The following is a 72,089-nucleotide window of genomic DNA, read 5'->3' on the forward strand; positions in this document are numbered from 1 at the left end:
GATTAATATTAGGCTTAATGGAACGAGATCTGGCCATACTGCCAAGTGTGTGACATATAATTCAGTAATGCAAACTGTTGGCCCAAGGGAAAGCGGTGACCTAGAAATATTTACTCAAACGTAAATTAGCATCTAATGACTCAACTACAGGTATTCTGTTCAAAGGGGAAACAACGTTGGACCTGACAGGAATCAGAGTGGACCTTTGCTGTGCTCAAGATCAAATTTCTATTTTTTTGTCTACATCTACATCCAGATGTTGTTCTTTCCAAAGCCCATTGGCAGCTCCAGAATGGATGTCAGTCTGAGTTTATGAGAACTAACTAGAACTAGAACTTCTTGACTGAACCTAAACAACTGACACGTAAACAATTACGGGCAAATTGAAGGACCATTGGCAGCCTTGTCCATGGCGCTTGGGTTTCAAAAAGGCACATGGAATTCATGAAGACCATTACATGGTTTGTTTTTATATGCAGGGGTCCAAATATCACGTGTCAGGTTACGTTTCTACTCGAGTCCGTGTTATGGTGAAGCCAGTTTTTATTTCCCTGGATAGTTCATGAGAGCCTGTCGGTATGGCAGTCATATTGAACAGCCTTGGTAAATATTCTTGTGCCCAACCCCCCAGTAAGCTGGTTTTCATTCATACGGTTATCTGAGCCCACTCCTGAAAGAAGCAATGCCAGACGCTGCTAAAGCGTTTGATCTACAGCTTTAATTGATCGATATCTATGATGCGAGACAAGAAAAGGCAAAGTTAAAATAGGTTCAAGGATGAGAGGAGATACGGATTTGTATTATTTTAGTCCTAAAGCAGATGTCATTCATTTAGTGATTTTTTTTGGAAGCACCGTGGCCTCACACTGAATAAAAGGCAAATGGGATGAGTTTTTACCTGGCTCAGGAGGAGAACATGATGGATAGCCCAGAGTCACAACATTATAGTAGCAGATCTGATGTAAGTTATTGAGTTGCTCCTGTTCAGTATTGGGATTTAGTTTAATAAAATGACTTTGAGAAAAAAAACGGGCTTTTACCAGTTACTAGTGCTTGGGATTTAGTTATAATGAGATCTCCCATAAAAAATAGCGTTTGTGTTATTGAAATAGAAAAGGCAGATGTGAACATCAAGTCTGTAACAAAGACATGCATTCATAGAAAAAGCACTGCAGGAGTGCAGTGTTTTTAGTTTTGTTTTTAGTTTTCAGGAGAGAATGTCATCTCAATACTTCTACTGTCTATAGCAAAAACATTAAATAAAAAAATCAGTCTTATGGATATTTATAGCTCAGAAAGATATTGCTTGGTTAATTTATAGTGTTGTTATTGTCCAATATACAGACAGAATGGGTTAGTAGACGGGAACAACAAAACCAAACATATCAAAAATTAAGCAATTGGCATTGCACCATGTGAAATCCAATAGTCTCAATAGGCATGAAACTACTTTTAAATGTCAACAGAGATTCAGCTGCTTCCATTTAAGTAACTGCTTCAAAGCACTTTTGCTCTGATTTATTCTGCAATGTCTGTAAACTTCAGATGTGTCGCCACATATTGGACATATCTTGATTCACCAAAAGCATTTTTTATTATTTAAATGCAAACAGTACTATAGGAAACTAAGCAAATCGCACAACATCAAGTCGAACCATAATCCTAGATGAATGTGGCAAAACTTTATTCAAGTTCCCGCACAGATTAGATTAGTGAAAATACATTGTACAAAAAAATAAAAATAAAATCCAAATGTAATTTCCAGTCCACCAAGGCCTACTTAATCAACCCTATGGACAAGTGCAGACAGGGGGAACACTTTCCAAATGGAAAAATGAATTCTTAGTCAGCCCACTGGAGATTAAAAATGGGCAGCAAATGAATAATGGAGGAAGACCGTGTAGGAAAAACAGCACGAAAAATCTGGGGAATCATCAATATTCCTTATTGAGATTGTCTCCCTATGAGAATGTGCAGCTGCAAAGAAACTCCTAATGGAAATGTTTTTGGTTCATTTTGGTTTTCTAGTTAAGGGATGATTTTCTGAGGTAGATAATTGTATAATGAAGGAAAGAGGGAAATTTCATATAATCTACCCTGAACTCATTGAAGTGTCTCAAAGTAAAAGTGCGGATATAGGGTATCCGCTAAATCTCATTTCACTGCAGGGAACCACTACTAATCCGAGATCAACACCCTCGCCCTGAAACATAACAAATGTGTACGAGCCTGCAGTCTATATTCTTGAGCTTTATCTAAAGATGACAGAGTGCTATGATATTTCAAAACAGCAGAGAGGTGTCTTGTTTGAATGAGCCATTTAATTAATGTAACAGCTAGCCTATTAACATTTTAACATTATAAATGCTAACATTTCTAAAACTATGATAAAAATATTAGTGATAACACACTTTAAGCAATCATAGCATGCAATTGTTTGAAAATGTCAGGTCTGCCAATGCTATTATTCCATTCCATTCCATTTTCTACCGCTTATCCGAACTACCTCGGGTCACGGGGAGAGCCTGCGCCTATCTCAGGAGTCATCGGGCATCAAGGCAGGATACACCCTGTATGGAGTGCCAACCCATCGCAGGGCACACACACTCACTCATTCACTCACGCACTCACACCCTACAGACAATTTTTTTTTGCTATTATTATGTAGAATTTTATTTTGTAGTCCTATTTGATTTTTATTCCTGTTTTTCGCATTCCTGAATGTTCTTATCTGCACCTAGTTCATAGACATAATGGTTTGTTAGCTTCTTTAAAGCTTTTTTAAGGCCTTCTGTTTAGCCATACATAGTGGTAAGCTGTTTATGTTGTTCGTGTCCTGTTTACATTACTTAGATCTGAACTCTTACTATCGCAGTTAAGACAAAGTTAATTTTTGCTTCGTAGGACTTCTTTCTACTTCACTCTTAAAAATTTGCTTCTATAGGTACTTCAATGTCATAGAAGAACCTTACGGTTCCATAAAGAACCTTTAACATCTAAAGAACCTTTTTGTTCACAAAAGGTTCTTTGTAGCGAGAGAAGGTTCTTCAGACTATAGAAAAGTAAGAAAGAGATGGTTCTTTAAAGAACCTTTGACTGAATGGTTCTACGTGGAAACAAAATTGGTTCTTCTGTGGCATTGCTGTGAAGAACCTTTAAAGCACCTTTATTTTTAAGAGTGTTGAAGATAGTATTTAAAAATCACATTGGCTGTATCTGATGTGGTCAGGTTGATTTTTTGTCATATTAAAGAATCATTTTTTAACAAATAAAACCAGTTCATTTAGATGTTGTCAGAGATGTAGTGCAGTGGTCGGTGAACATGTTCCAGATATGAGCTGTTGGCTCATGAAGACCTGGGTTCAAGTCTGGCCTGGGTCATGTCCAGATTCAACACCCCTCTCTCAGCTCCTATTTTTGTGTTTGCATCCACTGTCCTATACCATTCAAGGCAAAAAGCCTAAAAAAGTATTTACCACATGATGCATAATTTAGGTTACCAGAAACAATTACAATGCACAACTAATACTTTCTTTTAATTCTTTACTTGTGTTCTGTAGCTTATAAAGTTGCTTTGCAAAAGTTTTTTGTCATCAAAATAAATCCAAACACCAAGCCACGGGCAGCAAAAAGTCTATGGAGTTCAGTCAGAGTGATAATATGAATTAAATCGTTAATTATCTTATCCATGATAGCATTTCTTATACCCAGCAAGCAAGATGGAGCTGTTTCTAATTGGTGATGTTAAAAACTTCTTAAGGATTTAGTTCAGAGGAATCTGAATTACATAGATACGATAATAAAAAAACTAAAGTAATTAACCTCTATGAAACTTTCTCTCCAGCTGTTCTGATTTGCGCGTCAACATTTGCTTCTTGTCATTGGCCACATTTCAAATCGTAATTGAAGTCAGAGGGGCCTTGGTGTTCTCCACAAAGAAAGAAAAACAAAGTCTGTGATGAGGTGTTTTGAATAGAGAGAGGAAGTGGGTCTATATGCTAATGACCAAATGCTCTATCTCAAATTACTGAATAAACTCCCATTGTCTGGTCACAGTTTGCCTAGTCAAGGACCGACCCATGGCAAAGACAAGAGAGTAGTGTCCCTCATGTCTGTGTTTACCATGTGCCCTCCTGGTTTCGGGGGGAAGCTCAATATTCCTGTGATTCGCTGGCTCACCAGTGACAAAGTGAAAGCTGTTTTCATCGCCACGCCAGTTTATTGCACCCATGCGGTCCGACTGGCTGAATATTTCAGCAGTGTCTTGAAAGCGAGCCACACAGGGAGAATGCATTATCCACCTCTGTCAGCTTACTGTATTGACTCAGCGCCTGGCCCTTCGGCACCCTCCCTCTGTTCTCTCTTATCCTTTACTGGTATTCTTTCCTTTCTGTCTTCTTTTCCCCAGCCAAACTCTGCTAGTGTCTAACAGTCCAAAAAACAACCACCTAGTACCATCTGCTGCTTAAAACAGATGTTGGGTGGTTGAGGCTTCGGATGTTAAAATATTGGTGGCATGCCGTGTGACAATGTATTTGTGACATCAAGAAGACTATAAGAGTATATCAGACTTCATCTCTGAGATGTAAATATTTCTAGGTTGAGGTAATATTTGCATAATCAAAGACTGTCTCACCCAAAGAGAAGCTGTTTCCCTCAAGTGCCAAAATTCTGCTTGCTGGAAATCTTGGATGAGCTCCCACGATTTCCCAAGTATAATGATGCAACGTTGAGGTGTTGTAGTAGACCATTACTGAGGTTTATTTCAGTGCACATCTTCCTATACATTACTCTTTTCTTGTGATGACTAAAGCATAAAAACACCATTTCGAAGGTCGTTTACATGTATCCTTTTGTCAAGATCCATTCTTTAATCGGCAGAAAGCAGGAAGCTTGTATTATTGGTGTTAGGTGATTGTTACACGACTATCCGACAGGCAACTTGCCAAGTCAAGTCCCGTTAAATACAGCAACTTAGGCATTAAACAGACAGTAAGCGGCGCTGCGCCTCAAAAAATACCCATACATAAGAAATGCCTCGCGATTCGGATGGAGAGGGTTCTGGTGCGGTGGTCCTCAGACGCGATACAAGAGTTATTGTGCTGTTTTAATACTTCTCTGAAAGCACAATTAAACGTGTAAATCAAAGAACACGAGGGAGTAGTTAATCTGTAAATGATGACCGATCTCCCGCAGGGGTGTGCCGTAGGACTGGTAGGACCCCCTCCCTCCCTCCAATTCTGTGCAATTGACACTCCTCCGTGTAGTCGCAGAGAATCAACAGCTTCTTTCACACCGAGGACGAGGATGATGCCACACATATAGAAGAGAGAGCAGCATGAGAGACTCTTCTCGTGAAAGACATGTTCTGAATGAAAGACAAGCACACCAACAGGAACTGTGCGTTTTTTTCCCTATCAGGCTGAGATTGATACTCGCGCAAAGCGTGAATTCGCCACTCTCTTCAATGTGCGCTGAGATTTAAGGAGACTTTGCGTCCCGACGGCATCTAGGCAAAGCGCTATTCATGTTGCAAGCCCAAGCTTTATGACAATGGATTATTCGCTGTTACTATACAGCCTTTGGGTTCCCGTGATTCTCGCCGTTGAAGGTAAGTGAAAACGCTCTTTGTTACGGGGCTACTCTTGTTTCCGAGCTACCTTGGTCATCGGTTGGCTGTTCTTTTATGAAAGCTGTTGGAAATGTCATCGTGAAAACACCGTTTAGTCGTGGCGGTTGTGACGATCGTGTGGCTTCATGCCTTGAAACTTCACGTTTGGCGAAAACTTAAATGTCTTCATGTTTCGGTATTTTGACGTTAATTCTTCCGCCAGCGATGCGCTTGTTCAGCGTGCGATCGTAACACGGCGGAGAGCTACAAATGTTGCGTAATTATAAACATTGTAACATTTGAATGCGCTTATGTTCAATATAAGATGCATTTGAGAAGAAAAAAACAATAGAAGCAGTTACGTCCGTTTAGATGTAGTCTACACGGATGACTGTGCATTTGCATTGTTCATAGAAATACCAGAGCTTCATGTGTCGTGTTTTTTTTGGGGGGGGGGCAGTTTTGTATCGTTACAGTCATTTTTGACCATTTAAACGGGGAAATGTATCATTTCTGTGGCTCGCGCAGTCTATTGATAAGATGTTTGGGTTTTGGCATTTATATGTATTGATACGAGATTCGCCGCAAGCCCTATGTGCCTTTTGTTATAAAAAAACAAACCGTGACAATAGTGTCACATTTATGAGCAGTTATTTTGTTGTATAAACATGTCCTTCACACAACCAAACCTCTCTTTATTTTTCTTGCATATAAAAGTGAAGCCTTTACTGATGTTATGGCAATGCTTTACTTTGATCATTGCCAATTCACAAGCAATTTGCTTTATTTAAAATCCCATGTAGCTGTTAGATTTTCAGGGCTCTGTGCTGCTAAACACATGGTTTAAGACTGCTGAATGCCCCCTGTTGCTTTGGTGTGACACATTTCCCCCTAAGCCCTTTACATCACCAGAAGTGATGAGAGCAGCATCACTTCATTGTAATTGCCACACATGTTAATTGGCTTGTGTGATTACAGCTGTTCAAAGGACTAGACTAGGTGAGCGAACTGTGGAACATCTAGTAACAACGAGTCTTGAAATGTATTACAAATGTATATTTTGAAAGCAGCGGCGAGGGGAATGTGGCAGAAATCAAGGATAGGTGTGGTTTTGAAAAAAGCTGTCAATACCCTTGAGCTTCAATGACTTTAAGATTCAAGGGATGTTGTGAACAGGTTAGTGTCCCGTCATTTTTAATTACATTTCCGTTTCTGAAGGGGTTTAGAAGTCTGCCGTTTGCATATTTGGCAAAAAAATGCAATTAGTCTCCCCTTTTCCTTTGTAATTTAACGCTTGACGAATATTCATTTCATATCAAAACAAATTGCCACTTGGAAAAAACAAAGCTTTCCTCGTTACGAACTAACAGTCTCAAGACAGGCTTTAGTTAGGCATTTTGAGCGAGGATACATGCAGGACCGGCATTAATATGCACCAATGTCGTATCCCAATAATCCTTACAACTACAGTAGAGACAGATACTCTGCCCGTGACTGCCTCGGTTCTTCATCAGTTTCTGTGTCAGAGCCAAATCAATATAGTGTGTGTGTGTGTTTTTGTGTGAGAGAGTAGATGTGTGACTCATAGACCAAGTTTCCAAGCAGATTTCTTAAGACTATTAGTTACACTTCCATTGGAGGTCAAGTGGACTGAGCACCTCATGACAAGAGGAAGTGTAAAGCTGCATTGAGGGTCCCCTGTGTCAATTCAATCCATCTGTCAAGCAGCCCAGGCACCGTGGTGTCTAAATATAAACTAATACAATGTTTTCCAGGCCTGGTTATCATTAGTAATGATAGACAGATATATCGCCGAGGCCAATATAATGGATAGATATTTGGAGTTTTTTAAATAATCAGAATCGGCCGATTACCTTATCTTTTCTGCCGCCATACATCACAACGTTTTGTTCTTAAAAGGGCCCCTCAGACGTAAACTCAGAATTTTGAGGTGTTTTGAGGTGGATTTGATACAAATATTGTATTTAATTTTGTAAGTATTAATAAAATGTTTCAAATCCTACATTTTATTCATATCAAGCCATGTTTAACTGCCCACGACTCATGTGTGGACCTTTTCAAGTGTTCAAGTCTGTTTTAATGCTAACATACACGCTACGAACTAGGCATATAATACACAATAATTGTTTATTTAGTTTCACCTATTTTCTCTGTCACTTTTACTCATTTAATTGCATTTTCGGCTTATCACCCCCAGTTCTTTCTTAAGTTCTTTCCCCAGTTCATTAAAAAACCCATCAGTCGAACACGAATCATTACAGAGGTTTTAAGCTTGCAAGTTTTTATTTACTAAAATAATAATAATGTACAGTAAACATGTAAGCATGGTCCTTAATTTCTCTCACACAAGTTCCCTGAAACTGTTTTTAAACTGTCTCCATAAACACAGAGTTATTTTTTAACCCAAGAAATTGAGCTTGTCATGGCCCGTTTTTTGATTTCGATCATTTTAATATTGGGCATCCTTTGTGCAAGTTTAACCCAGCTTGTGTTCTGTCTAATTTCCCCTGCGCTGATTTTCCAATATCCTTATTTTTAGGCCAGCTATTTTTGAAGTGCGGATAGTTCTTTACAATTTACATTTTTGAAGCTTGGCGAAGTTACAAAAGATTTCAAAGAATAATGAGTTTTGTACATCTGCTGACTGTACAACGCAAAGAACATCCTGTATACTCATTTCTGTTAGACAGACTGCAATGAGCTGCTTTGTGTAAAATTAAAAAATGGTGATGCTGTGTTCCACAACGAAGCCAAGCACACAGATGTAAAAAGCCTTAAGGAAAGACGGAATGCGGTCATAAGGAATTGATCAAAGAATATCGCTCCGGTTTTATGAATATTTCACACAGCGAGATGCCCTTACAGCTATTTCATCAGACAATTAACTCTTTGTGTGATTTACAGGGCTATAAAAGCGAGGTGTACTATGTCCACAAACACTAACTCAGTGTTTGCCAGTCTGAGCAGCATACGCATATTTGTCGGGGCCTTAATCAGCTAAGTTGATGTTCTGCTCTAAATATTCCATGGATTTCTTGCAGATGTGTGTGTGTCACATTCATTTGAAGCGAGCGCTCGGCTTCATCGAGCACCGACGTAAAAAGTGAATAAAACATTGGAGAGCGCGCTTAATTTGCAAAAGCTGGCCAGTGCAGTTTTGCTTCACTGATTGGAGTGTGTTTAGAGAACAACGAGTGCCTTGGATGCAGAATGTCACCGCATCTAGAGCGTCCCGGCGGTACCCAGCAGGATCTGTTTTGGGATCAGCCACAGGCCAGAGCTGGAGTGGCTAGATAAATGCGGATTGCATTATTAGTGTGCGGAGCGAAAACAGTGATTAGGCCTTCCACAGACTATGTGGGGAATTCAGATGAGTGAAGTGCTTTGATATGCAGCAGTTGAAATTACAGCTATTAGTTTGCCAATGCCGGCCTATGTTTGGATTGCAGGCTGCTGTTGTCTAGATGCTCATTGGTTGTCTATTTTGCAGAGACTCTTATGGACAGCAGGTGGGCTACAACAGAGCTGGCGTGGACCACCTATCCGGAAAGCGGGGTGAGTGTATTAGCTTTTTCCTTTTTGTAATTCTTCATAAGGTGGGTAATCTGCTCAGACTCCCCTACAAATGAGACAATGGGCAAGAAAAATCACCCTCTACCTCTCTATGTGCAAGCACGTACTGTATGTAAATATCCCAGGAGCTCACAGTGGCGGTTTACTTTACACACGTGACTGGTAAGGAAATTAACCATGGCAAATCTGACCTTAAGCTCGACACCCCCCACCCCCCAAATCCACTCGCTCCCGTAGTACGATTTGTCTTTGGAATGTGCATGCGAAGTCAGTCAATGGAAATGATGGGTTGCCATGGCAACAATCTTAAGCTGCTCAGCCCTTTTCCTGCAGGCTGGTGCTCGATGTCTGGCATCTCAAAAGCCATGCATCATCATAAGTAATGTGTTCCTTCACACCTGGAGATAAACACATGCTACCCCTCGCTGTGATGCCTCTTAATTGTGTTGTGAGAAGTTCACAAAACCCAAATGTCACCTTTGAGTAAGCTTTTTATTTATAACTAAACCTCCGACATGCATTTAATTGAGCATTATCCTCCTCTACCTGTTAGTGAGCTTCGGGGCACAATTTAGAGGCGTCGTCTTCATTACAATCAATATATATGGATTTTTGTAGACATTTCTATGGTTTTGAATTTCTATTAGACTTAATAGAAACTATATGCACAGGGAAGATTTTCATAACGGGTAAGCAATAGGGAGAGTTTCAAGGTATGGCATATATGAAGCCGCTATTGCTAATGCACTCCTTACGTACAATAAAGCGTAGTTTATTAAAAGCAAGTATGAGATCTTTGTATGAGATTGTCCCTGCTATTGTTTATGTCTGCAAACACTGGGGGCGGTTATAATTTAGAAAATTTCAACCTAATAAAGCAAATGAGATGCACACAAAATGTCTCTGTGTTTAATAAAATAAAGCTTCATTTTGTTTAATAATTGCTAGGAAACACAATGCACTATATTAGTCTATCAAATATTATGTTGTTTTCTCGTTAAAGGGATAGTTCACACAAACTGAAATTCTTTCATCATTAAATCACACACATGTCATTGAAAACTTGTTTTTCCTCCGGGAACATATTTTGCAAAATGTTATTTCTGTACAAACAATCTAAGTCAATGGGGGCCGATGTTGTTTGGCTACCAGCATTCTTTAAAATATCACACAGGTTAAATTATTAAATAATTTCGTGTGAATTTTTGGGTGAACTATGCTTTCAAATAAATATCGTTTTTTTCCTAATGCTATCTCTGATGGTTACTGTTAAACTGTAGCTATACAGTTAAATTGGCCTTGTAAAGAAAGTCCAATGTGTAGTAAGTGGCAGTATTTTATCCTCTTCTCAGTGGGAGGAAGTAAGTGGATACGATGACCACTTGAGCCCCATCAGGACATACCAGGTGTGTAACGTTCTGGAGCCCAATCAGAACAACTGGCTGCGGACAGACTTCATCCCCCGGCGAGGTGTCCTCCGCGTCTATGTGGAGCTCAAGTTCTCTGTGCGAGACTGTGGCAGTATCCCGAATATTCCGGGCTCCTGTAAGGAGACCTTTAATCTTTTCTACTATGAATCCGATGGAGACATGGCCACGGGAAGCAGCCCGCCTTGGAGGGAGAACCCTTATGTGAAGGTCAGTTCGAATGAGTTTTGCTCTTAAATGATGAGTTTGCATAGAGATGCATTTCCTATTTTGGTGAACGGTGCCATTTTCACGGTTTACTTGCCTTGGGAATGCAATATAGATGCAGATATATATGGAATGTTTAGATATATACATGGAGAAAGGAATTTACCGCTTGAGCCATACGATCAAATATTTGTTAAAAATGTGCAAAGCTTTGTAGATTTCTTCTGAATACCAGTGTGATAAACGGTTTGTCTCTTGAGAAACGAACGTTAATAATCTCATATCTGTCTCAAACTGAGTTCAGATGTGATAAAATGCCAAAGTGTGCAATCATATTGGAAAGATTTTTATTAACTCGGATGATAAAAATAATCATCAAATTTCTAAACTCAATTATCTGAGCTATGTACATGAATTTGAATAGCTTTAATGAAATTATATACGTCAAGACTTTTATAAGGAATTCTTTTTCTTGTCCTTTGTCACAGGTGGACACCATAGCCCCGGATGAAAGCTTTTCATTGCTGGAATCAGGTATCGTCAACACCAAAGTACGGAGTTTCGGTCCTCTTTCCAAAGCTGGTTTCTACCTGGCCTTCCAGGACCTGGGCGCCTGCATGTCCCTAATCTCTGCCAGGGTCTTCTTTAAAAAGTGCTCCACCACCATCGCCAACTTTGCCATCTTCCCTGAGACGGCTACGGGTGCCGAAGCCACTTCATTAGTCATCGCCGCGGGGGCCTGCGTGCCAAACGCCGTTGAGGAATCGGTCCCTCTAAAGTTGTATTGTAATGGAGACGGAGAATGGATGGTTCCTGTGGGAGCCTGCACCTGCATGCCGGGCTTTGAGCCGGCCAAAAAAGATACTCAGTGCCAGGGTGAGTCTTCTTTTTTTTACTAAAAGGGGATTCTTTCTAAAGAGTGTTTGCTGGCAGATGCCACAATGTGGATTATGAAATCTGTATGAAAGAGATGAAGAGGTTACTTTCAGGTCAAAGTGTTTTTGTGCTTTTTTAAGCAGTCTTTGGTAATGCTAATTTTAAACTAGTGTTTTATAAGACATTGTGAATTATTTAAACATAGCATCCAATTTGCTTGGTTTTTGTGAACCAGTCGAGAGAACCCAGCGAGTCAATTTTTGGTGATTCACTGTTTTCTACATAAAATAATCCTGTGAAAATAATTCTTGATATCTTTAATATTGACTGAGTAAGGACATGTCAAATAACATTACAAAATAATAAAAGGTAGTGTCAATAAATCATTTATTTCATATGATAAATATCTACACAAATGACCTGTTTTTTTATTTAATGGCTATGACAGATTTGATGCTCCCAATCTCATATATAGATCATGTGAATTTTGCTTGGATTTCACTTTTTTTTTTTATAATACAATAAAAAAAGTGATTTTGATTATTTCTATATGTAACTAAACATGGAGGAAAATATTATATACCATGTCTAAATTTAAGTAAGAATATAAATGGATGCTGTCATTCTGTATTTTTTAAAGAGGTCATCTGGCACGAATATGTGTTTTCCTTTGTCTTTGGTGTGCTATAAGTTGCCCATGCATGTATGAGATACGTAAAACTGCAAACATTAAAGTGTCATTACAAAAGATGCATTCTATCTGAAAGCGAATGCTTACCCAGACCTGCCCGAAACGCCTTGTGTAACCACAACCCCAGAAATCTACGTCAGTTCTTGGTATGATTTGAAAAAGACCGCCCAAATGCAGTCAGTAGAATTTTTTGGAACCTGATGTTCCAAATATTGTAAGAGGCGTTATATTTCTGTCACAGGGAGGCAGTATTCGACCAATCACTATACACTGGTTAACTGGCCAATCATAGCACACCTCGCTCTTCAGAGCAATGCGCGTTTCAAGAAAGGGTTAAAAAGGAGTTACAAACATGCATGGTATGTAGTAAATACAGCGTTTTTGAACCTTAAATCATGTATACACACTTTGCATTACCTTTAAAACAAACATTAATATTCGTTTGAGCCGTGTCATATAACCTCCTTAAGTGATTTACAGTATCATTATTACAGGGGACGTGACCTGGGGGCAACCTGAGGTTAGGTGCACACAAACTTTTTTAATTTGTCATCATTGTGGGTACATTCTGTTGGGACTTCTGTTGTTTACCGACCTAATGATGTTTTCGTTACCTTACCACTAAATCTCACACAAACTTTTTCAGTGAAGGCATTATTTAGTATGTTTATCACACCAACACTTGGTCCCCGCAATATATGCAAAACATGACACACTCCTACGCTTATATCTGTGTCCTGTTTGCATTCTGCAGTCAAAATATCAGCGATGTGTTCTGGAGTTAAAAGGCTAAAAACAATAAGAGAATAAAAGCTTTTTTATGTGAATATGTAAACCCCTCATTTTAAATCTCACGTGGCTTTTAATGTCTTGCCTGGCCAAAACACCTTCAGTCCTGAACATTATACAGTCTGAACAACTCGCCCGTTCTGATCCACAGTCTTCCCGCAGACCTGGTCCGGGCTAAGCGTTAAGAGCTTCAGTAATGGGTGGAGGACTGCAGTGGTGTCAGAGAACAGAGGCGGCTCACAGCTTCTCCTGACACATATGATAGGGCCCTAACAGAGTGATATACCAGAGACCAAATGGTCCTGCCGAGGCCCAGATGAATTCTGAAACGGCAGTCTGTGAGAGTAATGGAGAAAATTAAAAGATAGACTACAGAGGCGGCGAGGGGGGGGGGGATGGTGGGGTGTAGGGGAGTTAGCTGGATGTAGAGTAATAAAATGTGAATTGGACGGGACTCTTGGACCGTGCGCTGGGAAGGGGCTGGTGGACAGAGGGAACTTCCTTTGTGATTGCCAGCATGTAGCGGCTCATTTGTTTCCATCTGCTTGTTCAAGGTTAAGAGTGGTGCCTTAAAGGATTGATAAACGATTCTCGGGGGCCACGCTAGAGACGCCAGATTCGCCATGGCCAATGGAGAGAGTGCGTTTAATTTCCTTTATCACCTTCCAGCTGTAATCTGCAGGCTTGTGTGCCCACTAACACACACACACACCGGGAAGCAGCCAAGCCAGTTTAACATTTATCTGTCAGACTGGCCATGTTTCTGTCTCTCTCTCTCTTAAATCTCTTCCTGTCTCATTTTTCGCACTGTCTGAATGCGGAACGCCATGCATGTTAAGGTTGGGAGCAGGGGCCATTCGCACAGATTTTCCACCTCCTTATTACACTCGCTCGAGGTTTTAGCTGTGAAGTAATATGCGTCACGGATGGAATATTGAAGATGTGCGGCGTCGTGTGCAGCATTGATATAGTCGGGGGTCTCTCTGTATGGGCCCCATTAGCCGCTCTGCCATCCACGGTATTTTATTGTGGAGATACGGGTGGGGTGGATTGTTTACAGGGAATAAAATGGAGCTTTGTGAAAGCAGCAGATTTCTCAGCCAGACTGTTACATCAGCCATTTTCTTCTCGAAGCAAACTGACTCACTTGATTGCAGCATTATAGCAGAGTTTAGCCCCGGTGGTGCAACTAACTTTAGAAAACCAACTTTGGTGATTCATTCTTGTTCCAAATGTTTGGGATCATTTTCTTTAGAAGAGAAAGTGTGTCGTTTTGACAAAATACTTTCTTCTACCTCTGTTTGATATTCAGAGCAATGGCTAAGCCATTCACGGGTTGATTTGCCCATAGAACAACAAACGCAGTCGAATCATTACTTTGAGCATGATGACCAGCCCAGCACACCTGTCATTGGCCAAAAAAATTGTGAGATTCTCTGTGGGATATATGGATGAACGACCAATTGGGAAGGGGATGCAACGTTTGTCGATGCAACTGCTTTTTTTATCTGTGCACCTCCATTTTGTGCCGCTAGTGAAGCAGAAATTACACACGTCACCTTTAATGCACTTTCTTTCTCTTATTAGCATGCACCCCAGGGACGTTTAAATCCAAACAAGGCGAGGGTTCTTGTATGCCATGCCCTCCCAATAGCCGGGCCAGCTCTAGGGCATCTAGCGTGTGCCCTTGTCAAAATGGCTTCTACCGTGCTGACAGCGACTCTCCTGACAACCCATGCACAAGTAAGTTATGTATCATCAGTGGCATGTGTTAAATGAAGATGAAATCTTTTGTGTATATGTTGAAAATGTATGTCGTGTGCTGATGTGGTGAAGTTTACTAATGGCATAGAAAACCGCAGAGATATAAGGTCATCATTTCTGTTGTTAGCTTGTCGGTTCTAAGTATCTTATGTGCAATTATGACTGGTAAGCTTTAGGGGTGTTGCGTGTTGTTGACACATGGGTTTAATTGGAAATAACACATGAATTCACACATGGACGCAATGTGTTGGGCAAGCCCTTGATTGGAGAGAAGTTTTGCAGAAGTGAAGTGAAACATTTTTATGAGGCCTGAATGTTTTTTGTAATTGTTTGAAAAATAACGGAATTGTACTGGAGGTAGAAACAATAATTGCAACCAAAGTTTCCAATTCCTCAGGCAGTCGTGCTTTGAAAGTTTTAGCCTCTGGTTTTAATTAGTTTACAACATGATTCATTGGTTAGAAATTTAACCCTGAAAGTTTACACTGTAGTCTGCATTGTAAACCCAATTAGACATTTTTGCAGTAAATATGCAAGAATAGTTAGATCATTTATTTAGTTCAGTCATGACAAGTCTCAGAGTGAGAAGTTCAACCAGCATTTTTTGGCATTGACATGAGATGTACATAAGCTTGATTTTGGCGGACGAGATCTGCTACGCTGCTGCTGCAATAATACAAAAATATTTCAGCTTAATCAAAAATATTTCAGCTTAATCAAAAATAACGACGGAAGGCTGCTGCAAGAAAGTAGAGTGGAGCTGGAGAGAAGGAGGGATAAAATCGTTTTTCATGATCCCACGGCATGCTGAGCGAAGTTAGAATGCTATATACAGTATATATGGTTACGTAAATAGGGAAGCATTTCTGATTGGCACAGGACTCATTTGAATGAGCCAATTAGCGATTTTTTGAACTACATAAATACATATAAATATTTATCATATCATTTTTTTAGTAGTCTCTAGTGACATTTTTTTAAACTGTTGAGTCAAAAATTATATCATCCCTGTATGTGACTCTCTTCTGTGGATCTCAAAAGAAGATATTTTGAGAAATGTCTCAGTGGTATTGTCTAATCTAATGGAATTCTGATGATGTTTGGTTACCAGCATCCTTCATATTATCTTATTTTGTCCTCTTCTAAAATAATAAAGTAATGCAGGTTTGGACTGACATTAGGATGACTAAATAATGAAATTAATTTCATTTTGGGGTGAACATTCCCTTTAAAAAAAGAAAGAAAATCTGGTGGATTTATTATTCCTGACCAAACATATTGTGACGGATATGTTCTCTTATATGAATAATGTATGATTTTATTCCTAGACGTCCATCTTATGCCTTATTAAATGATTGTGTACAATGTTCTACCGTTCCAAAAGTAATATCACTTTACCTTTGTCTTCTTAGCTATTCCCTCAGCACCTTTAAACGTGATCTCCATTGTAAATGAGACCTCAGTGTCTCTTGAGTGGTCCGAACCACGAGATTTGGGCGGGCGAGGTGATGTCGTTTACAACGTTGTGTGTAAAAAGTGCCTGCATGATGGCGGAACGTGTGCCCGGTGTGACGATAACGTGGAGGTGTCGCCACGGCGACTGGGTCTGGCAGAGAAACAGGCTGCAGTGAGGAATCTTCAGGCTCACACCCATTATAGCTTTGAGATTCAGGCTGTCAACGGCGTGTCATCGAAGAGTTCATCCATCCCTCAATACGCCACGGTCAATATCACCACAAATCAAGCAGGTGAGAGATAATTTTTCTGTCTGATTTTGTCAAATATTATTTATGTATATGTTTTTTTTGTCTGATTTTGTTTATTTATGGTTTAGACCTTTTATTTGTAGTCTTGCACGTTAATCTGAGACTAGTAAACAAGCAGGATGTTTAACATATTGGAAATTACAGAACAGATCAAATAAATAAAATGTCTATTATATAAATATAATTTGAAACAATTATCACTACAACAAGCATATGGGCATTTAAGAGATCGAGATTAAAATCTAGATTCAGTTTGTATTAAAAAGTTTTGAGTCAAGTTATTTCCAAAGTAGACAGCTTTTTCCGTACTGATTGATGAAAAGAGATTTTGAAGAAGATGATCTTTCTTTTGAAAGTCTCTATGATTCAGAGAGCCTTACTTGGATTTTTGAGTTCTAATTGATGATTTCAATGCTCTCTTCTGTACTGTTTCAAAAGCAGCTTGCTTTTTAATGCAGCCCACTTCCTAACTTTACATTTTCGTACTTAAGACAGAAAGCAGCACACACTGATAGGTGGTCTCCATTTTTGCAGACCTTTTTTAAACATTCATCAACCAACTAAATTAGTTGACAAGGTACAAATATTTTGAGGTGTGCTAGCTTTGTGTGGTCGCACACTTACGGGCATGTCCAATGATATGCTCTTTAGAAAGAGACCTTCACTCTTCCATCTACTTCATATTTTACAACAGTCATGTAAACTAAAGGCTGTTGGCTATTAACAAAAAGGGCCGAGTCCTAGCTTCCTGTTTTAAAGGAAATGTTGCACTTATTAAATGAAACTAAAGGGTCTTTAAGGAACCTACTCCAATAAAATGAAATAACTGTTTTCTTACTTTGTCTTGTCTCTTTAACACCTGCAGCTCCGTCCGCAGTCCCCACCGTACATTTAATGCGGGCTACAGCTGGAACTCTCAGCCTCTCCTGGCTGCCCCCAGAGCGGCCCAACGGCGTGATCCTGGATTATGAGATCAAGTACCAGGAGAGGGTGAGGAACTGCTGTGCATCTAAATCAACCACAACTGAAGAACTGTTGAACCCGAGCCAGGTGACATTACACCAGGCACCCAGCACGGGTTTAACTGGCTTGAGCTCAAAGAAGCCCTGGCTCTACTTAAAGTGGAGGACAATAGAAGAACAGATGGCCACTGGTCAAAACCCAATGGCTTATGCTAAAAAGAGCAGAGCTTAATTCGTCTATAGGATTTACTTGCGGCCATGTGTTTGGATGAAAGTGTTAGCCCAGGCTTGTCTTTTCAAATGCGTGTGATCTGTTAATTGCAGCGAAAACCGTTAACTAAATCACATTCAGGAATAGCTCATCCAAAAACGACAATTTGTGTCACCCGTATGCCATTACATACCAGTATGACTTTCTTATACGTGCAATGGTAGTCAATGGACCAAAATGGTTCCTTTAAGAATTGAACTGACTGATTGTCTGTGTTTGTTTTTTTCTCAGGGAGAGTCTTTTTCTCACACCGTCACTGCCCAGCACACCTCTGCCAAGGTTGAGGGTTTAAAGGCTGGTACGGTGTATGTTGTGCAGGTTCGTGCTCGAACAGTGGCTGGATATGGACGCTATAGCAACCCGGTGGAGATCAGTACAAGTCTTTATGGTAAATATATAGACATACCATGTCTTTAACACCTGTTTCAGCCAAATATGTAATTTATAGGAATAGTTTACTCTCTAGCTCATGTCACTTGTGAAAAAATAAGAGTATAAAACTAGTCGATGCAAGGATATGCATTATATTACAAGTCTTACTTTTTTAAGATATATATCAAAGACACCTTGTGTGAGGAACAGACTGAAATTTAAGTCATTCACAGAAAATCCTGCATCTGCCCTAGTTATCCCACCCACATGCATGAGGGATGTCTGATTTTTTTTTTCTTTCTGTAAGATCTTTTCAATAAATCTGATGAGCAGATTCACCCTTAGGATAAATAAAGTTAAGGGTAAACTTGGGGGGGGGCAAAGATGGATTTTGTGGCATTTTATGAAATATAGAGATTTTATGCAATGAAACATCAGTAATATAAGACCACCAACCCAAATAATTAATATTCCAGCATTTTATAACTGAATATATTTTGGTTCAATTAAAATTCTAAGTTTAAGGTTATTAGTCTTTATTTAGGGGGCCACAAAGCGATGCACTCTACACAAAAGGGGGCCTTATGACAAAAATGTTTGAGAACCGCTCACTTAAACTGTGTCTCAGAATGTACATTTTTACTTGGTAAGCTGGTGTATGAAATAAATTACATTTTCCTGACAGATGACCCTGAGCGGTCAGTACAGGACCTTTTGCCACTCATTGTGGGCTCTGCCTCTGCTGGATTTGTAGTCATCCTTGCCATGGTGGTCATCGCTTTTGTTTGCCTCAGGTGAATATGAGAAATATACATGTTCTGTTTTTCTGAAATAACCTGGATCATGAAAAGTTTGCATTTCATACTAGAAAGGAATTGGGTTGGAGGGGAGGAAATCGTGACGTCGACCAAAAGGAAGAAGATTATGAGAACTTGTGTAGACTAAAAACATACTTTAACCAAATTTAAAGAAGATTAGTTCTACAGACAAAACTGTAATAAGATAATAAAGTTAATAATGAGGTTTATTTATCTCACTCCATTGGCAAATAGTTTTTGTTTTGACCGTGAAATCCCAGTTTTAACTTTGCCAATGCAATTACTGTGTACGACGAAAGAAAACAGGTCCAATCCTGATTTAATGTGACATTAGAATGCCTTCGCAATAGCAATTTGCATTGTGCGCTGCCTCAATGCTTTTGTACTTCGTGTCAAGCAAACTCAACAGGACAACAAAATCGGATCAAATAAGGCCAACAAAAAAGACTTCAAAGTGTGTCCAACTTTGGATATTTATGTGGGTCTCACAAGATGCTCATTTGAGGCCACTTCGCCCCAGAGCGAGGCCTGGGCCGTCGCCAATCACTCCAGAAACGACAGACTGCCACTGTGTCTATTTGACACATTCTTCTTGACTGCGACCGCCTTATTGTGCAAAAGCAACTCCTCCTCTCTGCTTCAACCCCTTTCTTCTATCTCATTCATGCCTTCTTCGCTAATGTGTGCATTGTATGTGTGTGTGTGTGAGGAGCATCATTCTCTCCCACTGACATTTAAATTGGAGATGAGATGCTAATTAGCAGCAGGCGTCATTGTTAGTGCAGGTCGTGAGACAAAAGGATTTCCACACATGGTGAATTCCAATAGGCCCCTTTGCTCCCGTTCCCTTTCAAACACGCTACTTATGTGGAGTTAGCGAAACAAAGAGTTCCTAATGAGAATCCTAAGATTAAATACACCGTTCACTGTCTTCAGATACTCAATGCAAGCGTGTACGCTCCATGTCTGCTTATTTATTCCCTAAACGTATGATTTGGTGATTTGGAGTCCAACCTACATTTTGAAATGCTTCGAAAAACAGACTGCACGGTCTTGACAGACGCTCTCGAGTGCTTATTGTTGTGACGTCCCAGACTTTGGATCCCCTATGTACCGTGTTTCAATTAGAAGTAAATGGCAAGAAATCGCTCTAAGGGCATGATATTACACGTTCAGGAAGTGAATCACACTCATTTTGGGTTCCGATTTAGATTTAAAACTAGGTTTTTGCGCAATTTGAAGGACATAATTGATGATTGAAGCATATGAAATACCTAACTACTCAAAAGTTCTCTTTCAAAATTTGCCCCAGTTAAATTTTTGTGCCTGCACACTGTGTAAATCCAGACGTAAGCTAGACTCTCAATGTGCGCATTATCTGGTTACAGACGGCAGCGTACCGGCTCAGAGCTGGAGTACACGGAGAAACTGCAGCAGTATGGTGAGTAAAACTGCATCTTGCTTTCCAGACACAGGAACGGCATTAACAGAACAGCAGAAATCATGTTTGCAAACAGAATATGATGCAATAAGGGCGATTACATTGATTGTAGATTTTCTATTATTCAAATAAATGAGGCCATACGTGTTATAAGTGCAGAAAATAATATGAATATTAATACAAATTCTCATTTTAGTGTCCCCAGGTGTCAAAGTTTATATCGATCCTTTTACATACGAGGACCCGAACGAGGCAGTTCATGAATTTGCCCGTGAGATTGACATCTCGTGTGTGAAGATAGAGGAAGTCATTGGAGCTGGTAAACAATGTTTTTTCATAAAAGGACGTGAAACAAGGCTGTTTTCATTAATATAAAAATATTAAATAAAACTGTACTAATACGTCATTGTCTGTCTTTCATTTTTACATTTATTTGTACTTGTGGAATTGCATATGTCAAGTTGTGTTTCTCAGCATCCCTTGGAACAGTGGTTCTCAACTAGTGGCAAACACGTTAAAGTGCAGTTTATTAATATAACATCACCATATTGTCAAAGGACCCTATCAACAACAGATTAATTGATATACTACAGTACCGTAATACTGTAGAGAAGCATTTTTTTCAGATTTGCCTTTAGTTTTATTTCTGCCCTTCTTGACCCGGTCAGAACGGATCTGCCACATACTTTTGGGTTGCGTGTTACCCGTTGAGTCCCAAGTTAAGAACCTCTGCCTCGGAAGAGACATCTTAGAATTGAAATAGCTAAATGCTTTATATGGTTATATTAATATTCATGAGAGATGAAAGTTTTTTTTGCAACTAACCGTATGCATGCTGCTTGCTGCCTTCACCTACATCTTTTATTGTTTCGTCCCTGTGCTTTTTCTTTTACAATCTCTCTTCCCTCCACCTTTTCCAACGTTCCCATTCTCATCATCAGGGTCCAGACCCAAAACTCCCACAGCCCTTAAATTTCTCACTCCTCCCTCTCCACTCTCTGGCCCTAAACTCCACGCTCACCCACTCTCTCCATCCGCCCCCTGCCTGTTCAAACTCTAAACCATTGCTATCCGTCCTATTCTCTCTAGTGCACTTTCTCATTCATTCTGTTTTCTGCTGTGCATCACGCCCTCCCGAAAAGATTTTTTAATCCTAAACTCAAACCAATAATCCTCCCTCACTCTCCCTCGCCCCCCACCCCCACTCCCTCTCTCCTCTTCCTCTCGGTGATGTTTATTCAGGAGAGTTCGGGGAGGTGTGTCGGGGGAGGTTGAAGCAGCCCGGCAGAAAGGAAGCAACTGTGGCCATCAAAACTCTGAAGGCAGGCTACACCGAGCGTCAAAGACGGGACTTCCTAAGCGAGGCCAGTATCATGGGCCAGTTTGACCATCCCAATGTTATCCACTTGGAAGGAGTTCTGACCAGGAGCTGCCCGGTGCTTATCGTCACAGAGTTCATGGAGAACGGAGCTCTCGACTCCTTCCTCAGAGTAAGATGAAAATCATGTCTGATATCACTACAGATTTCTTACATGGATGTCTTATGTAGAAGCCTCTGCCAACTGGCAAACTGTAATTTACTATACCTCATTTAGTATAGTTGTAGGTTGCATCACCAAATTAATATTCATGAACTGATAAGGTTTATTATGTGGGGGCATATTCTAAAGCTTATCAGCTCATAAATTTAAATTTTCTCGCCCTGACTTTAACGTCCGTAAACATTGCACATTACTACCTAATAGTATTTAGGGGAGGTAAACTTGACCTTTACCCATCAAGGCGGCAACTTTGCATTCAAGTCAGTCTCCATTCTTTCATGATCTAATAAATTCCCTGGCTATATTTTTCTCCAAATATCCTGTATCACCTTACAAAAATAATATGGGTTGCAAGTGTCGTTTTTCTTGTTGACTTTAACTAAACTCGGTTTCCCTCGCTAAAAAAGAAAAACATGTGGCCAGTCTTTAGCCAATAAGAACATATTTCAAGCTGTCGGGGAACTTGATAACCCTTCAGCATGGAACAATTATCCCTGTTTCTTAAGAGAAAGATCCTTTAACTTGTGTCAACATCTGGCTTTCAAAAAAGCAAATTAACCTTGCAAGACCTCGGTCGGGTTTCTTGGTAAACAGAATGCACAACAGAACCTTAACAAATTCATGCATTCAGTGAGATATTAGCAACAAAAAAGTTAAAACATCCAGTAGTTGAAGTGTTGGGGGGTTCACTCTCTACCGAGACCACCAGACAGAAACTTACTTTAGTCAACTTAGAACCCACAATCACCAGCTCCTCATCCACCGAAGTCTTCCTACGACGCACCTTGTTCTCACACGGCCCAGCCAGGGACACCAGCACATTTATTCTCCATACACACACATTTCTAAGAATAGCCATAAGCCCAAGCTTTGGCATGAATGATCTTCAATTTGTCAAAAAAGGCATGGCATCAACATCAAAATCTTCCAGCAGAATGTTTATCATCATGGCGCAAACAAAGTGAGAACATTGCAGACCTGATGATGTTCCTTTGGCTTTAAGGCTTAGCATGATGCATGTGCTATTTGTGAAAACTCGACTTGTGAATTCACCCTCAGAGATTGTTCGAGCACCGGCACTCGGTCCACAGCAGTAAAGTGTGGAGCCCCGCTGCTGTTACTAATGCTTGTACTTGAGTTCCTCCATTCAGTATGTGAAAAAGCAAACATGTGGCTTTGATATTCTATGTGAAGTATGTAATTGAATTATGCTTTCAAGTATTCAATGCTGTTGCAAAGGAAATTCCTCCATGGAGATTAGGTTTTGTGGCGTTTGTGAGGAGACACTTTTTCATAGCAGTGCCATTCTGATACCCTGAAGAAGATTCAGCCTGCTGAAAGCAGAATTAGTAAACGGGTTTGTCAAAGACGGGTTGATCAAAACAAGTTGAACTGGTGCAGTGTCATGTTTACATCTGTTAACATTTCTTTATTCTACTGTTTTTGCTCAGCTAAATGATGGCAGGTTCACCGTCACGCAGCTTGTTGGCATGTTGAGGGGCATCGGAGCTGGAATGAAGTATCTGTCCGACATGAACTACGTCCATCGTGACCTGGCTGCCCGCAATGTTCTCGTCAACAGCAACTTGGTGTGCAAAGTCTCTGATTTTGGCCTCTCTCGCTTCTTAGACGATAACTCATCGGACCCCACCTACACGAGCTCACTGGTGAGTTTGAATCAGCCAAACATTTTTGCTCTTGCTTAATATAATATAAAGCTAAGAACTACACAAAATCATAATATCATAAAAGATCCCCCAATCCACATTGTGCCATTATTGTGTCTTTTTTCTTTTACAATCTTATACATTAGTTGTCAGGAAAGTATTGTTGTCATTGCAAATAAATAAAAGGTCTATAAACTACAATGTTAGATGTTAATGTTAGCACGAAGGCGTTTCTGAGTAAAATCAACAATTTTCATTGTTGCAAAGTAGCTTAACATGCATTATAAGTTATAATATTTAGTAATAATAGATGCATAAATAAAATAAAAAAAGAGATAATATATGGTATTAAAAATACATGATAATAAAAAAATGGTTACTAAATTTTACCATTTGTGAAAGATATAGGGTTAAATTTGTGGTTACTGTGGTTTAACTACAAACAAACAGTATGTTTACTCTAATTTGATCATGGTTATATTGTGTATAATTCATAATTTTATTTTCTGATTATCATTTCTTAAAGGGATGGTTCACCACAAAATGAAAATTCTGTCATCGTTCTCTTAACATTTCGACCCTTATGGATTTATTTTTTATTTTTGCAGAACACGAAGAAGATATGTTGAAGAATGTTGGTAAAAGAAAACCGTTGGTCCCCATTGACATTTGTCTTTAAAGTCAATGGCGATCAACAGTTTTCATTTACCAACCTTTTTCAAAATATATTCTTTTGTGTTTTGCAACATGAAGAAAGTCATACAGGTTCGAAATGACTAGCGAGTGTGTAAATAACCTTTTTTTTTTTAACTGAACATGAATAGTCCCACAAAAAGAGCTGTGGTTACTACCAAGTTACAGTGATGTTATCACTTGTTTTTATTGTGTAGAGAGATATCGAGGAACCAGACAGGAGTTTACCAATATCGACGCATTACAGTTATAGTGTACACAAAGAATTGATAAGACAGTCCTTGACCACCTTATCTAGATTGTGGAGTACAGATGGCATGTATAATACATAGAGGAAGCTTGTCGTTATCTCTGTCTGTGTAAAGCATATGGTTGTAGTCAGTCTGTGATGGCTTATTCGATGTATCCGACATGATAGGCTGAGAGTGAAGAAATTGACTGACTAGTAGCCCACAGTATATAATTCCTTTCATTTCTCGATTAGTATTCAGCCATAGCTCGATTTACGCAGCTAAAAATGCTTAAAAATTGGGTTCATAATTGGAAACGCTAGTACTGGATCGATACACGTAAGGGTGAAGATTTAGTGCTAGCTAGCTCATTTAGCTCGTACTTTTCTTAGATTAGCGTATTGATCGGTCTGGCCGCTCATGTAGTCAGAATCACAGATAGATCAAACCGATGCCTTTAAAGCCAGATTTCTGCTGTTCTAGTTTTACTGTTTTTTCATCTCTGATTAATGAAGCCAGTGAGGTAGCCTGTGGGGAGAAAGCCATGAGTTAGGGCTGAGGCTTCACTCTAATTAGGCTGCTGAAGGCTCCATCTGTGCTTCTAAAGTTGGTGTTTGGGTTTAATGGGGTCTGTGTGTTATACAGGGGGGGAAAATCCCAATCCGCTGGACTGCCCCTGAGGCCATCGCCTTCAGGAAATTCACCTCTGCGAGTGATGTGTGGAGCTATGGCATTGTGATGTGGGAGGTGATGTCATTTGGAGAGCGTCCGTATTGGGACATGAGCAATCAAGATGTAAGTTTACTTTACCTTTGCAATACTGTGAAGGGAATGTCACGAAAACACGACGTGGTCAAATTTGAACCCAAAATCTAAATATATATATATATTTTTTTTAAATGAGATCATTGTGTCATTATTCTAATAGTAAGAATAATATTGTTAGTCTATTTTTTTTACTAAACATTATTGTAATGACTGTCATATTATGTATGGATTTATTTTATCTCATTGCTGTAATAGACATATAACTGTTAAAAAAACTACTCTAAATTTATTATAACACCAGCATACAATATTTAATGATTTAATAAGAATTTTTAATATAATCTCATTTTTTTTCTCTCTATTAAGATTAAATATAACATTGTTATATGCTATTTTTGCGAAATTCACCCTTGACATGGATAAAAATTCAGTCATCATTTACTCATTACTCATTTAAACCTGTATGATTTTCTTCTGCAGAACTCAAAAGAAGATATTTTGATATATTCTATTGTATATCCAGAAAACCAATGCAATACAATGTTCGTTACCAACAATCTTTAAAATATTGTCTTTTGTGTTCTGCAGAGAGAAAAAAGTCATACTGGTTTGAAATGACAAAGGAGTCAGTAAATGATGATATAATGTGCCATATGTCTCACTTATAATACTTTTTCAACCCTATTAGTCTTTATAACAGTTCAACAATGTAAAATATTTATTTCTAAATGTTTCCCAGTTGTATACAGTGTGCCTAATAAAACTCAGTATACAGTTGAGTTTGTCCTTATCTGAAAGGACGGTGTAATTGCTCTGTCTGTGCTTGCTGTAGGTTATGAATGCAGTGGAGCAGGACTACAGACTGCCTCCTCCCATGGACTGCCCCGCAGTGCTGCACCAGCTCATGCTGGAGTGCTGGGTGAAGGAGCGGAACATGAGGCCACGCTTTGGCCAGATCGTCAGCACACTTGACAAGCTGCTCCGCAATGCCGCGAGCCTCAAAGTGCTTACCAGCACACACTCAGGGTGAGCAGAAACCGGACCAGATTAGACATGGGTCAATTATGGCTCTGAGTTATAGGAACAGGCGGTCGTTTTTGGGCAAAACGTAGTTTGTTAAATCCCGAATGGCAGAAGGGGCAGTAAACAGTTTGGCCAATTAGTGGTGTTTCTTTTCTCCTGTGCACCAAAATTTGTCATACTTTTGGTTATTTATCGACCACGTTTAAACTCTTACCATGAAGTAACTACCATAATGTGTTTTAAATTTAGACCTAATTATTAACATTTCATATACGGTTTTGACTATTGCATTGTAACTCTTTATAAGAAACTTTTATTGGCTCAGTAGTTGCTCTCTCTCCTAAATAACATAGGAGAGAGTATCTCTCAGTATTTTTATTTTAGATTGCAAAGGATCAGCTTTTTCTCAAACGTTTCAGAGGAAAAAAAGACAATTCGACAAATGTTGACAATATAATTTTTCAATTGATCTTGCCAAACCTGAGCACAGTTTGTGTCAATATTTACATTGTTTCTTAACCTCAAGAGGACGTTATATTCCTTGGTCCAACATTGGTTGTGTGATAAAAAAATATTGCAAGATAAGCAAAAACTATGTAAATTACCATTTACCGTGCACGGCATTTAATCCATGACCACCCTCCCCATACCTCCCCACCATATGCAGTTTTGACCGTATAAATTATCCAGCAGCAGTGGACGATAAATAACACTGCTGAGTTTGACTTAGTAAAAATAAACACGCTTATTTCACTCGCATTTGTTAACGTACAGCTCTCGCCTCAAGCACTCTGAACCAAAGCATCTTGGGAACGCAGTAACGGCTGACTTACACACAGAGCAGTGCCCTTTCCTCTTGGCAGGCTGCTGTATCTGGTCGCTGGGGAAGCGGGTTCTGTTCATGCTATGGCTAGAGGAGGGGATGGAGAGAACTGTAGGAGATGCTAAAAGAGAGCAATGACTTAAATTAGTTGCCTAATGAGCTTTTTAATGTGCCGGCAGTGGAGGCTCGTGCCCAATGCAGGACTCAGTCGGGTATGCACACGCGTGCGTGTATGGAATTACAATCCTGCCAAATTATTATTAAAAATAAATAAATCCATGAAGAAATGTAAAAAAGTGAAAATCATTAAAAAAATAAAAATAAATACATATTATTTTTATTTATACATTTTTTTATTTATATGTTTTTTATTTATATTATGCATTTATGTTAATATATATGTATTTCCATATTTTACATGTATTTATTTTCACATTTATTTATTTCTATATGTCTTTGTCCATATGGTAATGAGGGTGCGTGTATTGCTTCAGACATAGCAGTCTGCTGTTGGCCACAGGCAAACTCTTTGGCCACAGTAACATCTTGTTCTTTATAAAGTGTTGAGTGTGATCACACGAAGCAATAATATACAATATTACAGCATTTGCTATAATAAACTGCAGCATACTATATATTATAGTAATATATACTGTAGTACACTATAGTATTTACTATAGTAGGATTTAAATGCCCTTGTGGAAATAAACCATGATTTTATCGTGGTGCAAGTGTAACGGAGCACTAATCGAGACCAAGACAAGACCAGCGGCTGGTTGCATACTTCAACTAGTCTTACAAGTTAGACATCCAATTTTTTTTAAGTCAGATACATAAAAAGAAAGATTGGTCCAATTGAAATCTGAAAAGTAAGACTGATTAGTCTTAAATAATTGCTAGCCAGTTAGACTAGTTGTAGAGACGCAGTCTTAACTTAGCGACTAAGTTTATGCAACTTGACTTTAATAAAATCTTGAGTCATGAGTGTTCAGAAACGATGTAGTATCTGGGAATTTTACTACAGTATACTACAATAAAAAACGAATGGTATACCTTGTATATGCATACGGTTACGCTGGTATTAAATCACTTAAAGCATGATATTGTTGTTGGTGGTCCAGTGACCTGAATGCCAACACGTTGTGCAGAAGCACTTTGGGCCCTCACTCTGTTCCCCTTTCTCTCATCCCGTAATTTCCTGTCTCTCAACTGTCCTATAATTATAAGAGAGGTTAAGAGACAGAAAAGTGTGATACTGTCAGAAATCATTACTTTTCCATATGACTTGCACTACTCAAAGGCACACACATGAAATAATACTACATGGCTAGTCAACTTGTCAACTAGTTCCTGGATGGGCCAGCATCCTGCACAGTTTATTTCCAACCCTAATCAAACACACCTGACCAAGCTTATCATTCAGGATTCATTTGAAATTACAAACTGGTGCTTGACTAGCCCTGCTTCAGCTTATACCGTAGTATTTACTGTAGTAAAGTGTAAAATGATAAAAGGGCTACTATAGTTGAGCCATTGTAACCAAAATGTAACCATGGTGGTGCTACAGTAACCAGAGTTAACCATACAAATCCGCCAAAGAATGTGGCTTCTACGCTTACACTATGATAAAATCATGATTAATTTCCTTAATATAGTAAATACTATAATGCACTACAGTATATATTACCACAATGTATAGTATGCTGCAGTTTACTATAGGGAATGTTGAAATATATATATTATTGTTTATGTGGTCAGACTCAACTCTTGCATATCATTTTGTCAAAGTACACAATGTTACTGTGGCCAACAGAAGCACTCTGTGATCGACTGCTATGTCTGAAGCAAGACACGCCCCCTCATTACCATATTGATACAGAAATGTCAAAATAAATCAATGTGTAAATACATATATATTAACATCAATGCATAAAAAAATATAAAATGTGTAAATAAATAAATCAATATAAAATGAATGGAAAATAGATATTTAAACTCGATTTTTTTGCAGTTATACATAGATTTATTTTTGTATTTATTTATTTTAAATTTTGGCAGATTCCAAATATGTCGTTTGTGTGTGTGTGTGTGTCTGTGCGCGCGCACCTTTGCGTCATGCCTTCGCGTGGCGCCGCATGCTGATGGCTTGTGTATGATTCATTTATGTTTGCATCTGTATGCACGAGCAGTGCTGGCTCGGCTGTTGACATGCCGCGATCCAATCTACAGGGACAGCTGTGCGCATGTGATTATTATTCATCTTTAAATAAGAGTGTGTGCGTTTGGCCTTTTTGTTGTGAATAAAATGTTATAAAAATGTATGTTGTCCCAAAACCAAATGCTGTTAATTTTATTCTGTGGAATAGAATATACTTTTTTTGAATCTTAATGCTGCCCTTTTTGTGTAATTGTTCATAATAATTACATCTGTCAAACTCAAAAACGACAAGAAAAAAAGATTGAAGCATCATCAAAGTATTATTATTTTTTGATATTTTAAGTCCTCCTAAGCCAGTGGTTCTCATCAGGGGGACCGTGGCTCACAAGGGGGGCCCCGCTGTCTTCTATGGGGACCTTAAGATGACCCATAAAGACGATAAAATGAGCATTGAAATACATTTTAAAAAAAAACGTATATTTCTTATATTTGGCCAATTTTATAATGTATAAAATAAATTGTGGGGTAAAAATTGTGTTTTTGTGAAATTGAGGTGGGCCTTATATTTTGTGGGCCTGAATATTGTTAAAAACAATGTAGGGCCTTGGAGTCAAAATGATTCAGGCTAGCTGTGTTAGAGACTAAAAAGTAGGAAACTTGTCAATACCAATTGACAGTGAAAAGAACACACCATCTTTGAATTTGAAACATTAATTGTCCTTTTTGGTGTGTGATGCAAAAGCAATCTTTAATAATTCATAGGTATGCGTTTCATGCAAATGATAAATAACTTAAATCATTTTAACTTTTAGACGAACTCCTTTCATTTTAATTTACAATGATAGCTGACTTTTGCTTTGCTTCTTCCTCTCCATAGGGATCTCTGTCGAATCGGAGGGACCCTACCGGGGCACCAAAGGAAGAGTATAGGAGATTCACAAGACATGAAACAACAAATGAGCCAAACTCTGCCCATACGGGTTTGACTGATTAAAAAAAACACCTGCTGAGCCTCCGGGCTAACAACATATTCCCGTTTGAAGACTAAACCTTGCTGGGCCATTCCGTAGAAAGCCCATGGAAAATTACTGGAGCTGTGAACACCCAATGGAAAACCTGGATACTATTTGGGACCTCTTTATCCCAACCCAACCAAGGAGCTTGTGGAAAACTATGGTGTGTCCAACGGAAAACTGAATTTGCTTGATAGGCAACCTGTGCATCAGACACCTGGGGAGAAATGGGATAAAACCACACATGTTAATTGGAATTTGTACGATGGCGCCTCAAGCAATCGTCTTTGTTCTTTTTCTCTCCCTTTGTCATGACATTCCCGTGTTTACACTGAATTTTCATTACATGGATTAAATTGAAGACGTTTCTCCTTCTCAGGTTCAGTTTGCATGTGTGCATGTGTTTCTCTAATGGCAAAAAAATATCTCTTCCATAACTCAAATCCCTTCTATCCTTTCCTCTTAGCTGTCTTTATTTACAGAGGCGACAAATGACAAGACGGACTAGAGAATTATAAGCTAAGCGTAATAATGTTTAAAAAATGTACGCCGGGATGTTTGATGTTGACTTCAGGACATTTCGCCACTCCTTTTTCCCCTCAAAGACACATTTCTTTTGATCGCTTCTTCATATTGAAGAAAGGACGACGGGGAGTGTGAATGGAAACATGAAAGTTCCAAACCAGGCAGGATGGACTTACTACGGCTATCAGAAGAAAAATAACACATTTTCAAAGAATGGAGCGCCTTATATGGACGTGTTGACTTTTAAAAGGGGGGTTATAGTTCAAGAAAGGTGTTTTATTTACTTCTGTTGTATTTTGTCTTCCATGAAACACTGTTGAGAGACTTTTCCTCATGGAAGGCATCAGACTGTGATTTAAGAACTGTCATTTCCCCTACCTGTGACGGAGGGGGAATTGTGCTCGGAGTATGTTTGTGTGTGTGTACAGTATGCTCTTGTATGCTTGAGTGAGTGCTACAGCTTCACATGCATGCCATATTCAAAACCCAGACCTATTCGAGAGGTGCGACAGGTTGACTCGAAAGCTGTTGTTTGATGAATATTCCAATTATTTGAATTCAATCTGTTCCAATATGCATAACTGTGTAAATAAATATGCCTCATAAGAGCTAAAGAGTCAACTGGAGGATTATAATGCCTGATTTACGACACCCACGGCAGCAACATGAATCTTTCCAAAATGCAGTACCTTTTTTAGTTGTGTGCCAGTACCTTTGCTGGCTTATAGTGAAGCTTTCATATCATGCTATATTTAGTGTGTGGTGGTGTAGCGTGACAGCATGCTACATTGCTGGTTTAAATGTCACATTGTAAATTTGCTCAATAATGCACATTATAAAAAACATAGTCTTTGTATAAAAGATACACGCTCATATCGTTGCTGTCCTTCCAAAACTTCACATGTCCAAATGTAAAATGTAGTGTAATTTTTAAATAATGAATCACTCTGTTCAATCACTTTTTAATACTTTTTATTGGTTGAATTTTTCAAAACCCAATGACAAACATAAAGGGTGACTAGTAATTATTTATTGTAAAACATAAAAATCACAAACTATGGAGATACAAGGTTTTAGAAAGAAATAAACAATATACATCATTGGGAACTTCCATTTACTTTAGTCAATATAGACGTTTCAAGGCAACAACATAAACAAACGTTACTGCACATGCATGGATTTGTGGCCCAAACTTAACTTCCGGAACACATCTGCAAAGAATAGAGTCCCTTTAGATTATTTCGGACAGAAAGCAAAATAAATAAGTAAATTACATTGGCTAGCAAGTAAAGAGTATGTATACACACTTTAATAAAAATGTGCTTCAAATGTTCCTTGGATACCATAGAAGAAGCTTTAGGTTCCATAAGGAACCTTTAAAGAACTTTTCTGTTTCACAAAAGATCTACGTGGCGAGAAAAGGTTCTTCAGATTATAAAAAAGTAAGAAAGAGAGGGTTCTTTAAAACACCTTTGACTAAATGGTTCTTTGTGAGACCAAAAATGGTTCTTCTATGGCTTTGCTGTAAAGAACCTTTTAAGCACCTTTATTTTTAAGAGTGAAGCCAGTATTTTGGGTTTAGAGTAGAAGAGCCGCTATTTGTCTTAACTTGCAACAAAGTTACAAAACCCCATTAACAAGTTGTTAATAACAATAAAAATTCAAGAAATCGTTTACTTAATTAAATTATACAACAAAATATATTATAATAGTAATATAAATTAAATGGAATAGAACATACATAGTTATATTATTAGCCACTAGCCATACCGATAACCAAACACACACCTGAAGTTAACTTCAGGCTATAGGCACAAATATATTTGATTCCAAATGCAGTATTTTACATATTTCTTAGCGATATACAAAATTATAGTAGGATATAATATTTTACAGAATAATACAGTATTAAGTTAAATGCTACTGTTCCTTCACTGTTTTCGGCTATTTGTGGCTTTTATTTAGCCTAAATAGATCTGTTGAAATCGTATTTAATGCTGATAGTTGAATATCTAGAAAGATATTCCCCATCCCAAAGTTACCGAACACAAAAACTGTTGGCTCCTTTATATCAGTAGCTTGTACTGTATCTTCCATCACCACGAACACAACACCAGCGCATTTATTTATCAGCGTCCGGCATTCAATTATCCACAACTATAAACCATAATGTAATCCCTCCGAATCACCAGATGCTGGAAGTAGTGGGAACGTCCGGACCTCTTTCAACTTCAATGCAAAACACACAAACAGGATGCTAGGAAATTCTGGGTGGTTGCCAGGGTGTTGCTATGCAACGTTACAGAAAGATCTAGAAAGATATTCCCCATCCCAAAGTTACCGAACACAAAAACTGTTGGCTCCTTTATATCAGTAGCTTGTACTGTATCTTCCATCACCACGAACACAACACCAGCGCATTTATTTAGTAGTGGGAACGTCCGGACCTCTTTCAACTTCAATGCAAAACACACAAACAGGATGCTAGGAAATTCTGGGTGGTTGCCAGGGTGTTGCTATGCAACGTTACAGAAAGATCTAGAAAGATATTCCCCATCCCAAAGTTACCGAACACAAAAACTGTTGGCTCCTTTATATCAGTAGCTTGTACTGTATCTTCCATCACCACGAACACAACACCAGCGCATTTATTTATCAGCGTCCGGCATTCAATTATCCACAACTATAAACCATAATGTAATCCCTCCGAATCACCAGTGCTTATTTCAGAGCAGACTTGGAAGGCAGTTTGTCAGTACGATCAGAGCTCCTCCATCTCTTGTGTATTTCCCTGATTTCCCAAGTCAGATCTCCCTACACGCTGAAGCCCCGCTCTTCACAAAAGCACGTTTGATCTTTCCAATTACGCTGGCCGTTCTGTGCGCGCCTGCAGATTGGAGAGAACAGCTTGGCAGCAGAATTGGTTGCACATCAGGCTCTTTTAATGCTGTAGTTACTCGCCCAGTGGTTGAAGCTCCACCGTAGCTGCGTTTGCTGCTGCCTCATCAGGGGAGAGGGACAGTGTCGAAAGTGCAGTAATAATCAGCAAGCGTGAACCCTCATTAAGATAGGAAAGCGTGTGTTTGTGTGTATGTCTGTGTAAAGGCGAGTGTTTTCGTGTGGGTGGAGGAGATGTGGTGCGGGAGTTTGAGGCAGACATGGACGGAAGCAATGAGACGTTGTTTAGCATCTGTGTTGTGTGAGAGAAAGAAAGATCTGCGAGCTGAAGACTCGGGGGGTTGTCAGATAGACATCACGGTGTGCTGCAGAAGTTGCGTGTAACAAATAACATTCTTTGGGCGCGTGTGTAAGTGGATGCTGTCAAGACGCGTTTGTTGTTGACTGGCGGCCCAGGCTCGAAATTCCAATTAGATGGACGTGGCAGATTTGACGGGTTTATCGTGCTGAAATAAACTTACTGTACATAGTGTATTGCTTAAGATGCTGGAAGTAGTGGGAACGTCCGGACCTCTTTCAACTTCAATGCAAAACACACAAACAGGATGCTAGGAAATTCTGGGTGGTTGCCAGGGTGTTGCTATGCAACGTTACAGTGTACAAAACCAGATGTTTAATGTGCTCAAGTCTGTTTAAATCTGGTCACTGGAGTTCACCACAAGATGGTGTCTTACTCCTAAACTCTGTGTTAGGCTGCTGTTTAAACTGCGATTCATTTTTTGTGAATTCTCATTTTTTGATTGACGGTTATGAAAACCTCACATCCCTAAACATGAACAATAACACTATTTATGTCTTGTTACAGTTCGACATGGCTTCAGTGCCTGTACATCATTTTCTGTGCCATCACACCTCTCTGTATGGATTAGAATCTAGATGATCTCGCTTATAGAGACCGTTCTTCCCATTAATTTCCTCCCACCTACACGCAGGAGCAGGACTGTGACAGCATCACACTGTATCTCCTGACATTCTTGCTCCTTCACAAGTGTTTATCCAGCGTCAACATGGCGAGAGAGTGGAGAAAGAGGCGGAGGTCTAGATATGAACGCGCTGTTGCTTTGTACTTGTAAGGATTACAAGTTGTCACCTGCCGCCCATGTAAAGGTGACACCGTCCAGAGACGAAACGTAGAAGAGATTTTTAGTTTGCCAACAAAAGACTAACCAGCATAGAAGTATAACAGAGATCTCTGAGGAAACAAACATGACAGCTTAACATCAGTGATGATGGGTTTTGCTTCTTCGAGTGGGTGACATGTTTATGGCTGAAAGATCTGAAATGCTTGAAGTCAACAGGAAACAGAATTTGCAACTCATTTTCCTTCAGCAAAACTGTTCATATTGGTTGAGTCCACCTCTGAAGTGAAACATTTCTTTTTTGCTCTAATATTTATTTCATTAAAGGGATAGTTCACTCAAAAATGCAAATTCTGTCACATACGTGCCCGCTTGCCATTTTAAACCTGTATGACTTTCTTTCTTCCGCAGAACACGAAAGAAGATATTTTGAAGAATGTTGGTAACTGAATAGTGATGATACCCATTCAGTTCTACTGGTGTAAAACAAAACGAATGCAAGTGAATGGGTACTGCCGTTGTTCGGTTACCAACATTCTTCAAAATATCTTCTTTTGTGTTCTGCGAAAGGACGTCATACAGGTTTAAAGTAACAAGAGGGTGAATAAATGATGACAGAATAAGCATTTTTGAGTGAACTATCCCTTTAATGTAATAAATATTATGGGAAAAAAAGAAATGTTTCACTTCAGAGGTGAACTCAACCAATGTGAACAGTTTTGCTAAAGGAAACATAGTTTTTTTGGGTATGTAACTTTGAAATATATCATATTGTTAAATGTATCACTTTAACAATAACTTGCATGAAATCAAGGTAACCATTTTTGTTTTTCACTTTCTTTAAATAACAGCACTAAGGTGGTAGATGATAACCATTTTGTGATTTCAATAACAATGTTTTCCATTTACAACCATGCATTACAAAGATCTCATTATTTTTTTATCTATTTTTCACCAGTGGCTGTTTTAGGGCAATGAACATCTTTCTCCTGTCTGCTGCCAAGAATTTCTAGACATGTACAGCTCAGGTGACTAGCTGAAAAAATGTGCCTGTGAAACAAAAATGGCAGCATCCAGATTGTGTACGTTTGGGGGCTGAATGTGACAGATGCGCGACTGCAATTGAGATAAATGGAGATGCTAACAAAAAACTTTCTCCAGGTGTATTAGCACTAACGTTCACAGATACATCATTCAAAAGGAGACCAGGAATGTGTGTTTAGAAAGTGAATAGTGTCTGTTTAGGTGTTATACTGTGGACAGAATAATGTTCAAACATCACAGATGCTGTTTAAAGCCCTACACATTTTGCTAAAAGTCTCACGTGAGGTCTCAGCTTCAAACACTCCCCAGGCATCATCTTAAACGTCAGCCTCACAACGCCACACCTACAGCCGCAGTGTTTGTGACTTTGAGGGCACAGGGTGAGCTGACCTGAGATCAGCCTTTGAAGCCAAATTTAATGTCTGTCATTTATATTTATAGGGCACTTTGACTTAAACACCTGTGAAGCTCTGCTAGCTTTCACTACCCGCCTGAATGACTGAGTGACTTTCACCTCAGAAGGGCGACATTCCCCAGTACGGACTTTTAAGTGCTAGCGAGCAGGCGGAGGGATTCCAGAAGTCAGATAAAGACCTTTTTTCACCGCGTTAAGACTCTGCCGAAATGTGAAAAGTACAAAGCGCAGATTAGAGTCCCTCTGTTTGCCGACAGGATTCTGGAGGTTCGGGACCCCCCATCGGCATTCCTGCCAGCAAAGCCAGATTGTAAATCAGAGGAGAGGGGCGAAGAAAAGTAGGAATAAAGAACCAGCTGGAAGCTCATACATTATCCTTGACGTCAACATACAGTAAGGATATAGACCTGTTGAGAGCACGGTAGGTTCTTTTCAGAGGCCTAATATGCACACCAGCGCTAAGGGGATCGCTTAGGAGACCACCCTGCTCAATTCGTTTCGACTTTAAGTGTCCCGGAGAAAATCTTCACCATGTTCCTTCAAAGTTCCCCACATCCTCCTCCTCCTCACTACATGCTATTTTCCTTCTGATTTTGCTTGTGCTTTATTTGGTTTCTCCTAGCTGTAAACTGACATTTGCCACCTGAGTCATGCAGACACAAAGATGGACCATATACTCCCTCATGATGAAGTCATACCAATGACCCCCACCACCACCTTCCATTTGTGCTCTTATCTTCGCCTTCGGCAGAGATATAAATAGCATCCATTCCTGCCTCAGTTTGTTTTCCTACAGCAAGACGATGTATAATACAGTACACAATGATATACGGACATTACATATGGACCTTGTTACAAATCATAATGAACTGCTTCACTGCCTACATAGTTATCTCCCTTCTAAGACAGTAATGAACTAAGTGACTGAATTAGATTGCTTTGACTTCATTTCAATAAAGATGTGTTCAAAACACCAAAATAAATATCATGCATGCATGCGTTGCCAGTCATGAGTGAAACAAGTGTCTAATTCTGGCCTCCAAAGAGTGCTCACTATTTGGAACAAAATTTAGCATGTCTGCACTTGTTTCTCCAGATTTGGACAGAGCTCCAGCCCTTTGCACCTTTAATAGCAGCATTTTGTACTCACACTCTTTACATTAATGGACGCGACGTATATCGGGTCATTTTAAAATTGCGGTGAATTTCCACTAAAATGTAATCAAGAATGCTGGGTATTTTCAAAGGGCTCTGCTATACAGGAAAACGGCATTAAAATGAATCAGTGACACAAATTAGTTGAGTCGACCCCTACCCGAGGTTAAATGTTTTTGAGGATGATCCAAAAAGCAATTAAGAAGCATGCAAGAGGAATGCGATGATTGATTGTTCTCTGAGGGCCGTGTTTTACAATGCCCCTGTCCTTGCCGAATGGTTGCCATAGCAACAGGAAGGAGGAGGTGGACTTCAGGAGAGGAAGAGGATGACAGATCAGTTTTGGAGAGTATTGACCCTCTGTTCTATTCAACTCGTCTCGCATCCCAGGCTTTTTGCGGTATACTGCATTTAAATCCGCTGATTTCAAATGAGATTCATTGACCGTAGCTGAGTCACAAGTTTCATAAGAGCAAAATTAACTTTCATGTCTGAGTGGTAAATGATATGTGTGCACTAGTTCTCAACGTGGTCAGAGCTGTCAGTGATGGATTTACACAGTGCATTTGCATAAATTAGCCCGTTTAATGGTGTTCGACCTCTTGGGGAGGTGAGGCGCGCTCAGACGCTTTGAAAATAACGCTGCACCTGAAGTTACAAATTAACAGGTTTGACTTGATGCAAAGACGACGGCTCTGACAAGCCACTAAGTATATTACAGTCAATTTATATGTCCAACAGAGTGACATGAGAGCAGGCGACCATGTGTATTTAAAACTATTTTAGATGCAGGTAACCTTTAAAAATGACAGGAAAATAGAAAACTTAAATCTCCGGAGATGTCAAACGGGGTAGTCAGGGTACAGATTATATAGCCTTTTGCTTTTTCAGTTTGTAAGGTTGTTTACTCTCATTAAATAACCTAAGAGTGGCATTTGAAGCCAAACTGTGCATTTATTTTTGGTGTTAAAATGCTTTTCTAATCGCCAACAACGTAAACATCCAATCCGATCTGTTTGGCAGACCAATAATGTAATTAATGTTCGGTAAAAAATGTCTGAACACAATCACTGAGACAAATATATTGCTAGAGCAAAAACATAGTGATGGTCTGTTTGTTTGTTTACTTGTTTGTTTGCTTGCTTTTAAGGCGTGAGTAGGAAGCAAACTTTAACTCCCTCAGGGAAGAACACCCAAACAGCTGCTGTGCTTTCTACTACCATGAGACAGCCAGCACTGTCTTCAAAGTGCTGAGACAGATGTGCCCTGAGATTAGTTTTTGGCAGACGAGGTGTGTCTGTTTGGCCCGTTGATCACACAAGTTTGAGCACACGTATTCAGATATGAACTCTTGCACTCGAGGACCAGGTGCGTGATTGCAACAAATAAACTGACTGCAAATGAATTTCTGTTGTCCACAAGCTGTGTCTACACATGGGTGTAATAGGCAATTACATGAACTGTGTGTGTTCGGTAGAATAAAGAGAAAGAGAGGGCATACATATGAGAGAGGAAGATATGGAGCTACCTAGGCCATGTTTAGAATAGAAAAGTCTACTTACTGCACAGTATAATGAATTGTAGTCCTATATGGTTTGCAAAATGTAATTATATACATTTGAAGGATAACATGCTACATTCTTGTCATTTGAACTGTTTACAATTATGTGCAAAAACAGGTTAACTCTTGGCGGATGTTAAAAATCATGGCTGCTGGTGGATCATGCTCAACAGAAGATGGAAGGGCAAGTTAAGTGCATTGTTGGATACATTACCCAATGTGTTCTCTTGCAAAAAAATAAGTATTCATGTGTGCTATAAGTATACTTCTTTCTTTGTATATTCTGAATATTATTACACTTAGGTATGCTTTACGTGACATATACTAAAAGAAATGTCTTAGTATAGACCATGTTTCAAGATGTGAACAACTCTGGTCTAGAAGCACTTCCTTTTTCAGTTTTTGCACAAACATTAGAACGAAACAGAACCAACAGTACATTTTAAAAAACCTCAAACAGACTTTCAGACTTAATTATATATGAGAAATAAATAATAATATTAAAAAACTGAAGCAGGAAGTGCTTCTGGACCAGTTTGTCTATATTTGGCATATATTTAAAGGTATATTAAATATTACTCAAATGAATTACTTAAAACACTTAGTATATTTCAATTATAAATAATTTAAGTATGATACCTAAATAGGAACATAAGTGTGTACTTAAAGTGCAAAAAAGATACATAAATGGTGAACTACAAATATGTTCTTAGGATCACTTACTAAGACTTACTAGTATACTTGCAGTGTGACTTCTAGTACTGAGAAGTACTGAGAATATGCTTCAAAATATATTTTCACAAACTAAAAAATGTGCTTCAAGTATAGAAATAATAAACTATAAATATACGTATAAGCAACTGTACAAATTACCGTACAAATTAAAAATAGTTGTAAACATGCTGTGTAATAAGTTTACTACTGGTACACTAAAAAATTATACTTCTATAAATGTCAAAAGCAGGCCAATTTAGTCCCACAAAGGCAGTATCTTAATAGTACACTAACAAGTATGCTACTATTATACTGATATTAGTATACTTACTAATGTACACGTATAAATATTTCTGAATCATCCTGAAGTATTCTTAATTAAATGAACTTTAAGTACACTTGTACACTTCATGCAATCTACATACAACATAGTAGAAATAGTACAAGTAGGTTGATGTGTTATTCTGAACACATTTAAAAGAAAGAAAAAACTGTTTGTATTGTAGTGGTATAAACAACAGTTTGTTTGTATTGTAGTGGTATAAACAACAGTTTGTTTGTATTGTAGTGGTATTTCAGTCTTCCTATGAGATCACTAAAAATAAACACAAGGGGCAGTGTGAAGTCAGTTAGCCAAAGACCTCTAGACTGATATTGACACCATTCAAACATCAATACTATCATTTAACTGAATTATATTAAAACCCATTTAGAGCACCCTACTGCAGACCAACTGTGGAGCTCTAACCCCCCGAATTCCCAACACATTGTCCTTGAAATGTGATTCCAAAGGGAAGTAAGGCGCTCTTACAGTTAGAAAAAACAGACTGTGAAAGTGACACTGCGGCGTGGCTAAATTGGATTGATTATGTGATTAATGCTGACATTAATCACGACGAGGTTAGCTGAAATATTTTTACTTTGCTCCTGCAGTGACGCTGTTATCAAAGTTCTGGCACACAGACAAGACGGAGGTCCCTTTAATCTGATTTGCTAAAGTGAAAACTCTACACGCACAAAGGCGCCATTGATACGCAGTGAGTGTCAACAAAGGAAGAGCTTCGACAAGGGGAATGAGGGGTGGAGGGTAGGGTACATGGAGGAAAGAGGGGACTTCGATGGGGGGTATGTATGATTGGTTGCATCTTGTAAAGTTAACATTTGTATGGGTCCAGTCCCTCAGGACTGCAAAGGGAACACAAATGTCACTCAAACTTATGTCAGCAGTATCTCAAAAAACATTGTATTTACGAAACGCACGCTGTGGAGCAGTTTGTCCGTTTAGGGCTACTATAGAAACAACATGGCGAATTCCATGCGAGATAGAAATAGTTTATTCTAAGGTCATACAAACATAACGCTTCATTATTTAAGGTCTTTTATACTCCTCTGAAAAAATTATTATGGGGTATTTCTGACAATAGATCCTCTTAAAAATGACACATTGGACCTTATAAAGATTGTAAATGAAAAACGATGGAGTGGTGTGAAATGCATAACACTACACACTATTTCTGGGACACTAATCAAATTCAAGAACATTGGTGACATTGACTTTGTTAACCCCTTTGTACAAAAGGTCAGAGTTCCTTGCATTCTCTAGTCTAGAGAATAAAACAGTCTTAAATGACGCTGGGATAACATAGATCACCAGCTTTTGCATACATTTGTTCAAAAAAGTCTTTATATACTTATTTTTCTATTCTATTCAACATTTCAAATTTAAGCACTTATTATATAACATGTATAATTGACAAAGTAGTAAAAAAAAGAATAATTTTCACTAATGGCATCTGTCCTTTGAATCACCTTATGACTAATGCTTGGTTGAACCATTATATTTGAAAATGTCTATAATGTTTGTGAAATCGGAGCATTTCATAAAATTCATAAAATGTCCACTGTGGTAGGTCTCTAGCTAAAATGCTAAAAAAGTGTTTGACTAAATGAAATCGTTCATTTTGCATTTACCTCTCCAGTTTCTGTGGTTAAGCAAATTAGCATTAGTAAATACATTTGTACTCCATTTTATATCCAATTCATAATAACCCTAGACTAAAAGGTTATTTATTAAAAGGGTGCATTAACTACAAGCTCATCTGCGTACTCTGGACTCGAGTGCGGAACACATTATATGTTCCCATCATAAACGCGTGTTCTACATAATATTCCTGATCAGCTGAGGACTAGTGTTCAGCACCATAGGGACTTTAATCCAATTGAGAATGTCTGAATTCATTGCATATGTTTGGTCCGCTGTCCCCGTCACGGTATTATGTGCAATGGCAGGATGGACACAAACTCGCCATTCACAGGGAAACTCACACAAGGCTTTGGAAATGAAGTTACCATTACGGGGACAGCAGATTCAATTAGGCAGAAAAGCCCGGGACTACGGTGACCTTCTAAGGGCCGGATTCTTCTGCAGTATTCTGGCTTGGCTGATTTTATATGGAAGTATCCTTAAACTACTGTAAATAATATCAGGATATCTGCAACTCAATACAGGAACGTTCTGCAATTATAGTAGTGCCAAAAAAGCCTTACCAGATGCATGAGATGAGTTCCTGTTATCATGAGTTAATTTTGCATTAGTTTTGAATGTTTTTCAATGTATTGATACCCACATGAAGTGTTTTTCTTCATGGCGAGGTCTGGACACAAGGAAAAGGATAAATGAAATCCAGGCATAAGGCAAAATGCATGAATGGGCTTTCTCATTCAATGTATAACAATACTTCTACCACTCAAATACTGACCCGATTTAAATAAAATAGTTTTTCACAAAGACCTTCACCGGGTTTGAAAGAATTGTATTGAATTTGATATAAAACACATACCTATAAGAAAATAAATTTCCACACTTGCACTTTTAAAAGCAATGTTTAGACAAAGAAAGACCGGGAAAGAGGAGCTTTTAATCATTGTGGACCCAAAACAAATAGATGTCTATATTGTCGATGCACACAGCGTGGCCGGGATGACAAAGCATCCTCCACTTTAGGTTCAGCCTTTAGTGGCAAGAGGACTGCTGGAGGGCCGCCATGTTTGTGTTAAGAGAGAAATGGTGATACACAATGGCAAATTGGACTGAAGACCCCCAGCTGAGCCATTGTGTCTCCCACTGAGCGGCGAATGGGACAGATCCCTGAGAAAATGGCCCGCGCATACAGACGCTCATGCAGAAATAGGATCAGCGAGGTGAGCGTATAATAAGTCGAACACAAAACCAGACGTGCTGCTCCGCGGTGGCTTAGACATGAAGAATTTACCCCTTCCCATCCCAGTGCCATAACCTAAACCTGCTTCTTTCAGAAACATTCAGTAAATTAAGGAATACTACCAAGACCCAATGGTGTATTCATTCGATTGTTTTGTTTGGGTGGACTTCGAAAGTGCACAAATGAAATCTTTGTTTTAAACAGCTTCTGAGTGACAAAAAAGATACATACATTTTTTGAAGTTCACCCCCTTCGGGCTGAGCTGTAGTTGGTAACTGCTATCTTTGTTATTGCTGAGTAGCAAACAGACTGGCTATTGTGTAAGGCAAAAGATAGGATTTGCATGCATGTTAGACAGGATTACACATTAGAGTCTGGGTTGGGAACCTGGACCCCTCTATCCAACCATCAGTGGGCGTCTCCAAAGTGTCCTTGTCCCCATGCATCGAACAAAAGATAAAACCATCACGGAAACGCAAAGAAAAAGTTACAAATTCAATCCTAGCGGAACGGAGATTGCTAAAACTGCACAGAAATTCATCAATCAACTTGCATCTCCAATACACATAAACGTAATCCACACATGCTTTCGTCTGAACATTTTGTAAGACTTGTTGATTCGTGTTGTCAGGACAGGATGGCGCTAATCCATTAATCCCCTGAGGGTGATATACATATCAACTGCATTTTAATCCCCCTCCCCTTCCCGAAGCAGGACAACGGATCTGCAGATTTTACCGCTGCATATTCTGTTTGATTTCTTGTCTGTGGTCGGCACAAACACTGTGTATTTCATCATCCATGTAGAGGCAGAGATTGGTTTCTCCGAATCTCCTGGTAGTAGGTGTGAATTTGTGAGCCCCGAGCTATTGCGAGCACACCTCGCCATGACCTGCGGCGTTAAATATAAATGAGGTTTTAATAATACATTGATACACAGTGGAGAAATATTTTATGCTGTGCTGCTATCTGTGTGGGGTCGCTCTGATTAGTGAAGGTGTCAGATGAACATTAACTAAAAATAACAATTGGATTTGTAATGTGTTGGTTACTAACATTCTTTAAAATATCTTCTTTTGTATTTTGCAGATAACAGAAAGCCATACAGGTTTGAAATAACAAGAAGGTGAGTAAACGATGACAGAATTTTCATTTTTGGGTTAACTATCCCTTTAAATGTTTATTGGTCAGTCAGGTGTTTTGTCCCACTGGATATATTTTCATGATAACATTCATTGAAGAGAACGATCTCACTGGTTGACTGGCTCTTACTGTCATAATGACTTATCTAAAGTGGATGAATTCCTGGGCTAAAGCCCCGGCAACATGGCTGCCTGGCTTCACAATATGGCAGCTCGGATTATTAGAACTAATAGATTACCTGCCAAACAGAATGAAGACAAATCGAGGCTGCTGCATCACTTCAAGGTTGATTTTTGGCTGTTTTCCACCCAACGCTGCATCACATATCCCCTGCTGTTATCGGTGAGCTAATGAAAGGTGTTTTACTCGCATGTGAGTGCAGGAATAATGTGGTTTAGGGTCTGGTAAAGGACGGCCTTTGTTTTCCAGTCATCCTCTGCGGGCGTTTAGGTGCGTGTTCTGTGCCCTTCAGGATGACGCCGTAATACGATTAGCCATCGATCCTTTGTTGACCTCCCATGAATTCCTTATCAATTTGTAATAACTTCCTTGTGCACTTCTAATGCAATCAAGACGCCTGACGGAGAAAAGCACAGCGGAGGATGAACGTCCGACTGAGTTCCCACAGAAACCAATCACTGCTGATTAGGAAGAAAAACAATGCTGATGATCTGCGAGATAGAATATTTTTTGTTTTAACTTTGGATGATTTCTGCTTACACCCAGCTAAGTTAGTTCAGTCGATGACCTTTTCAAATGATCTGAGAAAATCAGCTTGTGCATCTAATAACTGTTATGACATGGATAGTTTCAGTCTTGGATGCTGATATATACAATATATTCACTACAATATAACTAACTTTATCTCAAGGGAATTCGTAACTGTTTTATGAGGTGGCTAATTCATATACAACATATAATGAGAATTGGACAATAGGACCTCCCCTAAACCTAAGACTGCAATATAGCATAAAGTCATAAGAATTATAAAATAGTCACAAATAAATATCAGAAAACGCAATTCTGCTCAATATTTCAGGGTCCAAGGACACATGGTTCCTATGGAACAGTGTCTAGACCGGGCGCGATGCGATGTTGTGTCGCCCCACGGCACATCGCATGTGGACAAAATTTGTAATAATAATTTAGCAAAAAGTGTTCTATTGTCTAGGTTTCTTCTATTGAGTGTTTTACCACTCAAGGGGCAATTTTTCGATGTGTTCACGTGGAAGGGTGACGCCTTTCCTACGTGAATATGTCAGGACACACCCTGGAACATGTTCCCCGGGTGGCAAAACGCCCAGTACCGAGGAGAAACAAAGAAACCGGGACTAAAACACGCAATAATTTGCTGGAACTACAAGCAGCTGGACTCGACAGTGATCCTTATGGCTTCCCTACGACAAAAAAGGAATCAGGTGTTCCTGGACACTGAAATATCTTGGAATTGTGTTTCCTGATAATGTAAGGAGTCATTTTGCTGAGTGTTTTGTCACCCAGGGGGGCACGCACCGGCTTGCTTACGTGGTGTTCACGTGGTAAAGTGACGATCCATACACTCTATTTGTATCATGTTAAGCTAGCAAAAAAAAAAACATGTTCAGCTAGCATTTTTAACATTTATCTGTTAAAATCTTTTGGGCTATAACCCACACTATCGGAGCAAACATTTAATTTTTCTTAAAATCTTGTTATTTTAGGTCTAGGGTTGCATTTCACGATACCGTTAATTGCTTCACCACCTGCCATGTAGATGTGATTTCATTTCTGATAATTGCTGCAGATGTGACTAATGCATTACAGTTATGGTTATAAGCCAGTAACCCATCTGAATATACTTGTTTGTTTGGGTTTTTATTGCAGTAAATACTCTTCAATAAATCAACGCAGTTGACTGCAGTTTAAGAGCTACAATACAATGATCAATATCATGCAATTCAACATTGTGTTTAATTTTTTGCTTTCTTTGCTACTTTCAAGTAAATGGTTGTGACAACAAACCCAAATCTTCCTTACATGCCCCACATTCTCCCATGGTGCTGGCCTCAAATCATGTGGGTTACCTTCTGCATTTTTTTAAGCTATACATGATTGGCCGACATGTTTAATCCCAAACCGCTTATGACGTCTGACACATATTTGTCAAATAGGATTTGAGACATGTTTTGCTGTGATGTTGCCTTGGCCACAACCTGCTGGTTCCAAATGACATTTTCAAATGAAGAGCATGAAGCTGTACTGAGATGCACACACGCCTCTCGATGAACCCAACGAAAATGCCAACACACAGGCTAGCTGTTATTCTGATGCCCACATCCTTCAAGATAAAGAGTGGCATTCGCGTTCAAAAAGAGCTTGTTTTCCCTTCATTTCTTATTGTAGGTCATTATGTTCTGATGTCCATTGAATGCATCTCATAAACGTAAAATACAATGCCGCTACCTGTATTGTGAAGGGGAATCAGTCGTTAACAATTTCTGTACTGTAAAACCATCAGGAAAAATAAATTATTCTCTTTAATGTCATCCACAAAGAAGGGATGGAGCCAAGCCGCCTCTAAGTATCAAACCAACCGTCTGACAGATTTACGAAGGTGTCATGATTGTAAATGTCACAATTGCCTTCAATTACAGTGATTACTGTGTCGCTGTCTCGCTGTGTGTGTGCAGTCTTCACGCTTATCACTTCTACAGATGCGAACATGTATGTGGGATTGCAGGGATTATAATCTGCATCCACACAGAGTCAGCTAGGGATTAAGAGATAATCTGGATTGAGAGGTGAACGGTTAAATGCTAATTCGTCGATCCTCAGCAATACATCGATTAGAATCTATGCGGCCTTTTTAAAATATTTCATATATCCATAACACATCAAAATAGTATAGTCTATATGTATGTGTAAGAACATATAGACCCCTTTGGTTGACATAATCAGCGTTTGTCTAAAAGAACTTCCTGTTTCACTACACAAACGATTGAACAAAATACAACCAACAGAGAATTTATACGGATATAAAATGTATGATTTAAATAAAATAATAAAAAAAAAAACTGGAAGTGATTCTGGATCAGTGTTACGAAATGGTCTATATATAGGATATATAATAAAAAATGATATGACAGATGACACAGTAATGTTGGTTGACTCGTTCAAGCTTCTATATCTGGTGGACAATGACTGTAATAGGTTTACAGTAATTCGATTTCATAGCAACTTACATAAAACAGATGCTAAGCACCAGACACATGCATCCTACATTTCCCCTCTTAAACCTGTCAATGTGTCATTTCTACATTTCCTGCAGAATCTGAAAAAGGTTCTGTGGCGCTTTTGAAATAGGATTTCTTTCAGACATCTCAACCAGCCTGACACAGCAACACAAGTTTGAGGCTGAAGGGTTTGACCAATGGATAAACAGTCGTATCTATTTTTATTTGGTGATGCTGGAGAAACAAGCCAGGATTTTTCAGTGTGCGCCTGAAACATTTGTTTCTCAGATACTCAGTTGTCTCACTTAATTACACATCTCTCTATGTCCCTATAGACTTCTCTCTCAATGTCCCCCCACACACACACACACATAAACTCCTTCAATTCTTGAACGCTCTTTAAGGGACAATAGCGCCATCATGTGTTTATGAACCGCAAACAACATCCAGACTCACACAAATCACACAAATGTGTGGATATTACATGTAATATATTTACATAAAATAATGTACATCACCTTAAAATATACCAACAATGCTACATTTGATCACACTTTATGTTAGGTGGTAGGTCAGCCAAAATTCTTTCATCATTCATTTACTTGCCCTCTTATCTTTTCAAACCTGTGTGACTTACTTTCTTCTGCAGAACACAAAGGAAGATATTTTGAAGAATGTTGGTAACCAAACAACATTGGTACCCATTCACTTCTAATTTATGGACACATAACCAATGCAAGTCAATGGGTCCCACCGGGGTTTGTTTACTAACATTCTTCAAAATATCTAGTTTTGTGTTCTGCAGAAGAAAGTAAGTCACACAGGTTTGAAATGACAAGAGAGTGAGGAAACATTGACAGAATTAAAATTTTTGGGTGAACAGTCCCTTTAACTATACTTTAATAGTTCAATAAGACAACAAATGTACTGTGTTAAATTGTTTACGTATTATAATATTTAAATATATGCCCCCTTATCACTACCCCTAAACCTACCCAGAACACTTGTGCCCAATAAGTGTCAAACACGTTAAATATTTAAGGAAAAGTACAAATCTTAACTTTATACAATAATTTTAAAACAAGAAGTAGAACTTTTTAAAGTCAAACAAAACATGATGTCAGAATTGAGGAGATGTTGGAGTAAATGTAAAGTAAGTGTGTGTGCGCGCCTGTGCATGCTCTTCTCGCTGGTCGCGGTCTGCTGGTCCTGGCAGGGCCTCTTATCTCCCACTGTCACAGCATCTGCTCCATACAGCCAAACAGGCAGACAGACCGCAGAGCGAAAAGGGCTTTTGCTCTGTGCGAAAATAAGAGAATCACACAGATAGACTCATTCACCAGTGACAGCTTCTGTTGTACTGCTCATTTTGAGTTATAATGTTGACAGTCGCTAGTGGATTATAACATTGGCCCACATTTAGCTGGTTTTTCAATTCTCTGTTTCTATATTAAGGTCTAAAGCCTCCGTGTCTAGAGTCTGTATTAGTTTAACTCAGTTAGCGCAGGAAAGGGAAAAGGGATTTCAGTCTGTGTTCTCAGTAAAATGAAAATGCGTAACCCTAACCCAGACAGTAGACTGGGTAGACTGCAAGTGATTGAATTTTCCATGATGCAAGAGGTATGAATGTGATGAATTTCGTTCTTTTACGGTGAAGTGTGTCGTTTTTTTATGCAATATTGCTCCACTTATCCCAGTTTAATATGCGATATGTAAGTAAGTCTTTGTGGATTTTCCGGAAGGTCCAAACACTCTGGCTCGGCTGTGCTTAAGGAAATCTAATGAAGTCTACCTACAGAGCTATATGATAATATTCTCATTCATTTCAAAAGCAGTTGCTTGAATTGCTCATGCATCTCTGCAAACATGTGATCTGAATGTTGCCATCTTTGCCGTATGGTCACACAGCCAATCACCTGAGGCTTAAATGCCATACGACTGATCATGTTATCGAAGTTATGATGGAAAGCTAATTGTCACAACTTGACAGTGCTCTGTGTGCTCTGACAATCCTTCATAGCAACATTGACTGGACTGATAATGTTGCATCAATGATGAATGAGTGTGGAGTGCACACTAACCTGTATCCTGTGACGTGGAGGGTGGTGTCTATCCTCCGTTTTCTGAATCCTCTGCACTCACCACTCTGGGCGGCTCCACCAGGTTCTCATAGGACAACACCATCATGATCTGACCAGGACAAGCTTCCGTTATTTCTTTTACAAATGTTTCATTTATAAGCTTATGCATAATTAATTATTCTCACAATGAATAGAAGGCAGAAGCTTTTATAAATAAAAGTCACCTTTTTAAAATGAAAAAGACAACTATTTCAAGCAATTTTTAATACTTTTTATAGGTTAGATATTTGCAAAACCCAAACATTAAGGGTGACTAAATGATTAAGGGCAAAAATAAAAGCACAAAATATGGAGATACAAGGTTTCATAAGGACAGCAGCTATATTTTATTAACCAGTAATTTGGCTTTCACAGTAACGATGATTTGTGTGATGTCACAATGCATTTAATAATTGTACATTTAAATGAGCTGGCAAATGTTATGTTTTGTGATTTAACAAATCTCTCATCGTGTTGCAGAGAGAGAGTCATAATGAAATGTTTACACACCATGATGAGGGTCAGTAGAAGCATCATCATACCCAACATTACATATAGATTTCCTATTAATCCACCCGCCCACAGAGGCCCGAGGATAGTGGCGAGTCCCCCGACTGAACGCCGCACACCCTGACTTAAGCCTGTAAACACACATACACACACACACATTCATTTCAATCAGCGTGTAGTTGTAAATATTTCAATAATTATATTTTTAGGCACAAATACAGACATGAGTTTTACGTGTTTGTTTGCATGTATACTCGAGATCTAATGGATTCTCGCGTTCATTCTCAATGGACTTCCCTGTTTCTCACCTTGTGTCTTCTCAGCTGTAACCTTAGAAAAGAGAGACACCTGAGACACAGCTACAAACGGAAGTCCCAGTAACTGCAGGAACACTCCAATGATAAACTCCATCAACTCGAATGCAAAACCACCTGATCCAGAAAAACAATTACATTCATTTAAACTGCACATCAAGACAGACATTCAGATAGTTAAATAGCTAAGATAGTCAAATTCAAAGCAGTTCCAAACTAATGATGCACATCATGGAGCTGGCACCAAACTGACCAGACATATTGTGTCTGTCCATGCCCAGGTGTGTGCCAGTTTCTCTGGATGTCTGCCACAAACGCACACACACAAACCCTGTGGATTTGCCAGGAAGATGAGGCACCAGACACAAGCGCCACTGCAGATGACTAGCCCCACCGCCAGCACCACCCGGTCCTCCAGCACACGGCTCAGCCAGCGCACCAGGAAGAATCCGGCAATTACCTCGACACCACACAGGCTGTACATAACACTGTTCCCCAGCTCGCCAAAGCCAAAGTACTTCTGTGTCAGAGGGGTCACCATGGTCTGGAGACACAAGCAGGAAACCAGGAGCGATTAGATTTTGTATTTAACAAGCGTACTTAATCTAATTATTATACCTGATAAATGTTCTATATTACTTGGTGATTGGACGTATCGCTTAAAACTATACCTACCTAACGCAAAACACCCTAGCAACCACTTATCTTAGCAACCACAGCAATGATATGGCAAGAATCCAGAACACTCTAGAATTGTGGCACTGTGGCAAACGTGAACATCTATGATAATACAATATATCATAAACATGACACATTCTGCATCCAATATTAAATCTGGCCATTATATAGCTAATGAGGACTACTATCTAAACCTAACAATTAATCAACTATCAATCTAAAAACATACCATAAATGTGTTTTGAAAAAAAATGATATTTAGTTATTTAAAAAAAAATCTGTTTAGTTTTCAACTGCCTGCACAATAAGACAAACACTTTCCATTGTGTAACCTGTGCTAAACACGCCGTGTGGCTAACAATAGCAGAGTTAGTTAACAATACGTGATGGGTCACCCAATAGTATGATGATACAATATGATACAATTCAAATTGCTAATAGATAAAGTTTTTTCAGGGAATAAAAGAGCATGATGGGGCTCTTGGTGATGGCTGAGTTAAAATGAAATGCAGGACTGCTTTACCTCGAGTGCAGTCTGATTGAAGAGAGTGATGAACTGAGCAGTGAGGAGAACCACAACCTCCTCCCGGAGAAACTCTACACAGAGAGAGAGAGAGAGAGAGAGAGAGAGAGCTATAGAACTCACTGGCTTTCAAAGCTGCCAATAATGGATGGAATGTAATGGCGATATCAATCAGACGCACACACTGCAATCGCACACCAAAGATAAAATGAAGCAATCGATCATACATTTTCACAGTGGCAATCTCAGATTAACACATTCAGATTCAACACAGAAAGAATCAATCCCGAACACACATTCAAAACTGCTTTGCCAAAAAATAAAACACCCAGCACAAAACTATGACCCTGACCGTGGCTTGTGCTGAAGCTTGCAAAGGGGTCAGATGAAGCTGGAGGAGGAGATGGGCTTTCAGATGACAGTTGAGTCTCAGTCTGTTCTGGGTTGACTGAGCCATACAAGTCTATTTCTGCAGCCCCGTTTTCATCTTCAAGGCTCATGAGGAGTTCTTCGTCCTCATCTCTGACCTCTGTGAGAGGGGTGTGCTCCTCAGGGACGGAGCCCAGCGGTGGGATGTCCCAGTACAGCCCCATCACTGCAAACTGCATGAGCAGCCACATTCCACACATGAAGAGCTGGGCAAAAACACAGTACACATGTCACACGCTGGAAATAAATTTACGTGAAAATATTCGAAAAGATGCAAAGTTTCAGAAAATAAGATTCTTCTCTCTTTTAATGACATTACTACAGTATTGAGTAATAATAATCTTTCACACTATTTTAACAATGGTGTTGTCACGTGTTGCCATGTATATTAACGTGCACGACAAGGAGTAACATCAAAACAGGTTTTAATGAAGAATCCAGGAGAACAAGAGCAAGAATAATCCAAAAACAGATACGTAAACATACGCAATAACCGACAAACAAGTGGACAGAACAGGAAGAATATATTGCCAGGTGAGAAACTAAAATGAACACAGGTGAGCTAAATAACTCATCAGAGGAACACAAGAAACTAACCAAGGAAAACCACAACTAAAAGTCAATGACAGTTACAAGAGTAATTGTTTTTAATTTCAAAATTAAAATTCTGTCATAGTTTACTTAGCATGTTGCCATTTAAATTGTGTGTGATTGTTTGTACTGCAAAACACACACAAGACAAGGTGTTTTGAAAAATGTTGGTAACTAAAAACCGTTGGTCCTCATTGACTTCTATAGACACATAAAAACCAAAGCAAGTCTATGGGGACCAACAGTTTTCTGTTAGCAACATTTTTCAAAATATCATCTTTTGTGTACTGCAGAAGACAGAAAGTCACGCAAGTTTAACATAACAAGAGGGCATGTAAGTAATGTCTGATTTTTTCATTTCAAAGGTTTTAATGCCTTTTTAATGTTTTTGAAATCTACTTTAACACAGACTTACCCCAGGTGAGGTATACTTATTAACAACAAACGGGCCCAGTTTGAAATCACACAACCTCAAAAAATATGAAATTAGATTTGAAATTATAGATTTCAATAGATTTGAAATTGTAGATTTGAAATTAGAAAGTAGTTTTGAAATCTTCTTAAACACAGACTTACCCCAGGTGAGGTATACTTATTTACAACAAACGGGCCCAGTTTGAAATCACACAACCTCAAAAAAATATTAAAAGCGGGTCCTACAATTAAAAAATGCAAACATATAAAATAATTAATAAATCATGACATATTTATTAGAACGTATTGTGTGCATGGAGGATGCCTGACCAATCAAAAGTCCAGCCTGACGGCACGCCATGACAGCAGCAAAGACTTGAGCCCGTTCATCAGGGAGGGTTGTACGTGTGAGGAACCCAAAAATGGAGGAACCAGCTCCTGCTCCGATACCTGAAGGAGAGATGTAGAAGGAGGACATACTGTAGAAGTGTACACCAGACAATAAGACCAGGTCAAACTTGTCACTTACATAAAATAATGGAAATGCGAAATTATGTCAAATGAAAAGCAGTATCTTGTAAGGAGAACTTGTAATGCATAAAAATAATGATGTATAGTTTTCTATTTATTTATATCATGGTATAGTATTTGTTCCACTGCTTGTAATGTAGGCTTATTTTATCATAATAAAAAATAAATACATCTGGAAAGGATGATTTATTGTAGTAATTAGTCATCTAATGAGAATCGGTAATAGAAAAAAAGGAGAATTACAAATAAGTTAATTAGGAAAACATCCGGTTACATTATGATCATAAACAGTGTGACTGGCTGACATGATCTTTCATAAGCTTTAGTTAAGTAACTTCAAAATATTCTCACCTGCAACAAGACGACTGGACAACAGAAGCCATTTTGAATATCCCATAAAGTACATGACGTTTCCTATGAGTCAAATGTTTTTATGTGCAATTAATGATCTTGATTAACACACAGTAAAATGTACCAGCAGGTCATACTGTTGATACATTGGATAATATATTTTAAGACCGCAATATGCATCTGCTTTTATCTACTGACCAACGATTTCAAACACATTGGAGAAGAGGATGATGTTTTTTGTAGTTCTTGTCCTATCTGACCAGTGGCCAAACACTGGACCTGTCACCAGACCACTGAAGCTGAACGCAGAAAGACCTAAGCCAAGAAAATAAGGTGGTGCCTCTAACAACTGCAGATATCTCCAGATAGTGGGTAGTATGACAGCTGTGTGTGCGTGTGTGTGTGTGAGAGAGAGAGAGAGAGAGAGAGAGAGAATTTAAATGGCAGTTGTGAAAAGAAAGAAAACTAGACAATAATTCAGTCATTTACTTTTTAACAAAGATCAACGCAGTCATTATAGAAACACCAATTGAATAATTTAGAATAATTTGAAATAAATAAAAATATATAACATATTTAGTTGCATAGTAGAAACAAGAAACCAGTTAGCAAAGAAAGACACTTACCATATTCGACACCACTCAAAAGAAATATTAATCCAATTGTGACAAAGGACAGTTTTCTTTTTTGCCGGTAATCCATCGGTAGTAGACTGTATCGGTATGTTATTTTCCTAGCGTTTGCTCATTCTTCTTGCTCTTGGTCAAAGGTTCTTCATTAGTGTAATGAAAGAGATGCAGTTCTCTATTACTGACCTCTGGATGTACTCTTGATCAGAGCTCACTGTATGTCATCTTCAGCGAAAGATGCGGTCCAAGCACCGAAATGACTACAGGAAATTAAATTTGATCATTTTACAAAAACACGCCTTTGGCCCCTTTTCTTGAATCCAATTATTATCCTCATACACGGACTGTGTATTTAAAATAATTAAATTTAGCTTTCAGTAAAGCACTATTTGAGATAAACAGGCCCGGACAGTTTCAGTGCTCCTCAGATCTAGTATTACCTGTGGACTGTATACATTATTCATCGCGTTTAGGGGAAGTAGTCCTCCTGTAATTCTATTCCGTTATCTCACTTGTTTTTTTTAAGTTATACAATCATAGGCCTACTCAGTTTTTGGACATACTGTATACCTGGTAATGGCAGGTTATTTACTGTAATTTTTTGTACCGCTTTCTTATCTTTAAGATACAGATATAGGTCCATTGTATGAAATATAGTGGCATCTAGCGGTGTGGTTGTGAATTGTAACCAATGGCTCACTCCCTTTCGAAGCACTACAGTGGCTGACACAGAACTGAGATGTCGTCAGATTTTCGCTTCTTTGTCGAAGGAGATAGCAAGTTTACGAAACGTGCTCTTTAAAGCAGTTTGTCCATTTAGGGATACTGTATAAAACATCATGACGAATTCCATGGGAACCCATGGTGTATAGAACTCTAAGGTTTTAAAAAAGGTGATAAAAAAGTCTTTATACAACTCTGAACACATAGTTATGCATTTTGTATTGCATTTCCGTCCATAGATCCTCCCAAAAATTACAGGTGAGTTAAATATGTCACATTTTATTATTTTTCATATATTAAACCTTATAAACATTTTAATGCTGCAATTTAAACTTTTGCCTATCTGTTGCCATAAAATTGCTAATTAGTTTACCTAATTATCTTTACATTAGTTGAAGTCATGTAACAAAGTGATAGTTCCCTTCAAAATTGTACCGACAGATTAACTTTATAAATCACTATAAGGAACACAAATATAAAATAAATACATTTTAAAAGGCATGTTTTTTGTGTCTTGGTTTAATGATGCCAACTTATAATGATGGCTATTAATTATTCTATTTATAATATAACTTTGAGAATCATTTTCTTCTGTTTCATAGGCGTATTACCCAGTGGGCAATTGATGTTAAATAGACATCAAATTGACGTCAAACATCGGCATCAAAGAATTGGTCAAAAATGCAAATCAAATCGATGTCAAAATTTGACATCAAATTGACATCAAGTTTTGACGTTAATTTGATTAGCAATTTCTTTTACATTTTTTAACAAATTGATGTCCTATTCTAGACCAATAAATAATGAAACAACAGTACTTAATGTAAGACATGTTTTATTAAATACAATCAGCTACAATTCCAGAAATTTAAAATGTTCTTAAACCACTAATAAATATAAAATCCTCCTTGAATTACTTTTTAATTAAATATTAACATTTAAATTGATATATAAATATTAAGTGATCAGGAAAAAGCCATCACATGACAAAATTGTACATATTACAGGTTTTGATATCATATGAAAGCTCTCAAGCCCTTTCCATTTGTTAAAAACATTTACATTTACGTGTAGTTATTTAGCAGACGCTTTTATCCAAAGCGACTTACAGTGCACTTATTACAGGGACAATCCCCCTGGAGCAACGGGGAGTAAAGTGTCTTGCTCAAGGACACACTGGTGGTGGCTACTAGGATAGAACCAGCAACCTTTTGATTTACCAGTTCAGTGGTTTAACCCACTAGACCACCCACTCCATAAAAACAATTTGTAAATTAAATAAAAACAGTTTTGGAAAGGGCTTAATAGCTTTCATATGATCCTAAAACCAGTATTTTTTATTTCACCATGTGATGGGTTTTCCCAGATCATATCCCAAATGAACAAAAATAATTTTGATAAACAATTGGCTTAAGGCCTACTTATTCAGAATCTGAACACACATCAATCGCCGATTTCCCCTTTTGTCGTCCCATACCCCCACATCTATCGGGAGCAGACCGGAGATTTTTTAGCTGTATTTTTTTATTTCAGCCTCTGATAATGAAGGTTTGGACTGCTGTAGTGCACCTAAATGAAGATGAAACCACAATTAGCACACCTTTTAAGACATTAAAATATACCTAACATTTTTCGGCAACCATCACTTGTACATAGAAGTTAATGCAAGTTGCTGCTCTTAAATGTTTATTAACACTAAGATGTTCCCAGGTTTAAATAAGTATCTGTTAAATTTAGAAATGTGCACTACTTGCAAATATTTAAGAGTTGTTAAATGTTTTAAATGTGTCAGTTTACTAAGATAAGATTGTAATTTAAGCATTACATGTTTAATTTACTTAAAATGTAGCATATGTTGATAGACACTACATCCTCTAATCATACAAGAAAAGTAATGTAGTACCTATTATAACACGACATAGCCGTGTTTTCCAAAGGCCTTCTTCATTCCTGAGCCATCCATATTCATTGTTGACATCAATTTGTTTGTAAGAATTCTGAAAAAAAAGACAACCATATCAGTATTCAATGATTGTTAAGATTGTTGAACAATACAACTAAGTGACCAGAACAGCTGAGAAGTTTTCCTTTGAGCACAGTAACACAAATGGTCATTGAACCAGCTTTTGGTACCTTTAGTAGTGTGGGCTGGTCCTGCTTGACACAGTGGACCTTCTACCAGGACATTTTAGAACACTTCATCAGTGTGTATCAAATTATGAATTATAATTATGGGTATGTTTCGCTTTGTCGCATAGCATCGGTAAAGAGATTCAAATGAGGGCATTTTTATTTTATCCGAATATTAATTGCAAAACTAACATTACTCACTGACATTTCTAAATCGTTAACTCAACGTTACACGCTTAATGGATCGCACATTAACATTACCTCAGAAATCTTCACGGTACTTCTGGCGGGATATTTCAACTCACCAGATTCTAATATATCGCCAAGTCATATATTTCATCAAAACACAATCTTCTAGGTTTTCAAAGTTACCCAATATATATCGTATTTTTTATTTCATGAGATGTTTATTACTCACCTGATAAAAAGCGACAACCTTGTCCAATGCTTCGACCGCATAGCAAACACTGGCCTCTACGCAAGACGTGATGACGTACGTTTCAACGGTCAACGTAGTAAATCCTCCAAATATTTTTATAAATTTTATATTTTTACGTGTATGTATAAAATAATATGTTATACTACATTTGCATCAAATTTCACACAAAAAATAAATTAATTGTTGTAGTCCATTCACTAACTTCAGCTGCTGAGAAACCCGGAAATGTGAAATAGGCCATGGCGCCGTCTACAGGTGGTATTAAGAAATACATAAGACAGATAATAAATGGGCATTAAAACTACAGAGAATGAATGGGCATTGTAGGCCCAACATTTTTCATAATAAAATTAATGATTAATTAATGATTATTAATAAAAATTAAGGAAAAATAAAAATTTATAAAAAATTTATAAGAGTTTTTTGACTAAAATGAACATGAAGTTGTAATACTGTAAAAATGGTACATACATTATAAGGTATTACAATTTTATGAGTATTTTCAATTACAGCAATGTTTTTCTAATTTTACAGTAATATAATATCACTATAAATAACAAAAATAAGGATACATAATACTTTATGTGGGGTTACAGCAAAAATGCTGCTTTTGTTTTTAATATTTTAAATTGTAATTACATCTGAATGTATTATTGGCAAATCAGTATATTTTCTTGTAAAATTTAACAATCACTGTTTCCTTTTATTTCAGCATGAGTATTTACATACTTTTAAAAAAAGTGTTTTTTACCACAGAAGTTACAGCAGTCCACTTTCATGTACAAATCCAAGAACTGCTTCAAAAGATGTGACAAATAGATGCATTTTGAGGGGCCAGTTAGAAGAAAAATGCTATTTCAACTGGATTTACATTGATGTCAATATGATGTCAATACAACATCAAATGAATGCCTATAATGCAACGTTGATTTGACGTCATTTCAATGTCAAACATATTGGGCTATACTTACATTAACCAATTTCAGTATGGGATAAACCTCATATTTTCACCTCATTAAAAACCTTGAAGAATTTAATGTATGATTTGAATTTGAAATGATGTGGTGCACCATCTTGATCAAATCTTGTCTGAAATTTGACGTCAAATTGACATCGAGGTGCCCGCTGGGTACTCTAACAGCAGATCTCTCTCTTACACACACTTTATACAAGTACTTTCACTACTTGTCATCTAAAAGAGGATAAGCTCCACCTGCTGAGTCCTGGTTCCTCTCGTTTTTTCACCTTACTGCCCCCTTTTCTCATCTCTAGGAGACAGTTGCCTTTGGCTTGCTCACAGGGTGTATTTAGGCAATCTTCATTATATAGTTGATTTTGAGGATAAGGAGGCTAGTTTGTTATTCTCAAATGCTATTAATTATTTTTGACCTACACGTAGGCCTACATACATTTCATTTTATGCTAATTCCAAATTCACTTTCAGATGAACTTAAATAGTCAGTTTATCATCATGAAAATATCTTCCAATTAATCTGTTTAAGCAACTGCCTCTCCATTATCAGTAGGTTACCCACAGAGGCGACCAGGTGTGCAGCGTTGTCCAGACAAATTGTATTTTGCTTTATACCAATATTTCATACATAATTAATGTTATTTTGAATAAAAAACCAATGAATTATTTAAACACTGTGGTATAAAGCTAAAGTTTTTGTGAGCTTTGCCATTGCATCCAGTGAATCATTTTCAGAATCTAGTTTTCTAACTAGCCTACACCGTTATCAAGCTATAATGTCCATGTTGTACAGAAGAACACATATTTTGAGGTAAGATATCATTTAAAACTTAAAGCTCATCTTAAATTGTATGTCAAGTAGACTCTGTGGCAAAGTAAGATATCAGGTTTGCTCAGAGCAGGGTTGGTTTTATATAAGAGAAAAACTATTGCTTAAAAACTGTTGTTTTTTAATCAGTGTCACATAAAGAAATCCCACCTGTATTTAAAACGTTGAAAGTGATCTCAATAATAATGAGAAACCAGCAGGTGAGTCTAACATCCCATAGGACATAATTATGGCCATGCCTGGTTGTAGTTGTTCCTATAGAAACTCTCTGTGACATCCACGTTCAAAACAAGGGGAAGATATTACCATTGTCTCATCTGGGTATGAACAAAACAATCCTTTAAGTGCACTCTACATGTCTGTTGGCAATGCAATTGGTGTTTCTGACCTTGTCAAAATGGGATCTATCTGTGTTGAGTTGATTTAGTATTGTAACCCAGTTAAGAATTACTTAGTGAGATAGAGATGCTGCTGAATCAGGCCCCTCGGGGGTCCTTCAGTGTTCCTGTTAACATCACCCTGCAGGGCGCCCGAAAACGTCACAAGCGGTATGTACGGAGATCAGGTTCTGTTTTATTAAAAAAACTAAGGATGTGTTTTACATAGTCTGTTATTAGCTACGTGCATTTTGCATTAAATGATTCAAAATCTAACCATAAAATTCTAACCTTGAATCTTGATTACATGTTATTGAAAAGTTCTTTCATTAGCTAGCATATAGTATCTTTCTGTTGCATGTATGGTAGCAAATTAATACCTGAAAGCAGGATTTTAGACAAAAATCACACTTTTTATTTTTGCAATAATGTTATAATAATAATAATATAATAATAATAATTTTTGCACAATAACATTGTGCAGACCTACCATGAACTGAGGTGACTGATATAGCAATATATGATTCAGTAGAAGCCACAAGTCAGCGTGATGTCCACTTCAGTTTTAAAATATACGTTTAATTGCTGAATTTACAATACAGAACTACAGTACCATACCCATACTGCTGAAAAGCCATTTTCCAATGATAAAGGTTGCTGCTTAAATGTACAAAAAAGCTTGGCCACCAACCTCCTTAACAATGTGTACATTTGAATATATTTTACTATTTTACTAAACATGCCTGGGTTGTACGTGAACTTTTTTGCACATAACCGGTGTTACAGAGGTTTAAAGTTTTGTAGCCCATGCCAAACCCGTTGTAGCACAAGTATACGTCTCTTATCATCTTAAAAGAAACACAAGTGCAGGTCATCACATGAATAGACAGGTAAAAGGACATTATCGTTATACAAATGGATAAATTAGGGCCATATCATTTTTTTCCCCTAATTAGTTTTTTCCTTTTTCTGAGTTCTGGATTTTCAATGCTTTACTATACAGAAGTTGATACATTTGTCCATAAAATACTGTAGTATAGAAGGTTTCAAAGTGATCACATAAACAAATGTTGCCGCACATGTGTGCGTGTCTGACCCCCAGTTAACATCCGGCACACATTCGCAAATAATAGAGTGCCTCTAAATTATTTCTGATAGCAATCAAAAGAAATTGAGAAGAACCGTTACTTGGCTCAACCGCTAGACATTCAACAAAATGTTTATTTAATAAAATGAACATACAACAAAATCCAACAAATCGTTAATTTAATACAATTATTATACAGTATAAAAGTAATCTAAATGAATATTAACGTACATTTAATAAAATATAAATAGTAATATTATTAGACAGATAATAATACACAGACCGGATGTTAACTGGGGGTCAGGTGTGCACGCATCCGATGAAAGGGCCTATACGTTAGTATTTACTACATTAAACTGAAGTATAATTCTTGTGTACCAAATATATTTGAACCAGTAAAAATTTAAGTATACTAGAGTGTTTACTACAATTTACTACAAGTTAATTATTTTATCATCTGGTTCAAATTAAGCAGACTTTTATTTTGGCGGGTGGTCCAAAGACGCTTGTATTTCAGTGTGTTTGACAGTACAAGCACGTTTAATACACTAAGAACAACTGTGCAGATGAAGTTCAGGTGGTCATGTCCTCGTGTAGTAAGATCAATTAAAATTAGTGGTGGGCCGTTAACGCAGTGAGACTCTTATCGCGCGATAAAAAAAATGCCGCCGTTAATCTATTCTCAAAGTTGGGTTGGGAGCTGGGACTATACTACGCAAGCTATGATGACTTTCACCTTGATATTTTAGCGCGGATGTATACCAGCTTAACTGCACTGTACAGGGCGAGAACGAGATTTTTCAACTCAGAAGCCGCCTCATCATCTCATAACCAGGGCTTCATTCGCGTCCTTAGCGCCGCCTCATCATCTCATAACCAGGGCTTCATTCGCGCGATTCGCGCAGCAAGTAGGTCTATTGGCTCTTTGCATTAAAACATAAATCACTCGCGCTTGACACGCCATTCGCGTTTGGTCTGAACACAACATAACGTTACTGTGAAATTACCGCATCAAACGTGACGTGCTAACATGGATGCAGCTATGAAGCCGCCGGGTTTGCTTCAGGGAATATAAATTTTTAAGAAGCTTCCCAATAGAAACATCGACAAGACTAAGGTTGTTTGCACCTTGTGCAATGCGGAATTGGTTTAAAATAAAACACTCTCTCAACAGGTAGTGGTCTAGCTTTAGTTGAAACCAGTAAAATTGTATTGAGATCTAATGTATTATGGCTCCTGTATGAAATATTGCTCGTTGCTCCCTCACTCTTTGTAAGTCGCTTTGGATAAAAGCGTCTGCTAAATGACTAAATGTAAATGTACTGTAGGAGCTCTTCCAGTCTCAAGTACCACCTAAACGCAAATCATCCCTTAGCTAATGCGGAAGTAAACACAAGTTCATTTTATTGAACATAATTTAATTTTCATCACCAATTATCATAGTAGAACAGCTTTCTCAAGCAGTTTGTGATGCATTTTGGAAACAGGAGATGAGCCCCTGGTCTAATGCGCCACCTGGCTTGAGAAACCCGTTCTCAAAGACTTACTTTTAGTCATTATTTGGGTAGCACACATATTCTGAATGCCTTCGGCAGAATTCAAATGAGCCATTTTAATCTAGATTAATCTAGATTAATCTTGGAATTAATCTAGATTAATCTAGATTAAAAAAAAAAATCTATGCCCACCACTAATTAAAATCCATGAGTGTCATGCTTGTAACATGTTAAATTGTGCAACTCATTCACTCGTACACGCAGAACAAGCAGAGGACATATTTAAAGGCAGGATAGGTAATCCTTTATATTATTTATGTCAATGTTATTATAATTATATATCGTCTGTGAAAGGATAGGACCAAAAAATGTTCGCACAATCAAAAAGTTCTGGCCGAACGCTGTGACGTAGGCGTATTTTGTATACCACTGCGCAGACTTTTCACGCAGACATCATACGTCATCAGCGTGCTAATGTCCACTGTGACAATGTAGGGAGAATGCCGGATAATCAGCAACAATCAAGATTTGCTGAGGAACCAACATCAAGTTAATCTAAAAAACAAAAGTCAGTTTTTGAAAATTCAGTGACGAAAAACGTCTGGGTCATGAAAGAGGAAAAACTTGTTTCAGCTTTTAGACGATGGAAATGGATTTAGTTTGTATTTCGTTACGTGGATTTACAAAATACATACATGTGTTTCGAGGAGGCGTGGCTTTGAACTGCGAATCGCATAGAGGGTGGGATTATAATTTCAGTGCTAGCAGGCTAACTTTATCACATTTCCAAATCAACCACCCCAACTTTAAATAGTAGAATTCCGCTTTCATGATTCCTTCCATGTTTTCCCACATCACAAAGATAATAAGGCTCTATTTCAATGGACTCGATGCAACCCGAAAACAAGTTTTAATAGCAAAGCCAAAAACTACATAAACACAAAAATAAATAGTGAGTGCTGGATTAGTTAACCCCACTCGAACAAGCAGAAATACAAACGCACTTCACACAAACAGTGGCTCTGTCTAATGCACCTGCAAATCTGTATCGCACGCGTGCTACACTATTAAATTTAGTCTTAGCACTGACCAATTTTTTCGTAGCAGCCTTTCTGTACAGCCCTGCATAGAATATTGTTTTACACTTGAAAGCTGACTGAGTTTTCATGTATTGTACTGCTTCGGTTATGTCTTTCATAACCTGATGTCACCAGTGTATTTCTTAAAACTTCTAGAGCTAATGGAAAGTTCTGTTCGTTTAGAGATGTCATCCATCAGCAAAACCAGCTGCAGGAAAACTGGAGGAAAGAAAGAGAAATGAAGGGAAATGAGAAAGCCAGAACTCAAGTTCCCGAGTCCAGCAGTGTGGGAGAAGATCGAGCCATCCTACTTGGTTTTACCATGATGATCTTCTCCATCCTCATGTACTTTCTGGTGGGAATCGCAATGGTGAAACCATGTCTTAACAGGTTGGCTTTAGGTTTTCCGGAAACCCTATAGTGCCCTATAGTATGTTGAGTTTATATAAAAATTCTAAAGATTTTCAACATTTTTACTTTAATTCTTTATTGCTTTCTATCGTATTACTTTGGTTTTTATAGCATTGATTGGACCGACTCCAACTGCACATTGATCCAGGCTGATTTTCTGACTGAAGTGATGGACTGCCGTGGCATTATAAGCTTTAAATGTCTGCACGTTCTGGTCACCGTCACGGATCTTGAAAAAACAGTTCAACTTCACTATAATGAAGAGGCTATGAAATTCAACCCAAAGGTACAAAGGATTGTTTATACTACTATATACTATTAGACTATCATATGACACTTTAAAGAAAAAGAAGATTGTTGAAAAAATAGTTCAACAAAAATAAATATAACTTATTACTTAAATGATGCATTCGATGATAAAAACAGTAAACATATTTACTTTAGATGAGCAAATTATGTTCTAATTTCTCATGCCTTCCTTTCTCTCAGTGTTTCTACACACCAAAATGCCATAAAAACAAAACGGAACAAGAGACTGAGGCTAATAGCATCCAAAGTACGTTGTTAAGTTATCAGGGGGAAAGCATAAAATGCTATCTCAGTGTTAAATTCCCGGATGTCGCCCTCTTGAGGAGCAAATACTCAGTGCAAATGGCCTTGTATTACCTGTTGTGGCCCAGCCTCATGTTTTTTACTGGTATTCTCTTAGTGGGGCTGGTAAAGTTCAACCAATGCCTGGCTCACCTCTGTACTGAGATAAGTCGAGATGAGATACTTGGTAAACAGAGTAAACTCAGAGAGGGTGGGATCTACAGGATGTTAAGGTGCAAGCCTGGAGGCATCAAGGAGCGGAATGACTCTAGTTAGCTAGTCCACTGCCTAAAAACTTTAAAAAGTTGCCTTATCTTGTAACTGTGCAGTTGTTTATAATTCTCAGGATTAACCACATACAAAATGAGCTACCTAAAAGTGGTTATATGTTTTGGGTTATTTTCTGTAAGCTTTATAAAATAAATAAACAGACTCTGTTTACTTTCTTATAAACATTTCTGGTTTTATCCTGCATGATACATTATTACATGTTGTTCCAATGAAAACCGGTTCTCTGGCCATTGAATTATGTTTCCCAAAAGCTAATTTGGATTGTTTAAGGATTATGTTGTTGCCGGTAATGCACCTTTTCTTGCCAATTGTAAACAGTTTATTTGCAATTTACTGAAAAACATTACACAAACTCGTTAAAATATAAAAAATGGTATCTTTTCAAGGCAAGGCAAGAGAAGACAAGTTTATTTATACAGCACATTTCATACACAAGGGTAATTCAAAGTGCTTTACATAAAATGATTGACAAATACGTTTGAAATACGTCTTATTTCTTTCTAAGACGTTTAAAATGCAAATGATTGAAGATAACAAATACTTTAGATTTTTATTAACAATAAAACAGCAATAAAATTGGTTAAAAATGTGAGCGTGTGTATAAAAAGAATAAGTGCAAAATAAAAATAAATTAGAAATAGAAGTGCAGTTGATGTAAACCAGCACAGTGCTCAGGTTCTGAATGCACAGCTAAACAAGTGTGTTTTTAATCTGGATTTAAAAGTAGTTATACTCTTGATGAACGTCTGATGTCTTCTGGAAGCAGATTCCAACCACGGGTGGTATAATGGCTAAACGCTGACTCGCCCTGTTTTGAGTGAACCCTTGTTATCTCTAACTGACTTGATCTGAGATCAACTGGATGTAATGATATAAAACAGAAGATTGGCCTTCTCTCGTTAATTTCAAACATTGAGAATGTCTTACAGATACGTTTCTGCTTGGATTTTACACTGCAATTAAAAAAGGAAAATCAAAGAAGCATATAAATGATTTCATCTTAACAACATTAAACAAATGTTACTGCGCATGCGCACATTTGTGACCCAAAATTAACATTCACAAACTGTTGTTTATCGCATTAAAGGAAACTGTATAGTACATTGACATCTAGCGGTTGAGTTGGTATCGGAGTCTAAATTCTAAATATTCGAGAGACAAGTTGAGAAGTAACGGTTCTTCTCTGTTTCTTTTGATTGTTAAACAACAGAGTGACTGTAGATTATTTCTGATAGGCTATCAATCAAAAGATACCGAGATGAATCGTTACTTGGCTAAACTTGTCTCTCAAATATTTAGAATTTAGACCCTGATACCAAGCTCAATTGCTAGATGTACTATGCGGTTTCTTTAAATGCGACCGAACTACAGGACCCATTTAACAAATTGTTTATTTAATAAAATGAGCATAAAACACAATTAAACTAACCGTTTATTTAATACAATTATTATACTGTAAAATAATAATACTAAGTAATATTAACATACCGGAAGTTAACTGGTGGTCAAGCGCTTGCGCGTCCGATGAAACGGTCTTTATACAAGAAATCCTTTACAAAAGGACCACACATGTGTAAAGTGTATAAAATGTAGCGGGTTAAGATTCTATACCCACCATTGACTCCAACCTGCTGTTACTGACACATCGCTAGGCCTACCTGTCATGGTCCTGTCTTTCCTTGGGTTTATTGTCTACTTCCTTAGTGTTTCATCCCTCTCACCTGTCTCCCCAGTTCCCCAATTAGTGTCTCTGTTTCCCTTGCCACATATTGGTTCATTCCTTCCCGTACCCATTCAATGTGCTTACCGTCCCGTTCGTCTTGCCGTGGATTCCCCGTTTGGATTACCTTGTTCCTGTGGTCCCTTCGTGTGTTTGATTTAATATTACCATTATAAAATAAGGTCCCAGGGTAACTATAAATTAAACACACGAAGGGACCACAGGAACAAGGAAATCCGAATGGCGAATCCATAGCAAGATGAACGGGACGGTAAACAGGACCTTGTTTTATTCCCCTCGTGGAAGTTTTTGTTTTGACTCTTGTTTGTTAATTGTGTTTTCCCCATTGTGGGTTTTTTGTTTATTAATAAAAGTATTTGGTTAACCATTTGTTTGCCTGCGCTTGTGTTCTGTCAGCATTCGTGACAGTATTAGCACGCACCATTGTGATACAGATTACAAAGTACATCATGATAGAGCTGAAGACTATCCCCAGTCCTAACAGAATGGCTCTGTCCTCCCCTGCCTTCAGCGCTGTTTCTCTCCTTTTCTTGTCCTTAAGCTCATGTCCCCAGAACCTTCTAGAAATGACTCTAGGATAAGGAGTGCAAAAAGAGACAGTAGTAGATATTTCGATAGAAAGACCTGAAAGCAAGAGCTTGAGAAATCTTGGCTGATGCAACACCGTAGCATTACACCGCCCTATCGGTGTCATTACATAAATTTACAAAACCTGCCATTTGCTCCAACTCATCTGAGCTCATAAACCTTCCATTAACTGACATGATGAAGAAATATGGTCCAGCCCATCCCGGGTTTAAAGCACTGGTAAAGAAGCCAGTATTGATTTTTTATAACACATTGGTTTATATGTAAAGACTATAAATTAATATTTTCCCTGACAATGCACCTACAGTGATGCATAAATCAACGAAGAGAGATCTAACACCACGAAATATCATGTGTTTGGGATGTTTGAACAGGCCTAATTTTAGCCTTCTTTTCAGGCAAATATTTGCCAGATTCCCTACAATTTTGGCTTAGAACAAAATTAAACAGCCAAGAAAACGAATATGTATAATTCCTCTAATTATATCAGAGTAAACACATGATTTGGAATACATTTGAGCAATCTGGAGTTCAGAACAAAACACTGTGTGTACTGAGTATACTGTATGTATGTGTATATTGCACACATTGTGTATATATGTCATCTGCATAAGTCTGTGTGTATGTAAATAATACTGTCTATATGTAAATTCTTTCTGCACTTTCTGGAGCACGCTCTCAAGAATTTCACTCACCAAGGCACTTGTGCTGTGGCAATGTGACAATAAAAGTGATTTGATTTTGATTTAATAAAAGACCAATAAAAGATATTCCTTCTGAAAAACACAAACACAAGCAAACTGCACCATTGCCAGGTGTGCAGATGGATACATTAGATTAGAATGCTCTACAGTCTTCCCAATTACATTATTGAAAGCAGTAACAAAGTGTATCAGGGGCATAGCAAGAATTACATTACAAGAATTACAAGTGCAGAGGTACTCACACATCTGTGCTGTGTCTGCAATGTCAAATGTTTCTTAAAGGGAAAGTTCCCACAAAACTGAAACTTTATAATTTACTCACTCTCATGTCTTTTTACACTTATGGCTTTCTTTGCTCCACAGAAGAAATGAGTCATACATGTTTTGAACGACACGAGGGTGAATTGATTATGACAGAAGCTTAGCTCTTTCTTAACACAAGACATGAATGCTTGTAACCAAACAGTTCTATTCCACCATTGACTCCCATAGGAAGAATAACAATGGTATTCAAAAGTGCACCAGAACTGTTTGCTTCCCATTTTTCAAAATATATATATTTGTGTGTTCAACAGAATAAAGACATTTATACAGATTTGAAACAACTTGAGGGTGAGCAAACAAAGACAGATTTTTTTTTTTTTTTGGGTGAACTGTTCCTTTAAGTATAATGAGAAAATTAAAGCATGAAGCCTGAAACGGGGCAAAGGGTTGTGCTATTTTTTTAAGTTTGTTTTGAGAATAGGCCTACGCGATTTCTATCACATTAATCAATAAAATGTTCTGGTTGATTGAAACAAGTCATTATATTTATTTGATAAACGGTTTTCAAAATCAATACACTCAAAGCCTTTTATTCCTTGAAAGAAAAAAGTTTTTCATTCAATTACCTTTATTTTTGTCCTTGTCTCACCAAAACATGTATACTGTTATATATAAATCTATATAAGAAAATCAAATGGGAATATAAACAAAATATAATTTAATAAATAATACATGTCCATATTTTGGAATGAAGTGCTTCTATTTTTTTATATAGAAAAAGCACCAATTCATATTATTCAATACAGTACATTGTAATATATTATTAACAATGTGTTCTTAAAATATAGATTAAAAAATTGAATATAAATATAAATATAAATTGAATTATTGGCATTTGATATACAGAAAAATAGTTATTGTGGAGTAGTGCCTTTCGAGAAATCTTTGACAACAAGGTACATATTGAAACATTCCCCCTTGTCTAATCTGCTTTTTATTCTCTTAGCAGCCAGTACTCTTTTCAAAAGGAAGACAAGCATTTAAGCACAAGCAAGCATTCTCTACCTAATCGATATCTTTAATCCAAACTTTCCATTTATATCCCTTGCAAGGCCAAGGTCTCTACATACCTGTATTGACAAAGTCAAGGTATTGTATCAAGAAAGCATGTTGGGTCAATAACCAGCAGCCTTCTCCCGCACCTCCTGAGACTTGGAAGGGTTTTTAAAATACCCAATAATGCTGCTGGCAGATTTGTGCCTTCGTGGATCACATGCCAGCATGAAAACTGCAAAGGGCAGCAACTTCCTGGCAAATGATGTGCGGAATGAGTCCCTCCTAGCCGGCCTGACACCCTGACCTTGCCCCCGTCCTGTAAAGAGGCGAGGATGAACAGAAATAACCAGGGTACCCTTTCTTTCAAACTTCTGTCGTTGAGCCCGCATTCGTGATGGCTGTTCCAATATAATGCATCAAACATGTAGAACATTGATGATAAACATGAAAGTGAGGGATAAAAGGTGAAGATGACAGGCAATAACAGCAAGCATTTCAGTAAAGGATCGTCGTGTCGAATTTTGCTCCGTTTTTGTCTCAGAGAGACTTTGCTGACTAAAATTTCCCACATATCTGAGAGATGACAGATATATTATTCTGTTACAAGGGCAAACTGATGAAAAGAAGTAAGAACTGCTGTAAGTGCAAGAAGCCAGTCTGTTATCTTGCTGCCGTTTGTCCATCTGAATGCACACAGAGACGATAATTGGAATGTTTGAAAGTCTCCTTAAATTCTGACACAATCTTTGAAATCCATTTTACACTGTTCACACATCGCAGATAGAACAGACTTAAATCGATTCTCTTTTTTCCAAAAAGAGACAATTTATCAAAATGATACGATCTTCAGCTTCATCTCCATACTGTGCTCAGGCTGACTTGTTCTTGTAAAGGGGGAAAGTGCTACATCCACATTATTTCCACTAGATTACACGATTATTATTCTAATCTTTAATTTGACAATCAGAGGTTTGAGCAGGTTTATAATGGTGAACATTTACACCTGTTGCTGCCAATTGTTTCAGCTTCCTCACATGTCCGCTCAACCCTCTTAGAAATCTAACTGCCCTTTTCCAAGAATGTTTGATATGGTATTTTCTGCCTTGTTATTATAGCAGCAGCGGCCAATTGTTCAGAAGGTCTAAAAGGTCTTTAAAAAGACCTGTCTCGTCCTAACATTGCCACAGTGAACCATATCCAAACATTACATGCCTGCTACTTGAATTTAAGGGATAGTTCAAAATAAAGTGTCTGAAATCATTTATTCACCCTTATGACTATACGTACAGTATATAACTCTTCTGTGACAGACAAAATAAGAAATGTCTGGTTTGTGTGGTTTCGTGTCCATACAATTGAAATCAATGCGGGCCAATTTAGTTTGGTTACCAACATTCTTCAAAATATCTTCTTTTGTGTTACATGTAACATAAATGTTTGAAATGTCTGAAATGCATGAGGGTGGGTAAATAATGACAGATATTTTACTTTGGGTGAACTTCTAGCTTAAAAGGTTTAGTGCCAGTTTGTGCAACCGGGTGTCTCCGTTGAAGTTCCTACCTGTGATTTTGGCTCTTTTCAGCACAATCTGAAGTACAAATTATAATTTGAATGGAGATATTGCCCTTTTCTGTAAGGTTCTTCATATCTATAATCATAATGATCGGAAATTAAGAGAAAAATCAAAGAGCAAAGTTAAAGGAACAGTTTACCAATGTATTAAGAATATTGTAAATAGCTTCAAAACTAAAATTGCAGGGTTGAGGAAAGCATGACAGATACAAATATAATTTCTGAAATCAAATTGCATGTAACCTGCTAAAATAAATCTGAGCGCTGGTTAATGCCATTTGTTCTTTTTGTTGTTGTCATACCGCTAATGGCCTCCTAGTGGCAGCAACTACAGATTTACATTTTGTATCTGGAGACATTCTGGGTATGTAATTTAGATGTAGGCTACAGTATTTTTCTGGTATGCTGAGAGTTATAAATGTACTGCTGTGTCTGTTTGTCATCTCGTTCTGTTCATTACTCATTTATCATATTTAAGGTTAATGGTGCGTACATGTTTAAGTTTCACTACACCGTAATCTAGTGAACACACACATCTCTGGAAACCATCCATCTGGTATTGGGATGCCAGACTTCTCTGCTATGACTGATGACCTTTTCATAGTCAAAGCCCAAGTCACATTTAGATGAGTCGAGCGGTTTCACAGCTTGGTGGTGCATTGAATCCGGGGTTTATGGACTGGAGAAGAATGGGACTGACAAATACATGCTTGGACTTTAACACAACAGATGATCAAGCTTAATATCTGAATGATAGGATTTCAGTGTTGTTTCTTTTTTTGTCTTTATCATAATTCTGTTGTGAATTAAATTCATTTTAAAATGATATGCGTTTCAAAAACATTTAACAAAAAGATGAATTCTGCTGTCTCTTGGTAGGCCAAAACAATTCCGACAGAAATGTGAAGGTCGTAATAATTATGAATAATAGTGCAAGACAAATTCCACACAAGGCTGTGTAATTAAACAGGCAATATGCATTTTGATTTGAGGCCAATGACTGAAACTCTGCTATCTGTCTGTAATTCAAATAACTAATCCAAAACCCCAGGAAGTGATGTGTAATATTTTGCTCTAGGATTTCATAACATGCTTAATTTGGTGTTGTACAAATAA

The 72,089-nt window shown here is 38.1% G+C and overlaps 3 protein-coding genes and 1 long non-coding RNA gene across 4 annotated transcripts; 2 read left to right on the forward strand and 2 right to left on the reverse strand.

Annotated features, from left to right (window-relative positions):
• Nucleotides 1-5,091: 5,091 nt before the first annotated feature.
• On the forward strand, nt 5,092-31,644 carry ephb3a (eph receptor B3a). Its single transcript, XM_056743191.1, has 16 exons — nt 5,092-5,611; nt 9,123-9,187; nt 10,558-10,842; nt 11,328-11,715; nt 14,783-14,938; nt 16,372-16,707; nt 17,591-17,715; nt 18,190-18,346; nt 19,016-19,124; nt 20,537-20,589; nt 20,786-20,908; nt 21,832-22,079; nt 23,582-23,797; nt 25,366-25,515; nt 26,321-26,514; nt 30,370-31,644. Exons 1-16 carry the CDS (start codon nt 5,548-5,550, stop codon nt 30,476-30,478), a joined length of 2,778 nt encoding a protein of 925 aa, XP_056599169.1. The 5' UTR covers nt 5,092-5,547; the 3' UTR covers nt 30,479-31,644.
• Nucleotides 31,645-48,556: 16,912 nt separating this feature from the next.
• On the reverse strand, nt 48,557-54,695 carry mfsd8l2 (major facilitator superfamily domain containing 8-like 2). Its single transcript, XM_056744315.1, has 12 exons — nt 54,620-54,695; nt 54,192-54,377; nt 53,994-54,056; nt 53,442-53,561; nt 53,274-53,353; nt 52,030-52,312; nt 51,678-51,751; nt 50,807-51,020; nt 50,471-50,593; nt 50,163-50,293; nt 49,614-49,722; nt 48,557-48,831 (listed from the first exon to the last, which is right to left on the reverse strand). The coding sequence occupies exons 1-11, from the start codon at nt 54,693-54,695 to the stop codon at nt 49,642-49,644; spliced, it is 1,431 nt and encodes a 476-aa protein (XP_056600293.1). The 3' UTR covers nt 48,557-48,831; nt 49,614-49,641.
• A 1,468-nt stretch (nt 54,696-56,163) lies between these two features.
• LOC130417896 (uncharacterized) lies at nt 56,164-58,269 on the reverse strand. Its single transcript, XR_008906232.1, has 3 exons — nt 57,894-58,269; nt 57,249-57,342; nt 56,164-56,914 (listed from the first exon to the last, which is right to left on the reverse strand). It is a non-coding gene; the product is annotated as an uncharacterized LOC130417896 (long non-coding RNA).
• A 1,355-nt stretch (nt 58,270-59,624) lies between these two features.
• Nucleotides 59,625-65,033, forward strand: kcnmb3 (potassium calcium-activated channel subfamily M regulatory beta subunit 3). Its single transcript, XM_056742458.1, has 4 exons — nt 59,625-59,698; nt 63,939-64,145; nt 64,278-64,452; nt 64,656-65,033. The coding sequence occupies exons 1-4, from the start codon at nt 59,664-59,666 to the stop codon at nt 65,031-65,033; spliced, it is 795 nt and encodes a 264-aa protein (XP_056598436.1). The 5' UTR covers nt 59,625-59,663.
• The last annotated feature ends 7,056 nt before the right edge of the window (nt 65,034-72,089 follow it).

This window comes from Triplophysa dalaica, chromosome 3, assembly GCF_015846415.1.
Source record: "Triplophysa dalaica isolate WHDGS20190420 chromosome 3, ASM1584641v1, whole genome shotgun sequence".
Classification (NCBI taxonomy): Eukaryota; Metazoa; Chordata; class Actinopteri; order Cypriniformes; family Nemacheilidae; genus Triplophysa; species Triplophysa dalaica.

Bases quoted from the DNA above. Each gene is read 5' to 3' on its own strand.
- mfsd8l2 (XM_056744315.1), bottom strand. From the start codon at position 54,695: ATGGATTACCGGCAAAAAAGAAAACTGTCCTTTGTCACAATTGGATTA. The intron at 54,057-54,191 runs GTCAGTAGATAA...TTTGACTCATAG, and splicing joins CAATGTGTTTGAAATCGTTG to GAAACGTCATGTACTTTATG. The intron at 52,313-53,273 runs GTAAGTCTGTGT...GTTTTTGCCCAG, and splicing joins ATAAGTATACCTCACCTGGG to CTCTTCATGTGTGGAATGTG.
- ephb3a (XM_056743191.1), top strand. From the start codon at position 5,548: ATGACAATGGATTATTCGCTGTTACTATACAGCCTTTGGGTTCCCGTG. The intron at 20,590-20,785 runs GTGAGTAAAACT...TTCTCATTTTAG, and splicing joins GGAGAAACTGCAGCAGTATG to TGTCCCCAGGTGTCAAAGTT. The intron at 22,080-23,581 runs GTAAGATGAAAA...GTTTTTGCTCAG, and splicing joins CTCTCGACTCCTTCCTCAGA to CTAAATGATGGCAGGTTCAC.
- kcnmb3 (XM_056742458.1), top strand. From the start codon at position 59,664: ATGTCCATGTTGTACAGAAGAACACATATTTTGAG. The intron at 59,699-63,938 runs GTAAGATATCAT...CTGTTCGTTTAG, and splicing joins AGAAGAACACATATTTTGAG to AGATGTCATCCATCAGCAAA. The intron at 64,453-64,655 runs GTACAAAGGATT...CCTTTCTCTCAG, and splicing joins CTATGAAATTCAACCCAAAG to TGTTTCTACACACCAAAATG.